General features: G+C 40.9%; 1 protein-coding gene and 1 pseudogene across 2 annotated transcripts; both read right to left on the reverse strand.

The window, feature by feature from the left end:
• Positions 1 to 5,891: 5,891 nt before the first annotated feature.
• Positions 5,892 to 41,430, reverse strand: OBI1 (ORC ubiquitin ligase 1). The gene is made up of 6 exons (XM_080917377.1): positions 41,344 to 41,430; positions 28,880 to 29,015; positions 26,657 to 26,748; positions 24,916 to 25,164; positions 21,630 to 21,718; positions 5,892 to 8,105 (listed from the first exon to the last, which is right to left on the reverse strand). Exons 1-6 carry the CDS (start codon positions 41,413 to 41,415, stop codon positions 6,575 to 6,577), a joined length of 2,169 nt encoding a protein of 722 aa, XP_080773503.1. The 5' UTR covers positions 41,416 to 41,430; the 3' UTR covers positions 5,892 to 6,574.
• On the reverse strand, positions 15,831 to 16,142 carry LOC308420724 (NADH dehydrogenase [ubiquinone] iron-sulfur protein 5-like; annotated as a pseudogene). The gene has a single exon. The product of its transcript is annotated as an NADH dehydrogenase [ubiquinone] iron-sulfur protein 5-like (transcript).
• Positions 41,431 to 72,089: the final 30,659 nt, after the last annotated feature.

A 72,089-nucleotide genomic window follows, 5' to 3' on the forward strand; every position in this document is an offset into this window, starting at 1 on the left:
CCTAAGGTAGGGTTGGAGATGTTCCAGTAGAGGATTTATTTTGACAGCCCTTGTCCCTGTCTCCATGTGCTGCTTGACTAAACGGGAGGATTGGCAAGGTCCCAGGACCGCCTCCCAAGGGCGGTACCTGACTCCTTAAAGCTTCCTCCCTGAGCATCCCCGCAGCTTCCAAAGTGCTTACTCCTTGCCCAGGACCTCCCCCGGTGTCATGGGACTCTGGACACCTCAGCACCAATCCTTCCTAGTGATGGGCAGTAACCATGTACCGCATGGTCCATGTGAGGTCTAATGTACCCCTGAGCTGGACCCGGTGAACCCACTAGGACTCCAGGATTTCCCAAAAAGCCACTCACTGTCCTTGTTCTCTGTCCCCACTTCCTCACAGCTGCGGCCACAGCCCTCTCTTGGTCTACCAGATCCAGACCTGCTGGGCATTGGGTCCGCCCGGACTGGTTTCTCAGACTCCGCTCAATACTGTAGCTGTATCAAAGACGGAGTTCCAAGGAAAACTGGGAAAAGGCCATGTCTGTCTGTCTGTCTTTCTTTTTTTTCTCTCCTCTTTCTCCTCTTCTCTCTCTCTCTCTTACCTCTTCCTTTTAATTTTTTTTCCTGGTGGTTTAATTAAAATGCAACTTCCTTTGGGGAGGGAGCATCTTACTGGGTGTGACCACCCAGACCAAAGATGACCTTGTGACCTGCGTTGGGTGTCCCAAGTAAATTCATTGCAGGTCACTCTGTTCTTACCGTTATATACACACAGATTTCTGTATTTCCACCCTAATCTCTCATCAAACCCACCTACCTGATGAAACCCTCCCGGAGACCGGACAAGAGAACATCTCTCACAAGCGCTGGGCGTCCCTGCCTGTCAGTGGACAGTGTTGCTTTTGCAAGCCAAATGATCACTGCGGTCCCTTAACAAGGCCACCGCTCCTCTTTCATTTAGGGCCCTAACAACCAGAGGTTCCACTGCTCAGTCTGTGTCCTGTGGGCTCAAGGATGGAAGCCTGAGCTCAGGGAAGGAGCGTCCGGGTCCCCGGGTTAAAATAACGACAAACAAACTTGTCCACAGGTACACCAGCTCCTGACCTCTCTGGACATGATGCAAGTTCTGTCGCCTTCCTGTGTGTCAGACTGGCTGGCCGCTGGGTCCCAGACACAGACTCGCCCTACCGGCGAGAACCAGCAGTCCGGCCCAGGGGACATTCCAAGGATGCAGAAGGGCGCGCCTGCCGACCTTTCTCGGCCTCCAAGAGCTGGTCCCTCGGGGGTCTTGAAGCCGTGGAGAAAACCGCGAGGCAGCCAGTCCAAGCCCGGGAGTGCAGAGCTGGGTCCTGCCGCCCCGCTCGAGCGCTCGCCCGCGCCGCAGCCAGCCGCCCCTCCTTCCCGCCGCCCGCACAAATCAAAGCCCCTTGCGAGGGACTGGGAAATAGTTGCCTTGTCATGTAACACATTGCCCTGATTTATTATAAAATTTTAACGAAATCATGCATATTTTAACAGCCTTTAATCACTGCATGAAAATTTAATTCATGGACTGTAGCGCGTTTAAATAAATGAAGTGTTAATTCATTAGGATTAATTAATTTGTTAAAGGATTGTGTGCAAGGTTAAGGTGGGAAGAAAACTCTTTGTTGGTTTCGCGTCTTAATCGCCAGGTTTCGAGAGGGATAATAAAAGAAAAGGAAACCACAGAACCGGCTGTTGGAAAGTGGCCGGGGAAGGACCAGAGCGCGGGAAACTTGGGCTCCAGGGATCCGAGGACGGGTGGGTCCTTCCTAGGGCTCAAGAAGGGGAGGACTTGGACAGGGGAAACTGGCAGAAATCCTAAGTGGCCAAGTGCCTACAGAGATCTGAGGTGGGTAAGGGACTGATCGGCTGCTGGTGGGCCGGACCCCACATCCTCACCCTAAACACTAGGAAGACCTCCAAGTCTTCAGAGGGCCAAGCCTTGGCTTAATGGACAGCAGATAGCTCGCCCCGCCATCCCCTGAAGCCTTCCGGTGCCCAGGGAGTCGCTGTCTCGCCACCAGGCCGCCTGTTCTGGCGGCTGGAGCAAGGCTCGGAGTCTCTGGGGATCGAGAAAAGAGGCGGAGCAAAACTCCACTTGAGACCAGAGGCTGGAGCACGACTGGAAACTGTCCTTAGGAGCCTAGACTTCCATACCTCTTCCAAGAAGTCTGCTTAAAAAAGGGGGGGGAGGAGGTTCTTCCAGGGCACCCAGAGAGGGGGGGAGGGGGGAGGAGAGAGAGAGAGAGAGAGAGAGAGAGAGAGAGAGAGAGAGAGGGAGGGAGGGAGGGAGGGAGGGAGGGAGGGAGGGAGGGAGAGAGAGAGAGAGAGAGAGAGAGAGAGAGAGAGAGAGAGAGAGAGAGAGAGAGAGAGAGAGAGAACCCGCCTCTGCGAAGCTTCTAGACTTTCTTACTGTTCACCTATGTTGTAAGAATCAGAACCAAAAGTCTATCCTTTCTCCTTACACTGTTTTGGTGAAAGCCCGAGGCAAATCTTTGCATTTTGGAGAATGGATCTTTGTACCCTAATACAAAAAAGCCCTCGGGTTTAGTCCACCCAACTGTGTAGGGCCTGCTGCTTGCTCTCTATCACATCGCCAAAGACCTTATCTGAAAAACAGGAACTGCAAATCAAGGTGTTCTAGACTGCCTCTGTTAAGTCAAACGGAGTTCACTCTCGCTGTGCTCCAGATGGATTCTTAAATCTGCACCTTAATAGATGCTTCCTCGCTGTGAGTAGAGTTCCGAGAATTAGGCAATAAATGTTCACTCTGCACTCTGAGATCATTGCTTAAAAGGTTTTCTCTCTGCCAAGTATTATTAAGAGGATCGGGTTACATTGTGATAGGCAAAGGCTGCTTCATAGGACTCCCACACACAGGAATGAAAAGACTTTCTGCGAGGCTTTGGAAAACTCTTCTAGTATAATAGGTTGTACCCCATGCACTGTTCATTTCAGTTTGGTACTCATTACGCACACCATACACAGGTACAGAAGGAGGGAGAAAAATCTCCTGTATATGTTACATTTTTTAATAACTAGAAACCATCGGGTCTGTAGCAACTAATAAGGTACAGAAACATTACATAGCCCAAGACCAAGATCTTCTCTTGGTCAATAATGGGACCTTCGTTTCAAGCCAGCCCAGGTACCAAAGAGGGGAAGCAATGAAGATCTGAAACTAGGGGACTCTAAAGCTTAGTCTTTTTTCAGGTGTTTTGTGTGCATTAGCTAATCCAATAAGACAGAAGAGTTAACTTATAGATGGGATGAAGATTTGTAATTCAGGGGACAATGCTGTCATGACAGGAAGCCTCTAAATTTTTAAAAGAGAAATGTAGATATAACTTTTAGAGATTAACTATTAAAAGCTGTCCCTATAAAAAAAGATGAACTGTCCAGATCAAGTGTATCTGGACAAGTGTATCTTTTCGCAACATGACTTTAGTGAAATGAACCAATGCAGAAGACCTAGTTCATGCTGGGCGCTAAACTGCAATTAAACTGACATCCTAAACTTAAACCTTCAAACTTAACAGGGTACACACATGCTGCACTGAGTGTTAGTGTAAATTAGACTCAGGAAAACAGGAATTGGATGATATTTAGACACAAACACACCAAGATGCTATAAAAAGAATCTGCACGAAATTCCAAACACACTAACCCCTTTTGCACAAATATGGACAAGGAAGATAACTTGAACTAGACATCTAGCTCCAAGCCATGGTCCCTCCCGTACCATTCCAGCAGTGTGGTCGCTACTCCAGTTCAGCTTTTGACAGATGGGAGAGCTTGAAAGTGGACTTACATGAAATAGAGGCTAGAAAAACACTTAGCTTCAAGTGTGTGGGTTTTGAGATAAGGTTTTGGGTTTCTAGGCTTGAGTTAGGGTCTTGTGCATTCTTGGCTGGCTTTTAACTTGTTTGTAGTTGAGAATGATTCAATTAAACAGAAGACTTAGCTTTTTGATGGGATAAAGTTTTTAAAATCAATTATCACTTTCTATCCGCATGGCTGTTTTGCCTGTGTTTACCTGTGCACCACCTGCATACCTGGTGTCTTCAGAGGCTGGAAGAGGGTGTCTGATTCCTTGGAACTCGAGTTAGTTTTGAGTTGCCATATGGGTGCTGGCAATGGAATGGAGACCTTCTGGAAGAGCAGCTAGTGTTCTTTATGACTGAGACATCTCTCCTGCCTTATGGCCATCCAGTTTTTACCTCAAAGTGGCTGGCATCAACAAGTGTGTTCAAGCATATAGGGTATTTGCAGTGCTGGGGACAGGACACAGGCCAGTGGGCATGCCAGCGAAGGACTTTACCAACTGAGCTACGTCTCCCACCCATCAAAAGTGTTTTGTTTGGACTAGACATAGTATGTATGTTTGAAAAGTCTGCAAAGCTGGCTACTTATCATGAAATCAGAGACCAAGAGTAAGGAAGAATGAGGCTGGGACTACAGTCAAATCTTCCATCACCTTGAGTGGAGGAATAAAATGGGTTACATAGGTGTGTCCACAAGCCTCAAGCAAGCCCACTTTTCTATGACAAAGCTCACTTCTCAAGGGTGCTGCCTCTTAATATTATAACCTAGGGTTGGATTTCAATGTTTCTAATTTGGGGGGTATTCAGGCCTCGGTACTTGTATTTACCATGACAAAAATCCCCTAAATTTCTCCATGGATTCTAAATGTATAACCACATCGGCCAAAGATGTATTTCCACTATCTGAAACTATCTCATTAGTTTTACTGTGGCAAAGAAATGAATTATTGGAAAATACGTTTGATAAAACAAATACTATCCTGTTAGCCCCACCCCCACCCCATTATTATTACTTCTGAAAGTGGAGAGCATGATTCTCTAGATCATAAAAGTGATTTGTTGTATTTTTATGGTTTCATTGAATCCTCAGAGTCTTTTATAACAAGGGTCAGCAAATTCTTAACTAAAAGGGCAGACAGTACATATTTTAGGTTTCATGAGCCACAGTTGCCGTTAAGTATTCAGCTCTCCTGTGTGTCAAAAGCACACACAGATACTAAAAGGGTGTAGCTGTGTTTTAACTTTATTTAGAAACACAATTTAAATTTCATATCTTTTTTTGGTGTGGTATAAAGTACCTATTTACTAAAAAAAAATAGTGAGCATATTACAAAAATTTCCTCAAAGATCTTTCAAAAATAACTTCAGGGTATGGCCTCAGCTGCAGCTGGACCAGAGCCCTGGTCTCCTGTCCACAAGATCCTGGGCCCCAGCATCTGCACTATAAACAAAGTGTATGCAGCGGAAGCCCATAGCTGGTCAGCTGCTGGATTACAACATGAAATGAGAATAGTATTCACTAATTCATTATCCGTGATGACACCAAAAGCATGTAGTGCATATGTCTTCCTTTATTTAACTCACATAAAAAAGCATGCAGTGTTAAGGTAAGACAATACATGTAAAATGTTCAGTGTACATTAGATAAGCAAGTTATTAGCATACAGACATTTTATCACCTATGCTGGCATACTGAACATGTTTAAAATAATGTACTACGAAAGTCTACACTAACAGTCGTACTCTGCTCTCACACCGCCCCACTCACAGTTGCTACTTTTCATTTAACAAAAGTCCTACATAACAGAGATTCACTAAGAGGTGGTTTTCCTCTGGCTGGAGAATGGAGCAGTGAAAAGTCCCCCATGCTTACAGTGGCCATGTGAGCAGTAACATGCAAACAAGAACTTTACTACATAAAAGGCTCCCTGTGACAAAACAGATCAAAAACCTAACAGACTGCCTTTCTACCTACACATTTGAAAAAAAAAAAGCTAGGAGGTTTAAGTTCCTCCAAACCCCCAGCTGATCTGTGCCTGCCTTCCAATAGATAATGATTCTAACTTTACACACACACATACACACACTCAAAGACAAGCAAATACAAACAACCTGAAATAGTATTCTCATTCAATGTGTTCTTTCATACTAATTCACACACACACACACACACACACACACACACACACACACACACACAAAATGGATAGAACACAATTAACAAATTGTAAACATCTACATAAAACCTAAAAAACATCAGTGAGTCTCTCAGATCAGAGTGCCATTTCTCCAGCATAGCCTTGGTAATAGTTAGGCCATCACTAAACATAAATAAAAAGGGGCATACAAATTCCCACTCTAGGAAAAGCTTTAAAGAACAGAACAGACAATATCAAATGTTCTAAGAAACACAAGTTTTGAAGGCAGTCGAGTTGTAATAGGCCACCACATCTAACAAGTCAGATCTGAGAAAACATGGAGCCAATCCAGATACATATAACGTTCATTAAAAGCAGAAGAAATAACACCGAGACAAATCAGGCCCTAAGCTCTCTGGTTAAAAAGATGACCAAAGGAAAGGGGCAGACCAAAGTTTCTTCAAGATAAAGTACCCTGGACACAGGTAAACCCACCATTCTGACTTGACTGAAGATTATCAGTTCAGGGTTGAATAGAACCGTCATGAATTGACTGTGGTAACACTGAAAATGCCCCACCCTTCCAAGGCTATCTCCCGTGAATCAGCTTTTGGTCGCCTTGGATGGGCTGGCATTAGACAGGCTGTTCTCCATCTTTCTCTTTGTTGACTGGTTCACGTTCTTACTCTTCTTCTCAGGCACAAAAGTGGAAGACCATGGAGACCGAAGGGGGCTATGAAGGCTCTGCATCTCTGAGGACATCTTAAATAAAGACGATCCGAACCTCTGATCCTCAAATAATCCTTGGGAACTGCTTAACAGAACACCCTGGGAAAACTCTGTCTGAAACAAACAGTTTTGGGGTTTGACTTCGCTCGTTCCTGAATGAGAAGTGTGGAGAGGGAAATCTTCACTCATCTCATGGTCAGATGGGGAGAGGAGAAACAAGGAGGCGGGTTTCCACTCACCCCCACTTTCTAACCTATCAGTTGTGAGAGCGTGTTTGGAAAGATTCAGTTTACTTTCTTCTTGTAACTTGTCAGGTTCCTCAAGGAACCCCCTGCCTTGAGGTGACTTTGAGGACCCCTCCAACTCCACCGACTTAAAACCGTTATTACAAGGGCTCTTGCTGTTGTCAGACTCTGACATCATCGAATCCAGCTCAGAGATTTTGTCAAGATAAGCAGCATCCATGGATGCCTCACTAGATGTTCTTGTCCGATTCATTTCCAGGGAGCGAATACAGCTGAGTCTCTTGGACAAGCACGACCCTGACTTCTCACTCAGTTTTGAAGGTATCTCCCCAACAGAATTTGCTATTGTATTCCCCTCTGAACCATCAAACTCTAAGCTCTGGGCATAGCTTGTGGAGCAACAATCCCAAAACTCTGTCTTTGAGGAAGCAAAACAGTCTGACTTCTTTTCATTTCCACTTCTATCGTCCTCTGAAGAACTGTTATTACAGACATTTGGAGAATCACAGAAATCATCAAATACCAGTTTTCTGAGATGGTTTGCATGCTTTTTGGAACTCCCTGCTTTAATCACAGGGTTCTCCCTGTTTTCTGGAGTGTTCAGCTGAAGGCAGCTGAGGGACAAGGGAGCACAGGAAGCCTGGAGACCATAAAGCTCTTCCTCTTTGTAGGGTGCACACTCGCTTGGCTTGCTGCTCCACTGTCTTTCCATGTAAGTGTCCATTGGGGTCTCTCTCGCACCCAGCCGTGGTTCTGTGGGCTTGGGGTATCTGTCTTTGTTTTGGGGACAGTTTGGTTCAGTTCTGCTGGTGCTCTCCTGTCTGACAGAACTGGTATCAGCTAGTCTGCTGCTAGAAGGTGTGGCAAGGTGAGACGCTGCACTGGCTGAGCTGGCCTGCTTTCTGGCACCTTCAATCTGATTCTTTGACGGTAAGACCTCATCACTGCCTTTGGGGCCCTTGCCGTCTGCAGAGGGTGCCCTCTGGCAAAGGGCATCCATGTCTTTCTTTGCCTCCTCGGTGTGTCTCAGTTGTGCTACTTGAGACTCTAGTTCCTCTATGTATTTGTCACTTCGTTCTAGAGCTTTCTTGAGGCGATTGGTTTCCCGCTCGTACTGTTCTACTTTGGACTGAAGAGCAGCAACTGTAAACCTTCCAAACCTGAAACGAATAGAAGGGCTGTTAATGATGTAGCTCAGGGTGTTTTCTTTGTAAAATATAAGTGTAAACTGTCCCCACCCACAGAACAGTGACACTTTCAATCATGTGAGATTTCAGAACAAAAGCAAGCCTAATGTAGTACCTTTAAAAACTGACTATACTTAATAATGAGTAATAATAAGCACATAATAAAAAAATCTAGCAGACACTGTAGTAGTAAAGTCAGACTAATGTGTGAGACAAAGGCAGAAACCCACTGATTTCCTTTCCAAGAGCTCACAATCCAAGAGCTATCAATCCAGCTCACATATGCATGAAGAGTTATCCCCTAAAACAATGGCAAAGATTTATGATAACATTTGAACAGTGGTCCACATCTTGAAATATTTACATTCAATCATTTTCCTATCGTACAGCAGTGTTTTACAATACATTTCTTATACAATGTCACCTTGTCAAACATAAAATGTCAATTTGAAATTCAGAAATCCAGACGTCTCAGGAGGGGAGGTTTTAAATACTTATTTGGACCCTTTCAATTACAGTGACTGCTGACATGACGCTTTCTCTTGGCTTTCTCCACACTGGGCTCTAACTCACGTCAACTCTCCTATTTTCCACATTTACAACTGGACGGGATATCAATCTCATTTCTTCCAACTTTGAAATACGAAGTCAGTGCTTGTGGTTCCAACATACTACACATAAAAACATTTTTATACTTTCTGAAGGGGCATATTTGAGGGTAACTAGAAAGAACATCAAAAATTCACTCGTTACCTGGTACTATTTTCCATTATTCTGTCAAGAGTGGGTATTGGGTTCAATTAAGAAAACAATTCTTGAGCAGCTAGTACAGGTGGGAAGTGCATCTGGGGCCCGAGGCACAGATTTATTAAGACTACTCCACCTCATTAATTCTATCTGATGACAAATGAGAATTCTCATAGAAACTGTTTTCACAGGATACCATGAAAAATCCCTTTACTTCCTCAAACTCCTTCAGAGCCTTAGTTATTTTCTTAACAACATCCATACGAACTGATTGTTAAGAATTTGAGAGCTGTCTGTGTGCAGAAAGGTATTTGAGAAGGTATGCTCTAAAAACTATTCTTTTTCTCCCCTTTCTTAATTACAAAAAAATTAAAACTAAAAAAAAAAAAAAGTATCAGCAGAAAGCCATAGGAACAAGTACAAGAAGCCATCAGCAACTGCTCCTTGTACAGTCAACCTTATATTCCAGACAGCCAGTCAACGTGTCATCTCCTCAACCCCTGGCCCGATTTCTCTCCAGCATGCACTCATATGATCTCTGCTCTCTTGCTACCGACAGAAAAAGCCAAGAGCAAAGGTAAATATAGAATCATCACATATCAGGGTAGAAAGGGCTCTAAAAGATACAACTGCTGAATATTGATCTCCTCGCTGCAATTAACTCAAGTCCCAAAGCACATTGCCTTCAACTTCTGAACTGCAAGACAAAAGCAAGAGACATAATAACCAAAAACTACAGGGGCAAACCTCTTCATCTTAAGACAAAGTTTGGTACTACAAGAATTTGGTTAAGCAATGTCAGAGATTTTCTTTGTTAAAAAAGATTTGGCTTCTAAATATAGTTTACAGCAAAGCCGTTGTTCTTCAAGAGAACCTTAGAAAGGTGGACAAAGATTGGAGTACCTTCTGCAAACATGTTTGTGAGTTCCTGACTGAGATCACTCTGGCATAACCAAGTAACCTGCATGTTTTTAAATGGAAAAACTGTGTAGCATGTTTATTTAATGCACTGAGCAAAAGCGACAGCCCTACATTTACTCACAGAGATTCATTTAAGTACAGACTTTATATATAACACAGATATCTTCACATAAAAGAGACCAAAGGGTTTAAAATCAAATACTGCTACCAGACAGCATATCAGAGGCTACCAGACTGTGTGTGTGTGTGTGTGACTTGTATGTGTGCTGTGCAGAGGCCTCAGAATGACAACTGGCTGTCCTCTCTCACTTTTTGCCTTATTGCTTGAGATAGGGTCTCTCAAATTAACCCAGAGCATGCTGTATTCTGGACAGACCGAGGCTCCCATAGTCCTCTGCCCAGGCAGAGCATTCATGTGTGTCAGGAACCCTACCCTGGACCCTCATGCTTGTGCATGCTCTTGCTCACCGAGCCATCTTCCCAGACCCCACTTAGTGGTGTTTTTTAAATGTGGCAAAGGTTCTACTGATATTCCTAGTCATATTTTCCTATCATTTCAGAGAGAAAAGCTCAAGTGCCATGGGAACTAACAGACATCAGCTTCAGACAATGTATTAAGTAGGATAAGCAAAGCACAGCCCATTGAAAAAGTGAGGCTGTTTTCTGATGGGTCAGTGACTTAAAAACTCCAACACTCCATTTTAACACTTCTCACAAACTTATCCTATGGAGTGATGGACTTTTTGTAACCATGCTAATGAGCACACTAACTGAAACAGTCAAATCCACGGGAAGCAATCTGTCTTCTGGCTCCTCTATTGTAGTTGATGAGCTAGGAGGGTAGAGGGCCTTGGGGTCTGCATTCCGTGCTAGACTGTTATATCATTTCCTATATACAGCAGTCCCTCGTTAAATAGCCCATATAAGTATAAGCCTCCTAATTTAAGCTACATTAGTCCATTCATTAAGGTAGAGCCATCACTACAGGAAGAACACGCTAAGTCCTCTGTCCTTTTACATGTAAGTATGGAAGTCATTACATTATTAAGCCAAATACATTTCATACATGTGATTTCTTTTTTGATTCACAACAAGGAAAGTGATGGAGTAGCACATAGCTTTTACTGCAGACTTTAGACATCATAGCCGTCTCATTACAGGCTTGATGTCCTTATGCCCCATCTAGAAGGCTTTTCTTTTCACCCGAGTAAGAGGCTCTGACTTTTTGATACAGGTCAGGTAAGTTTTAGTGATTCCAAGATACTTGTATTAAATTTGGCAAAGGGTAAGGGAATTATCACACAGAAAAAACAACCAAGCATACACATACAATGGCATACTTTCAAGAAATAAGACAATGAACAGAAGAGCTTATTTGTCTTTGATTTTAATACTCTCTTATTCCTACTAATTCCAGATATTTCCAGAGTGCATAACATTAAAGAAGCAATGCCAAGGCAAGCCAGAGGGATTTCTAAGTATCACTTAACATTACTTCCCTTTCCTGAGCAAATTCAAAATGGTGCATTTTTATAAACATTCCATTAGAGACCAAAAAGCTTGATTTTCAAAGTAGCAGTGATGGCCAAAAGCTTCATTATGCTAGAGAAACACTGTGAACAGCTTGGGAGCTGATATTGGAAATACGTTTGCCAGGATCTAGAGATGCTTACAGGATTTTTGAGCCTGCCAATGTTAACTGAAGTATTCGCTCTGGATAAGAGAAAAGGACACAGAGGCAAAAGCCTGTTCCTGGCCCTACTAAAATACAAAGAAATGAAAGTCTTAGTAACTTGACCTTTTATTTTTCCCTGTAAAAATTATTTATTGAGAATACCACATACATGTATTTACATCATTTTCCCTCCCTTTCCTCTCTCCACTGACTCCCATGTACTCCCAACCCCCAAATCCACTGCCTCTAGTCCTTGGATCATATTTATATGTGTGTGTACATTTCTGAATACAACCTTCTGAAATCACTCAGCATTCTTACATGTAGGGCTGACCTTCCAGATTAGTTAACCTAGCAGAGCTTGTCCCTGGGGAGGGCTCGTTCTCCCTCTCTGGGCAGCCTTCAGTTGCCTGCAGTTCTTACTCTTCTGGAGGTCAAGCCCTGTGAGAATGCCTCCTTCCGTGTTGGCATGTTGATTGGTGGTGTTTAGGTAACCGTACTGTTGAGACTGAGTATCCTTCCTGTTACATATAGGAGACACTGTCTTACAGCAGACATGGCAACTACAGTAAGAACATCTCGTAAGACTACCCATAGATTTTCATAGAAAGGTAACAAAATGTGTTTCAAAGAGGCAAGAAGAAAACAAAGGAGGACAAGAATCATTATTAGAACCTAGTATTTGAGGAACTAAGTTTCAGTGTCTCATTGTCAACCCCAATTAAAGGACTAAATGCAGCAAGCTTAGGGGATTAGCAAGACTACCAAAACCTTCAGAAAGGCGTTCTTCCTAAAGATTTCTTTTTTTAAAAAAAGATTTATTGATTAATTACACACACACACACACACACACACACAATGTAGCTGTCTTCAGATACTCCAGAAGAGGACATCAGATCTCATTACAGATGGTCGTGAGCCACCATGTGGTTGCTGGGAATTGAACTCAGGACTTCTGGAAGAGCAGGCAGTGCTCTTAACCACTGAGGCATCTCTCCAGCCCCTTCCTAAAGATTTCTAAAATCATATTCTTGTTCATTTTGTGTGCATCTGCGCATGTGAGTGTATGTGCACTCTTTCACCACAGCATGGATGTGGAAACTAGAGGATGAAGGTCGGAGTCTGCTCTCTCCGTCCATGTAGTTTCTGGTGCTGACTCAGGTCCTGAGGCTTGGCAGCATATGTCTTTACCTGCTGAGCAAGTCATTCATGAGAAACAAGGAATCCCATTTACATCCTCAAATGTATAGGTGAATTGGGCCTCAGGTTAGGGTCACAGACCGGGCATATCAGGCTCGCAGAAGAGTCTCTGACTTCCTGTTTTCCCTTACCTACTAACTGAGGTAACAACGGAAACAAAGTGAAAGCACTCTGAGTCTGGACTGGCTTTTGTGGTCTGGCCCATCTGACAAATCTCAGCGCTATTAAGCATTAAGACAGGCACATCAAAGTCTATTTCAGGATGCCTTTATTTATTTATTTTTAAATCCACATGACTCTGGAAAAAGGGTCCAAATAATAGAGAGCCCAGAGTCAGTGGCCAGCTAACTCCAAATACCTCAAGAAGAGCTCACAGGTTGCCCTGTCACTGGACAGCAGGGTGTGATGATACTCCCTTGAAGAGTTCTTTCCAACTTGATAATGAAATGCCCTGTCTTCTAGATAGCTCTACTGTGTTGTTAAGTGTCTCTGTAAAGCTCTGAAAAGTCCCTTTACCTCTGGTAAAATTGTTGCCTTTCCATCTAGTTAATAAAAAACAGAATATACACAATAGGAATTCTAAGCTTCTGTGACCTGGAATCTCGGCGTACGAAGGAATGCATGCCTTTGGAATCGAACCATCCATTAGGATGATGCTGAAGCTGAGGCCAAACAACAAGAGCAGAGCAAAAAGATGATCTGAGAGTGTTTGAAGAATGGTGTCTTTAGGTTAAAGCTACAGGATTTTCAACAGCCTTTCCCTGGTGGGATTCCTTTAGACAATTTGCAGAGAAAGACTTTAAAGACTTGCTGTGTTAAGGCTTTTTCCCTTCAGTTCCACATCGAGTTAGGTTAGGTATTTCCTGGGCTGGCAGAAAAGATGCTGCCCAGCCTGATGTTGACCTGAGTTCAATCTTAAAAAGTCATGGTGGATGGAGAGAACTGATCCCAGCAAGTTGTTCTCTGTCACACATGAAACCAATAGTATGAAAGCACCACACCCTCACTCCACAATACACACTCAGAGAAGACGAAATACACAGGAAACTATGAAAAAAGAAGAAAATTAAAGAAATCAAGCTATCCTGAGATAGGAGGGAAGCTGTGAAGCACTGGCTCTGTAGTAGCCAGTTAGTTCAGTCTTCGGGGTTATGACCATGTGTTTATTGCAATATCCTCCCCCTTTCCTGTTGTTTTTCCTGTTTTAGTATTTCCTTTACCATTTGTATTACTGAATTTCCCACATTATCATGACTGTTCAACACTAGAGATCACATTGAGTCTTGTTCTTAAGTAGCATGATCACTAGTGATGGATTTCCCATTATTTTAAGATTGCTATATTGCTGGGCACTATCTAACTCCAAATAAAAGGACAAATATATAGTATTCCAGTTCACATTAAAAATATAAATAAAAGACAGGTATCACAATTTGCACCCCACCAGGCCTCCTCTTCCTAAGCCCATTGTTGAGCACTGCGTAGCCTGCTGTGTAGCAACACACTGCCCTGACAGCAAACTTGCTAACTCCTTGTCTCCCACTGAAATCCTCAGAGGCAGACAAACAGAAGACAGAACGGAGCAATAAAGGTGTGGCACAGCACTGAGCAGAATTAATGCTGGAAGAAAAACCAGAGTCCAATAAAATATAGTTAAGAAAGAAACAGCAGACTGTTAGAATGTCACAGTGCTTCACTGTTCAATTGACTCTAGGTACTTCAGAGAGCTTACCAAAGAAAATTTACCACAGACATGAGGACAGTTACTGAGGTGAAGGGGATGAAGAGAACTAGAAGAAATGACAAGTGGGGAGAGAAAACCCTTGACGCCTGTGGACGTCGTTACACTCAGAGCAGATAGGATGGAATGGTGGAAGTTCATAAACAGGCACATCTTCATAGTAATCGTAACACGAACTCAGGAGTAGAAAACGCTACAGCTGAGTGATAAATCATTCTAAAACTCCCCACACAAGTATCTGTATATGTATTTTTCACTTTAGCTAAATCCATCCTTTCTCTATATCTTCTCCCTGTGCATAACAAACAGTCAAAATAAAACAAAGAACTGTGATCTGGCTGCTCTGTAATTATTACTCAGATGAATTACTGAGGACTAATGTGTGTTCTGGGGCTGTGAGGAAGGTCTATAAGGTAAGTAGAAGCTATTGTTCCTACTCTCAAAATATTCATTCATAATCTCTGACAACCACACTGCTTAGTTAACAACAGCATTGCAAGCACCTAAAATATCCTATCAACACAATAAAGACAAGTTGACAGAAACGGCAATAACTGTCTATCACCAATTAGCTGTATATCCAGAGACGGCCCCTTAGGCACCCAGCCCAGGGGCTAGAGCACAAGTGGCTGTCACAGTCTGGCCCCAGGGTATCATCAGGCTTCCCCTGACAGCCTACAAGTTCCCCTTCTGGGAAAACCAAAGGGCAGAAGAGAATCAGTCACCAGATCAGGCTGGGGTCAAATACCAGGAATCACTGTGTTTGTCAGAGTAGAATCTGGAGAAACAAAGGAAGCTGGACTAGGTCAAGAGGGGAGAGCAGCTCAAGCCAGCCAGCCAGACAGAGGTACTGATAAAAAAGGAGAGGGCACTGGCATGTGGGTCCCTTTAGGAAAAGCAGACTCATGAATTACAACTGAGCCACAGCTTAGAGCCAGGTCAGAGAAAGATAATCCAGTTTACATAGAGACTCAGAGAAACCTAGGAGTGGAGAAAAGTAATCTCTAATACACACACAAACAACCTTCCTTTGTTAGAACTATGGTGGTTTGGATGAGAATGTCCCCTACAGGTTCATACATTTGAAGGTTTTGGTTCCCAGTCTACGTGGTCTTGTTGGAGGAGGGATGTCACTGGGAGTGAGCTCTGGGGTTTTAAAAGCCTACACCAGCCCCGGTTTTCTCTGCCTCTTGTCTGGACACAGGATGTGAGGTCTCAGTTACTGCTCCCTGTCTGCTGCCATATTCTTTATGAGGCCAAGGACTAAACCTCGTAAGCAAGTCTCCAATTAAATGCTTTCTTTTTTTTTTTTTTTTAAGATTGAGTAATTCTTTATTTTTACATACTTGATGAAGGACCTTAAACATTCTCTCCAGTGGAAAACAGCATGAAAAGCAGCTTCCAGCTGCTCTGCTCAGGGCCTGGGCTCCCCCTTGCCCAAATGGTGAGGTGGAGGGGTGTATTTCCCCTCTTTTTCCCCACTGTTGCTTGATTTCACGCATTCACTTCACCGTTTTAAACTGAAGAAAGCATTCTTCAAAATCCTCATATTCTATCTTGCACTCTTTTTAGCCCGGGTAGCACCAGTCCCATGTGAACATTCTGTCCACTCTTTTTCAAAAGCGTGGCATCCAGCAGCATTCTTGTAGGGCTGTTCAGCACTGAGGAATACAAAGTGACGGTCTAGGCTAATGCCCAGCCTTTTCTGCACATCAAGGAAAGGCATGGTTGGGTCACCCACAAGGAGAGAAAATTTGTCAAGGAGCAATCCCTAGCGAAGCTTCTTGGCTGCGCAGACACAGCAGCGCCTACCGCACTTCAGCAGTGCCCTTGTCAGGTCCCTGGGCACAGCTCACGGCCGCTGGCTAAATGCTTTCTTTTATAACCTACCTTGGTCATGGTGTCTCTTCACTGCCATAGAACAGTGACTAAGACACATGTTACACCAGGATATAGACTAGTTCCTTCAATCCTCTCAATAACATATTCTCTATATAAATTGAGAGTATCAATACACTAACTGATGTGTCTAGTGTCCTCTCCTTGTTAATTTGTTTATATAACCAACACTTACCAGATGCTTTCCAGGTGTGAGAGACTAAAGAGATAGGCTGTAGGGTTCTTACTCTTACTCTTGAATTCAGAGTTTGGAATGAAGGAGACATAAACAACTAAACAACACAGTAAGTTCAGGGACTGAAAAAACTAGTGACATACTATAAGACTGGCTGATTATTAACTGTGAACTCTGTTTTAAGTACATTTAAAAGTTTAATTTGTTTAACCCTGAGTGTAACCTTTATGGTAGGTAAATCCCACTGGAACCATTTTACAGAGGCCCAAAACTAAGATGGAGCAAACCCCAGAGGTTGTGAGAACAGTGAGTGTTCAGTCCTAAGGAATCTAGTGCTAGAGACCATGTTCATAATCACCAGACTCAAGTACTCCCGTATTCTTTTCCTATTCCAGCCATTCCTTTGACTGCTCCAGAAACGATCAGGAAAAGTGACTGTGGTGATGGACAGAGGCAGCTCCACACACAGCAGAAAGGAGAGCACTCTGCACAGAGGAAGCAAGCCTTGCACTTCCTTTAAACAGGTCAGGCAAGATGCAAAGGGTGAGCTAGAGAGCACAGAGAGGATGGGTACAGAGGAGCTTAGGCAGACTCTGGACTAACCTTTTTAGGGAAGATACTGGGCAGTTTAAGGCAAGACATTTAAGCAACTTGATTTATACTCTACTATAGACAATTTCTGAGTGTACCAGAAAATGGATTATGTAGAGAACACAGAGACAGAATAGTAACACAGAAATTTGAAATAAGGCAGCCTGTCTTTGGACCTAAGCCCTTATCCACCATACTTTGTGCCTCAACTTCCAAAATCTCATCCATCTGTCTTCATACTCTATACAAGTGACACGACTCAGCAGCTGAAGAATGATGACAGGTAAGGGTTCTGCCTGTTATGGTTTGACTGTGAATGTCCCCACTGGCTCATGCTTCCAGTGAGCACTCCATGGAAGATCAAGGAGTATCTGGCTGGAAGCAGGCTACTAGGCTAGGACTTGGAAGGTTACAACTGTCGCTGGTTCTATTCTGGTCTAGCTGTTTCCTGGGCCATGCCACCTGAACAGTGGCTGCTTCAAGGTTCTGATGCCTCAGACAAACTTCTTCCATGTCTTCCAGATCTGAATGGCTGAAAGTTCTCTGAAACAGTAAGCTAAAAAACAAGCCTTTCTTCTTTTTAACTATTTCTGTTGGATACTGTGAGCATAACATGTGAAAAGAATCAGGACCACTTCCACAACCATGTAAGCCAGATGGTTTTGTTCTTAGCCCATTGGAAATGATTTGTGGGGGCATGTAGAATGGTTTGGAGGGAGATGTGGATTAAGGAGTCTTCAAAACCTCTAAGTAGAGCATAGCTGGTGACTCCAGTGGGAATTCTGAAGACCAGAATGCTGACAGAAACACTGATAATAAAGACTGAATGTGAAGTTTCAGATGGGAACAAAGATTAGAAGCAATTAAACCAGGGGCCACTCATATGATGTTCTGACAAAGAATTTATCTACATTTTGCCTATGTCCTGAAACTCAGTGAGACTTAATAGTCTAATTTACTTGTCAGAGAAAGTTTCTAAATAGCACAGCAGTCAGGCTGTGAAATGGGTACCATATAAGCTGGAGAGATGGCTCAGTGGTTAAGAACATGGATTGCTCTTGCACAGTACTGGAGTTCAGTTCTTAACATTTACACTGGTCAGCTCACAACTGCCTCTAACTACCTCCAGGGGATCTAATTCCCTCTTCTAGGCATGTGAGCACTTGCACAAGTACAGACACACACACACACACACACAGGTTTTATAAAAAAGAAATAGTTACTGCTCACTACTTTTAGCCAGGTTTACAGTGAGAACCAAGAACAAAAATGGAGGGTTTTAAAACCATGCAGTGTGGCAAGAAAGAATGCAAGATCTGAATTACTGCTGTCGACAACTACTGAGATCAGTAGTAGCACAAGTTGCACTGGGACAACAGGAGGGGTAACTAAGGTGTTACCCTTCCTATTCAGAGTTTCTGGGTGGAAAACTGCAAAACATTTAGAATTCATATAAAACTAGCAAGCTGAAGGGGCCTCTGGGTAGATTAAGGCCACTTATGAAATGCTTCTCCAGGTTTAACCATGCAGGCAAAAACTACTGCATAAGCAAGGGGGGCATACTGATTAAGTTGGCAACAGCTTGGTGTTGTTCACACGATACTGTTTTACAGGCATATGGAATACAAGCGTTACAGAGCTGCAGGCTTTACCCAGACCTCATGAAAAGCATGCCTGCGGCTTGGTAGTACATGTCTGGATTCTGCACAGGAAGCCCTGAGCATGCTGTGAGTCAGGCTTAAGGGGAAGTCCAAGTTTCAGTGGAGATCCCAGGATTTTAGAGATGCCAGAAAAAAATGGTTGGATGGGTATGAATGAGAAAACTTTAGTGGAGTTAGGTCAAGGCGGGCCACAAGTGGCAAGGCCATAGCCGAGTCGGGCTTGGATGATACCACTATATACCTTGGTGCTCAGCATAGAGCTACTGGACTGAATGTCATCACTATAGACCTTGGTGCTCAGCATAGAGCTACTGGACTGAATGACACCACTATATACCTTGGTGCTCAGCATAGAGCTACTGGACTGAATGACACCACTATATACCTTGGTGCTCAGCATAGAGCTACTGGACTGAATGCTTTGCTATTCTACAGTTCCTCCCATTTGGAAAGAGAATGTTTATTCCATTTTATGTTGGAGTATGGAACTTTTATTTTGATTTTACAAGAGCTCACAACTAAGAGATCTTGTTCAGAACTCTGTCTGAATTAAAGTTTAGGATGGAGAAGTGTATACTTTAAGATTAGATATTATTAGATAAGATTATATAGAAGACCAGAGATAGAACAGAAACAAACACCTGAGAAAGATAAATGATAACTTAGACTTCCATTATAAAAGATAAAACCATGCCACTAGGAACCAACATAAAGCTCCAGATCTCCTTGTTTTCAATAGGGGGACTCAGTCTCAGTGTGGTTATATCTGGATAAAGATATTCAAGAGGTAATTAACGTTAAATTAGGTCACAATGGTGAGACTAACCCTACAAAATTGTGTTTTTAGAAGAAGATAAAAATCCTTTCATTCTTCTCTCTTTACCATTTGAAGATATAATAAACAAAAATTGCTGTTGGTAAGTCAGAAAGAGAGCATGTATCAGAAATGAACATGCCAAACCTTGTTCTCAGACTTCAGCACCTGTGAAAAAATAAGCCTATTAAGATTTAAGTCAAACTGTAAATGTATTTTGTTATGGAAGCCTGAGATGACTAAAACACCTTCTAATTCTTTTTAACTTTAGAGCCTAAATTCAAAGTGCAGTCTTAACAGTCTGCTCAGGTTGCAGGATGTATATAGAGTAAGAAGTATTCCTTTACACTTAACCAACTAAATAGGAAAAAAAAAATTGGTCAAGGCACTTCCTATGCAGGGAAGGAAATGAATGGCTGATATCTGTATGTCAGTGTTTGTTTTTAAATTCTTAAGATTCCGTATTTGTTTCTGCCCAAACAGAAGTACTCTGCAGTGGACCAGATTTGGGTATTTTCAGCTGTGATCAGCTTCTCTCTGAATTCCACCAGGATTTACTGATGCAGAGTAAACAAGGCTATAAATCAAATGCAATGCATTTAATACTCAATGCTTTGCAAATTGATCTGGAACAGGGGTCAGCTCAGATCCCTGTTCAAGTGAGAATGTTCCCTTCCCATGAACAGGAGAAGGGACACAGACCCTGCGGTGACCCTGGATTCAGATGTGTGGCTGCTGGTCTGCGAGTGGACACGAGGCCAGATCTCCTCAGGTCAGTCTCCAGTTATTTATCTGGTAGAAGTCACAGATATTTAAAAGCACATGTCTTTGTAGCTGGCACTGAATTTGAAATCTGGTGGGCAATTTTTCAAGAAATAAAAGCTACAAGCAAAATAGCTCTCATTCCATTCAGCATGCTGTGGGAAAGGGCTAATGGATGAGCATTACTGTGACTGGCAGGGCGAGCTGCCAGTAACAAGGATTCAAGCCCACATAAAAGCAACCATTTCTTAGTTTATTTCTCTAATTTGTCAAAAAGTAGGACATTATCTGGCAGGAAAGAAAAAAAAAGGACTGGAGAGGATGGGAGAAGGGAACACTTAAGAGTAAAATTTATACCTTTCTTTAACCACTGGTTTGTTATCCCTCCATTTCCTAAACCACACTACTTTCAACATGGCTGCTTCCTTTTTGGTTGTCTAAACTTCCATCATTTGCTTATTCCTGCTTTTGTCTCCCTACAATAGAAAAATGATGTCTACTGATTAGCAATGAAGAAATGATGACACTCTGATGCACAGCCTTCAAAGAAACTGCATACCTTGCAGCCATACTGTCCCCTAGTCTGCCTGCTTCCTCAGGTGGTAGAGTAGAGGTGCGGACTCCAAAGATGCTCTCTTTTCTGTCTTCACCCCTTAAATCCTAACTTTCTTACCACTTTAGATAAACAAATCAAATGCTAAGTAGGTCAAAACTTACAACTCTGTATCTTCTAACAGTGAAGACTTTAGCGTCATAAAAGAAGAATTAATTCACTTCACTCTAGTTCCAAATGATCAGCCCAAGATTTGTTCACAAAGCCTCATTTTATTTTGGACGAGGCTCTTCCTATTGTTGGTCAGTGCTCAGTCTGGGGCAGTACTCTGAGTTCAAACGCTACTTGTACCACTTACTCCTGGGCAGACGGGGATGAGTGAGCCTATCTCTCCGCACCTCCATCCTCTCACTTGTCAGGAGTAACTTACATCCTACAGTGCCAAGCAGAGAACACATCACAAGACCAAGACTATGTCAGCAAACAGCTCAGGGGCACTGTTTTATCTCGGCATTCATCAGTACTATTTAATAGTTATATGTAAAACCAAGTTTTTTTACATATTTGGCCTATTTGAGGCAGAAAAAAGTAACGAATGAGATCCTTTCTTCTAAATTAGCCTCAGCTGAATCTAAAACTTACACTTGATGTTCAAAAACATTTGGCTTTCCTAACTGAAGGGTCAGATGGGTCCATGGCCCAGCAGAGTCAGTTTAAAAGCACTGAGAAGCAGTGACCTCACTCTGTGAGATACATACTTTTGAGGAGATCTGTTGTCAACTTCAGCCTTCAGCCGTAAATTCTCCCTCAGCAGGCCACCATTTTCCAACTTCAATTTTTTATTTGCCTACAAAGAAGAATTAAAAATAATTAAGCCCAAACTAACATAAATGTACCTTGAATAAAATTCTGACATGAGCTGTGTGTATTCTCATAGCAGTAACAGAAAACCGAATACTAGACACAGTCCTCAAAAATGTAAAGTCATCAGTGGGATAGTGTGAAACTGCAAGTCCAACCAGGTATTTAAAACCTACATCCCCCAAGCACTTTCTAAATCCTGTACCCAGGGAAATAAAGCTATCTTAGTTAGCTCAAAGTCTAGCTAATTGCTAATGGCAAATAGTTGTGATTCTTTTTTTTTTTTTAATTTGACCATAATTGAATGTGCTAAACAAGGCAAGATTATCTCATAAGCAAGTATTTACAAACTAATGCTAAAGAGTTAATTCTCAGTTAAAAATATTTTTCTAGTGATAAATCTAACATGAATAAGCTAATGATTTTCTTTTAGGTCCTTCTTATTCTCCATCTTCCAAATTCTTATACACTTAAAATTTAGGCAATATATTCTAGGAAATTCCAGCAATTGTCCCTTAACATACATATGTAAGAAAAAAGTCCTTCTGGCATGACTTTTTCTTCCTCAATTTTTACAATTCCTGAAATTACGAGAACACATTCAGGATCTCACCCGGAATATACAGTCACAGAAAGGACAGAGGGAAGCTAGGAGCTCAGGATCACAGACAGCCTGAAATAAGTAGTGCTCTCAGTTTTTAGAATTTTCTTAAAAGCTTCTTTATTTAAAATCCTATTACTGTACTGGTGTACTACTAACAAAAATTAAAGTCTATATTAGTCACTAAACTGACTTACCCAGCAATAAAAATAGCTAGAACATTATGTTTACAACTAATGTTATAGAATTCCTGTTAGGAAAAAAGAAAGGGTAACTTAGTAAGTTATAAAGTATATGTATTAAAAAATCTGACCAGTGTTTTTGACTAATTTCCATAATGTATTAGTTACCTACTTACATACAATTGTGCCTCAGCAGTCACAAGAAAAGGAGTGTGGCAAATACTCATTTGCAGCCTATACCCTTACTTAGATTTATCCAGGTTACTTTTAAGCTGATTTACTTTGACTTATCCAGGTTCACTGTAGGCTCTGAGCACTTGTTCACCTCCACAGATGCACAAAAACCAGGATGGTGGAGGGAGGGTTAATTCTTTAAGTGACTGATAGAGACCATTACCGCCCCCTGAAGATATAAGAAAAGCCATTTACTTCCTCATATATACAACGAATTAAGCTTTCAACCAGAGCGGGAGGCACTTAGTGAATGCTTTCTGATGATAACAACAAGCTTAAATTAGAACTCACCTATTTCCTTCCCTGCCCTGTCTCCTAAAACAAGTATCACTGTCAGTGTGTTTCACGGTCCTTCACTAGTCCTGTGCTTTTTAACATTTCTCATTATTGGCTGGATAGCCTTTAGCTATTATTAGTAAATAATGGTTACAAACAGTAGAGTTTTGCCCACTGACAGTACCTGGGAATATCAAGGACTTTAATTACTGTGCATTCTCAGCTCTGACTGGTAATGATGTCTCATGGTTCCCAACTCGTCTGAATCCAAGAAGCACCAGAAGTCAGTTGTTCATACCAAGTTGTACTTAACTGAATTGTTTGTATTCCTGCATCTGACTTGTAATTATTTGTACTTCATAACTGATTTTTGTCTCTACGTACTGAGTTTTTTATTCATTTAGCCTATTATCTAACCTATCCCAAGTGATTCTGATGTCTTAGGAAGGCTATAACTACTGACTTTAAAATGGCTGTTTTTATATAATTTTCTTTTCCTATATTCTACATAGTAACATTATAAGTGGATCTTGCATACAGCTTCATACTCTAAGAATTATTTCTACCAAAAATGTGCCATCTACAGGAGACAATACACAGCTTAATGGTGGTTCAGGGAACTCCTCTGATTCTTTCTAGTCTTTAACAAAGGTAACAGGTTTACAATAAGGCTGGCTGCCCATACACAAATGGACCACACACATCCCTCATGAAGATGCATGTAGTTTCTGTTTTCTAAAAGCAGTTTCTCTCTTACTTTCATACTGCCCTTTTATGAACCACAGAGCATTTGTTTTGTATATGGGAAATGGTTTACACTGAGTTGAAGATGTTTCTTTCCTACTTAACCTCACTGCAGATATGAGACTAATACTTGGTGGTTCTTCTGTAAAATATCATATAGAATCCATTAACGATTTCATGGCTCAGGATGCAGTCCTTCAGAACAAGAATAGCATTTTAAGGAAATGCAGACAGGTTAAAAGGGCAGCGGTAGAAATGAGTGTCATAAAACTGCATGCATTTAGCACTGCTGCACTGCAGGGCAGATAATCCTGAAGTCAAACTAAAGGCTGCTCTGTGTGCCATAGCCACACCGGCCACTGCTCTGGCAATAACAGCCTGTGGCTGTCTCCTTGCTAGATAGAAAACAATCCTAGAAGTTCACTTTTCCCCAACTAATGTTGTCTTTATTTGTGGGATGAGTAGTCAAACAGGAAAACAAGTCAGCTTCATCTAGCATCTTTCTGCATCAGTGGTCTAAAGTAGGTACTTTCAGCTTTCTCAGTGGTCAGTAAACTCTTAATATGTACTCACTCAGCTTTCAAAATAAGACAGGGGTAGTGCTAGAAAAGACCCCGTTAAAACCTTTTGTTCAGCTGAGTACAGTGGGCCACACTAATAATCTAACACTGAGGCAGGAGGGTGGCTAGTTTGAGGCCAGTTTGGGTTACATAGAGAGGTCCAGACAAGCCTCAGCTACAGCAAGATCTTGCCTCAAAACTCAAGCAATACTAAGTAGGGAAATGGCTTATGTTTGTTAGTGCACATAAAGCAGCCACTGCTGTGAGCTTAAGAAACGTAAGGCAAACCACAAAGATGAGAAGAGTTGTATACTTAAACAGACTCGGCTCTTCGGAGGAAGCACTTCCGTAGGGAGGCACTACTACAGCTCCAGCCACAGTCACAAATGCAACCACCTGATACTCCTTGGCAGCTAATGATAGCTAACAAGAATATGTCTTCCAATTGCGTAGAAATACTCATCCAGGGTTTAGTCCTACTCCCACAAGTCAAGGTATGTGCTGTTTATACTTATGAAAGTACTTAAAACAGTGTAGAACTAAAAACAATCATCAGAGATTCCCCTCCACCCAGACTACAACTCACCTCTTTTAACTTATCCACATCATCTTTCACTTTCTCATATATTTCATTAGCTGTTCTGAGCTTTTTCTTCCACTCGACTAGTGACTCTGTTTCGACTTTACTTGGATTATCAGCCATTAGATGTCTGTCTTCGTTTTGACTGCCTTGAATCAAAGCTAAAGGATCCAGAATGGTCTTGATCTGTGACTCCAAGCTGAGATTTTTACTTTTAAGTTCTTCTACCTCTTTCTGCAAGCAATCTATTTCATCCTGAAAAAGTGCAGAAGTTAATAATCAGATATAAATTAATGGCTTGTACATTCTAAGCCAAAGTCAGTTTGTTCTTAAATATTACACTCAGATTTTTATAAATACAAGAATGCTTTATATATAGTAACAGTTTTATAAAAAAAGAGTCAATTTAAATTCTTAAAATGTAATTTGACCTTCAGAAAAATTGTTATGACACTTACTTAAAAGCTTACATTTTATTTCACAGACAGTTCTGGTTTTTTAAAAAAAGTCATAACCCTTTGATTTTGCTTAAGATAACTAAGAAAAAAACATGAATTTCAACAGAAAGTAGATTCCAATTCAGAAGGAACATTTGAAACATGCTAGTTGTTTTATAGAGAGAAAATTAAAAAGTGTTGGTCAAAATAGTCGATCAGAATTTTGTTTGATATTTTTATTTTTGCTTCTATATCTTAAGTAGGAATAAAATCCTTCCACTTTTCATTCCAGATTAATACCAACTGTGGGCCTTCAATGATTAGTCAGAGCTATTCCAAATATCTGCTTTTCTACTCTGGAGCTGCTGTTCTTGAATGTGATTGCAAACATTTGGGATAGATTCTTCTGTGTGATAGCATTTATTCATCTACAGTGGACATACCATCTTAATCTGAGATGTAAAGATTCTGTGAGAAAATAAAATCTATGTAACTCTGAGACGCAGCTGCCCTTGTGACAACATTAAGTGGGGACATACAACCAGAAACCAATGTTATTGGTGGTCCTGCCTGTCCTCAAACACAGTTTGCAGACCAGGCAGACCTAGAATTCCCAGAGATCTGCCTGCCTCTTCCTCCCAGGCACTGACATTAAAGGTGTGTGCCACCTCATCCAGCATGAGCTGTGTTTTTAAATGGATATAGTGAGAAATAAACAAACATGCACCTACACATTCACAAATGTGTAGAACACATGTAGGAAAGAACATTATACCATCACTTATGCTCCAGTATAGTAAAAAACATTGTCTGAGGCAACCGAGGAAGCTCCAACAAGCTGTAACCCAGTCCAGGGGACACCACTCCCCCTTCTGGCCTCAAGCACCTGGAACTCAAGTAGTGCATAGGCATACAAGCAAACAAAACACATGTAGAATAAAAATCATAAATTAAAAAATAATTTTAAAGAAGGAAAAGAATAAAGAAAAAAAGTTCCATTCCTTCCCTTTCTCTGAAATCCTAGTCTCTAGCTCTTCACTTAAATAAAAGCATTTCTCTATTGAGAAGGGAAGAGGAGAAGTTATCAGATACGTGTACACTGGCACTGCAGGTTGCACACTGGGCATGGTGCTGAATGTGTGTAATCTCAGCACTTAGGAAGCAGAGACAGAAGTATCACAAAGCCCTCAAAAAGCAAAATATCCCTGATGCCAGCGCCAAGCTCCCAGGAAAAGACCTGAGCAGGGTAAAAATCCACAGAGGTCCCTAGGATTTGGCTCTAAGATGGATAAACACTTAATTTCACTCACCTCATACTCTTTATGCAGAAGCTCCAGTCTGGTTTTCCGAAGGTGCTTCCTGACTGTATGGCTCAGCATGGGCTCGCTCTCACTGGTTCCTCCTGCGGGGAAAATTCTCATTGTTGGGCACAATGAAAGGGAGCCTTTTTCTTTTTTCATATCGTGTCATATAGCTTCCCGAAAAACCCCAGAAATAAAATGTAGATAGATTGGAGACTTGGGTCCAACCAAGGATAATGTGAAGCTAACTGAGGCTTACAAGAGAAAATTAGTGCCATATTAGGAGTGAGAGGAGTTTGAAACAGGAGCTAGAAACAGCATATTCAGAGAGACTCTGGGCCTTTTATTTTTACTCTAAGGGCTACACTTCTGTTTTTCTTTAGTTAACATTAAGTGGGAGTCCATAAGCAGCCATAGGTAGACAAACAACATCTTTCAGAAAACTTAAGTAGTTGTAGTGATCGAAAATGAGGGGACTGTCTTAAATACTGTCTGTGATAGCAATGGAAAAAAAGATAGAAGACCAAGAACAAAAGACAGGGACTCTGGGATCATTCAGGCCTTTCTCTTCCTGAACCCCGAGGAGACAATATCAACTAGCAACATGAGAAAACCTTCAGTAAAGTGTCATGCTGCGTTCACTAACCTACACAGCCTGGCATAGCAAAACTGACAGAACAAATGGGACACAGCAAGTCTAAAAACAACTGTTAAATAATCAATCATTATGTTTATATTTAAACAGAATATACAAGATTGTTGTATAAGCACACACACACATGCACACACACATACACACACACACACACACACACACACACACACACACACACACGCACGCACACACGCACGCACACCAGGAGATGAAAAGAAGTCTGGATACTGAGGGCACAACTGTCGCTGATTCTGATGACCAGTTACAGTGGACTGACTCAGCACTAGCTGTGTGCCCCGACTTGTGAGAACTACATCTAAAATCAATTATTTCAGAGAGCTCTGAACTCATCCTGGGGTTACTGCCTCTGTAGTTAGCAGGATTATAGCACAACAAGAAGCATTTAAAGCTATTCTTTTTCAGGATGGTCTTTCCAAGTGCAAAGATGAGTAACATCAGAGATGGTGACTTCAGAGACATCATTAATATTATTTACATAGGAAGGAATGGAGCAGAAGAGATGTGGTGAAAAGCCAAGGAAAACATTAAATTATTTAATCAATTTTACACAAACACCTGACTCCCTAAGTAGATCTACATGTAGAGAGTTTAACCCCTTTGGCAGCAACATGGCAGAGAATGAGCCTTTTGCCAGACTCCATTCCTGTGGCCATGACAGAAGCTTTGGCGCCAACTTCTATCCCAAAGTCTCACTTAGTCTGTTGTTCTTGGTTATGAGTCTTTCTTTCCATTTTCATCACAAACAGTATTTAAGACATTTTCCCTTAATTTTACATCACTACAACTACTTCTTAAGTGTTCTATAAGATGGGCTGGAGATGGATCAGCCTTAAAGGCTAGTCTCAGAACCAAAAATACAAATTCACTGAAAGATGTTGTCCACCTATGGCTAATTAGACTCACTTTTAATGTTTACTAAAGGAAAACAGAAGTGTAGCCCCTGAAGTAAAATAAAAGGCCCAGAGTCTCTCTGAATGTGCTGTTTCTAGCTCCTGTTTCAAACTCTCTCACCTCCTAATATGGCACTATTTTTCTTCTGCAAACCTCAATTAGCTCCACATTATCCTCAATTGGACCCAAGTCTCCAATCTGACTATCCAAATTTTGTATCTCCTCTATAGTACAGACCCCACACCACCACCCAAGCAGCATTCCTAGAGTATACTTTCAGGTTCCCCACTCCCATACTCAAAACCTAAAGGTCATCAAGTGGCTCTCAGAGTCCCTCACCTTCTTTCCTACACCCCCTGACCCTCTACTTCTTCTCTCCCCTCCTCAGCTCCTGTAACTTTAAACCATTAATATTTCTGTTCTCATACAGTCTCTAATGTAAGCTGCATGTAACCTGAGGATTATGGATGATTTCAGGATCCTTCACAATCTACTGCACTAGATTATATATATATATATATATATATATATATATATATATATATTCACTAATAAACCCAATATGATATTGATCTAATAAAATGAGAACTTTATATCAGTCTTCTTCCAAATATTTATAAGCTATCTTAAATCTGCTCTTATGCACATGTAAAATAGTCACATACCAATAATCTCTTTGCAGGGGTTTTCAGGAGTAATAGGAACTCTGCAGGCTGGACACTGGCTGTTATTCTTCAACCACAAGTCGATACAAATGGAACAAAACACATGGTTGTTGGTGCATACGACAGGCTGACGTACCTTTGAAAAAAGAAACATCACTTTTAGTACAGACAATAGCTTGCTTAATAACTGGATTCCCAATATGATTTTGTTTAGAATAAAGTGTTGCTCTCAAGTAGCTGGGGGGTGGTGGTGGAACACTTAGGATTGAAAATGATGCTTCTCTTGACGACACTGTTTCTCATATGTCAGAGATGCTAGCTGACACAACTGGTCGTGGAGAATGCAATTTTGACCTGGCATGCTTATTATGTATTTAACATTCATAATCAAAACAGAAAATGCTTTCTATTTACTGAGTCTGGGACTTTTTTTTTCAGCCTATTTCTATTAGGATTTAGGATGGCAGGATCATCAATGATCCAGTGTGATGCTTGAATTCTTCAGTGCATCCCACTACATCATGAAGCACCAACAACCACCTAATACGCATTATGAAACAAGAACTGCTCTGATTCCAGTGTGGCTTGTCATTACTTACGTCACAATATAATGAAACTGGAGTATTAAGACCTTTAAGACAGGTGATTATGTGTTGGGAGAAGCAGGCAGTGAATCAAGTCTTTGTAAGAACTTAGTAGTTTCCCCATGAGCTGGTTGATTTAAAAGACCAAATCTGGCCCTCTCTCTAGTTTCTTGTCTCCTACTTTATCATATAACTCCTCTCCCCCCCCCCCTTTCTCTCTTCTCTTCACATGACTGTAAATTCAGGTCTACTGTGCTTATGGATGTTCTAATTATATTTTCTGTTCATAAAATTTCTTAAGAGCACCAGACTTCCAAATACCTGGAAGACAGTACCATATTTATTCTACAGCCCTATCTTCCATTATTGAAGAAAGCTGTTTCCTTGGATACTAGTAATGTTTTTGTGGTGCTGTGAAGAATGATGGTTCCAATAGGCTTAGTTACCAGGGAGTGAAACTGTTTGAAAGGATTTGGAGGTATGGCTTTGTTGGAAGATGTTGCCTTTGGGGTTTCAAAAGCCCAAGCCAGGCCCAGTCTGTGTGTGTCTCTGCTTACTGATCTGGGTGTAGTTGTCACTTACTTCTCAAGAACCATGCCTGCTATGCCTCTATGGACGTCAATACTGAAGACATAAAACTATACATATTATATAATGGGCACCAAGATACTCCACTTTGTAAGAAACTATGTAAATGCAACCCATGATACAATTAAAAGCAGTAAGAATTTTCTATGTTTTGGTTATGTCCTAAAGGTTAAAGAGATCCCCAATCTAGAGGATGGCTTAGATCAAATACATGCTGGTTGGTATATTAGTTACTAAAGTGTCAATGACAGGAGACACAGGTTTATGTGGTGAAAGTGCAAGTCATGTTTGGTCATGCGCTGTTTCTTCTTCCATCACTGAAGTGGGTAAGTCTGGCTTTAGGAAGATTTGAGCATCACTGGCATAAAAGACAACAGCATCTTAAAACACAGGAATAGAACAGATTCCTGGGACTGGCAAAATGGTTAGAGGAAAAGGGCACTTAGTAAGTACAAGAGGAGCACCTAGAAAAGGAAGCTGAGAATAGGGCCTGTGCAATCTGGAAGAGGACAGAGCTGCTGTCTGAGAAATCAAAACAAAGAAGTTTCTCAGTAGGAGGTAGTGCCCAAGTCAGATGCTGATGACTCTGTTGAAGCCAGAGATACAATGTTACAGTTTACTTCCCAAAGGTCCAAATGCTGAAGGCTTTAGCCTCAGCCTGTGGACTCCTGGGAAATAGTAAAACCCTAAGTCACCTGTGGTGTGCCCTGGATGGTTACTGGGACCCACCTTCTGGCTTCTACTCTTTGCCTCCTAGTCAAAGAGCAGGTGACTTTATCATGAACTCCTCTTCTGATGGTCTATGTTTCCAGCAAAAGTATAAACTAAAATAAATAGTTACTGCTTATAACATATGCACAGTGCAGGAAAGGTTACATCTTTGCTAACTACACACTCTCTTTTTCTTTTAAGGCTCACTTTTTTGCTTTGTGTCTTGCTTAGAAAATTGGTTATTTCCACTTTCCTCATTAGACTTAGTCTTTGTATCTAATTACAGCACCTGGTACATTGCTTTGAAGATAGTAAGATTAATAAAAGTAAGTTTTGATACAGCAATTAAAAAGTGAGATAAGCTGCCCAACCTGTCTTCTTAAGCAAAAGATCTATGGTCAAACAGTAAGGAAAAGCTTTTACCTTTCTAAGCATTATACCTAAATGATACAGAAAAACAACTACAGGCAGACTACTTCCTCTGGCTGCTTGAGGCCATCAACAATGCTCCAAGCAGAATCATTTGCACTTTTGGAACCTGCTATTACTGTCTATGTGTTGAGAGTCTTAGAAGCTAACTTCTCTGAACAGGCTGCTGATCAGATGATGCTTTGCAGAGGGCAGTATGTTAGCTTTTCCACCCTCCAAATAAGATGATGTGTTAAGAAGAAAAACCAGTGCAAGACTAGACTATTCAATGCAAAAAAGGAGCTTCAGAAATGTACAAACTGGTGATACAATGGCACAGGGGGCTAAGAAAAAGATGAGCAATGCATGGAAAATGCAGCTTCACCTATGCGACACCAGCAAGCTCGGAGCCCCAGAGGAAAGGGACTTTCAGCTATGGTAAAGAAAGCTAAGCTTGGCAGGCAGGTCTGCTTAGCATCACCGGCCACCAGGTGGGCAGGTTCTCCCACCTTCCCCAAACTCCCCAGATTATATATCCTTCTCTGGGGCAGCAAGGTTCAATCTGAAGACTGCCTCGCAAATGCAATGAGAAGGGAACTGGAAAGATGTGGATGCTGGAGTTCTTGGCTGGAGCAGCTAAGCTTTCTGAATCTACAATAGTGAAAGGCAAACAGGTGGGCCCAGGCTGGGAACTATTAAATCAAGAATTATTCTCAGTTGGGAAAAAATTGCTACACTACAAAAGGGAATGTAACAATTTTAAATATATACCCACAGATTGTATTGAACAAATACTTCAGAGTTAAACTACATCATCAATCAAGAAGAATAAATACCTATGGATGTTTCATCCAATAGAAACAACTCATAGTCTTCTCAGTTGATGTAACCACCACTAAAATAGATGACATTCTAGTTCATAGACAAAACTTTAAATGTGGAAACAACAGAAACAATGTCTTGAATCTTGTCAGCTAAGAATGAAATAACTAGACATCATAGACAACAGAAGCTAAAGAAACTACACAAATACTAAAGAGGTTAGGATATACACTCTTGATTAGGAATTGGTCACTAAGGAACCAATGCAGATATTTAAAATGTTACGGAAGCAAAAGAAAACTTAAAACACAACATCCCAGAGCTTTTGTTATATATATAATCAAGTAATATAACTTCTTGAGACCAACGTTTACAGTGCTGAGTGCTCACACTTGAAAAGAGACCTTAAATAAATAACAAAATGATGTATATTCAACCATAAAAATAAGAACAAGGCGGCCAGAAATAATAAAGACTAGGGCAAAAGTGAAAGAAATGGAGACTAACAGGCAGTAAGTGAAATCAAACAAAACAGGGGTTGAGAAGATAAATGAGACTGACAACCTCTTAGCCAAATTAGAGAAAGACCCACTTTAATGAAATCAGAAATGAAGAGAAAATGTTATAACAGATTCCAATGAAACCCTGAGGTTTGTTGGGGGAATATTTGGAAATGTAAATACCCCAAGACTATATAATCTCTAAGAAATGTACAAATATGTAGACACAAAACCTACTGAAATGAAAATCAAGATGGTAATAATGTAAACAGATCCATATCAACTGAGACTGGAGCAGTAATCAAAAGCAAATTCCCAGAAATAACAGACTCACTGACAAGTTCTGCCAAACCTTGGAGAAAGAGCCAACAGCAATAGTCCTCAAACTGTAAAACAGCAACAGTTCTCACATGCCACCATTACATGAATAGGAAGTGAAGGGACATCAGACTTGTGCTATGAAGCTAGCATTTCCACAGTACCAACACAGATTATGACACAGAAAAAAGAAAAGAAAGATTGTAGGACAAAGCTTCTCAACAAGATTTTGTCAATCTTGTTCCAGAACACAATAAGTGAGCTGAAGCAATGGCTCAGTGGATATAGAGCACTCACTCACTAATCTTGCAGAGGACGCCGGCTTGGGTCCTTGACTATAACAATGATTTTTCAACATGTGGGTCTTGACTGCTTTGGGGTTGCATATCAGATATCTTGTGTAGCAGGTAAGTTTACATTATAAGTCATAACAATACCAAAATTACAAAAACAAATTTCAAATTATTAAGTAGCAATGAGATTATTTTATAATTGGGGATCACCACAACACAAGGAACTGTATTAAAGGGTCACAGCCTTAGGAAGTTTGAGAATCACTTCATAGGATGGATCACAAGTGTCTGTAAGACCGGTTCCAGAGAGCCAGACGTTTGTAGGCACAGACAGTGTATGGACAAGCAAAACATCCATACGTATAAGTTTAGGAAAAAAGTTAAAAACACATTAAAAAGATCATATATCATGACCAAGTTGATTTCAGCCTAGGGAGGGAAAGCTGGATCAATATATACATAAATATTAGAGATTAAGTTAAAGATGTAAAAAAATGATTATATAAAAAAACATATAAATAACTTGGCAGAGTTCACTATCCCTTCACAATAAAAGTGACAAACTAGGAATAAAAAAAAAATTCAAGATCATAAGCCTATGCATAAATTTATAGGCATTATATATTAAGTGAGGAAAACCTAAAAGCATTTCCTCCAAAGGCATGAGGGAGACGAAAGTGCCCACGGTGTCCAGTCTTACTATACTGATAGAGAGAGCAGTGAGATGGCCCTCCAGGAAGAGTGCAGCTCAGAGCATCCCTGTGTGCACACCATATGGTCCTAGATTTAAAAGGCCTTACAGACTCCACTAGGAGATTCTTAGCTCAGTAAACACCCTCATCTAAGTAACAGGATTCAAAATCAACATATGCTAATCAATAGAACTCCTATACACTAATAATGCACTTTGCCAGGGAAGAAATCTGGATAAATCCTCTAATTCACAGTAACTTCAAAAATAAAACAAAATACCTCATAGTAAATCTAACCATGGAAGTGAATGGTCACAATTAGAAGTTGATTATCAGGAAGAACACCGAAAATGGCTACACTATAGAAATAAATCTAAAAATCCAATGCAATCTCCATCAAAATAGCAACAGTTTCTACAAAACTAAAAATTAACATCTGGACCTAGACAGGGCTCAGCAGTTGAGCAAACACAGAGATCTTGCAAGGGATTATGGTTCAGTTTCCAGCACCCACATTAAGTAGCTCACAGCTGTAACTTCAGCTCAAGGGGATTCAATACCCTCTTCTGGACTCCACGGGTATTAGGCCTTACATATGTACAGCCCTCACAAATATTCACATCATTTTCTTAACTCTTAAAATTCACTTGAAACCACAAAAAAAAAAAAAAAAAAAAAAAAAAAAAACCTTCAGTACTTAAGCAATCCTGAAGAGAAAGAACAATGAAGTATAATATTTGACTTTTCAAATTACATGATATTGTACTGGTACAAAAACACACATGCAAACCACTGGCATGGAATAGAGGACCCAGACAGCTGTAGCCGCCTAATTTTCTTTTCTTTCTAAACGTGTGACATAACTTTGTTTGTAATTATTATTTAGGATAATATAATTTTAATGATTAAAAATATATGTTCTAACAACTCTTAAGACTCCACCTCACACCAGTCAGAATGGCTAAGATCAAAAACTCAGATGACAACAGATGCTGGTGAGGATGTGGAAAAAGAGGAACACTCCTCCACTGTTGGTGGGGTTGTAGGCTGGTACAACCACTCTGGAAATCAGTCTGGTGGTTCCTCAGAAAATTGGACATAGTACTACCTGAAGACCCAGCTATACCACTTCTGGGCATATACCCCAGAGATGCTTTAACATACAATAAGGACACATGCACCACAATGTTCCTAGCAGCCCTATTTATAATAGCCAGAAGCTGGAAAGAATCCAGATGTTTTTCAGTAGATGAATGGATACAAAAATTGTGGTATATTTATACAATGGAGTACTACTCAGCGATTTGAAACAATGACTTTATGAAATTCCTAGGAAAATGGGTGTATCTAGAGAATATCATCCTGACTGGGGTCACCCAGTTGCCAAAGAGCAGACATAATATGCAGTCACTGATTATTGTGATAATTGGATATTGGCCCCAGAAAGATATGAATACCCAAGAAACAATTCACAAACCATATGAAGCTCAAAAAAAAAAAAAAAAAAAAAAAAAAAAAGTGGAAGCCTCAGCCCTTCTTAGGAAAAAAAACAAAACAAAACAAAACAAAAACAGCCCCCCCCCAAATAATATGTGTATAGCACCCTCTCAGAGTGTGGTACACCTAGACCTTAAATCATTAATAACTCAAGAGCCAAGAAGATAGCCTTGTAGCAATTTTTGGTATTTAAAAATCATTACGTTTAATCTATACACACCAAGAAAACTTTGACTATTTCCATGTTATGTTTTGTTTTACATGTACTTTATGCTTATGGTAACTAGTAACATTTCAATGCATACCATCAAATCTCTAAAATAATCAAGTACTGACAAAATATATTCATATAGTTTTATGCCAAAATGCCTTTAAAAATCTGTACATGCATCTGTTGTTTTTAATAAAGTTGTAAGAAAAAAATATATGTTCTAACTTTACTACTACTACTACAATAAAACAGTTACTACTATTCTACCGCTGAGATGAAACACCACAGCCAAGGCAAACAAAAGTATCTAATGGAGGCCTTCCTTACAGTTTCAGAGGGTTATTCCACAAACATCATGGTGAAGAACATGACAAAGGATTTTGAAACTTCCAAGTCCACCCCCACTGACAAGGCCACATCTCCTAATCAACCACATAATCTCAACAAAGGTGTCAAAAGCATACCCAGGTGCTGGGAAAACGGAATATCCACATGTGAATGAATTATACTAGACTCATTGCTCTATGCTTGCAAACAGCACCAATTCAAAGGCGATCAGAGACATGAGAATTTGAAAATGCTAGAGAAAAATAGAAGAAACAGGCACAAATGAAAATAAGAAACCCTGAATAGCAACAGAAAGAATCATAGAGTTAAGAGATGTTATAGAAAGGGAAAATATCTTTGCCAACTAAACAAACTAGGCTTTAAGAGCCAAAATACATAAAGAATTGAAAAAACTACACAGCAAAAAGCCAAATCATCCAATCAGTCAATGGGCCAATGAACTGACACAATAGTTCCTAAGTAAAAACAGCCAGTGTATACTTGCAAGTGTTCTACATCCTAAGCCATCAGGGAAATGCAAACCCAATCTGCCCTGATCATCCATCTTTATCAGAAGGGCATCACCAAGAGAACAAATGCCACAGATACTAGGGATAACCTTTATTCACAGATGGTGCAAGTGTAAGTAATAACTACTGTAGGAGTTACTCTGTAGGTTTCTCAGAAACTAAAACTAGAACTTGTCCCTTCCACCTGTCACTTTTGGTCATGGTGTTTTAGCACAGCAGCAAAAAGTAACTAATACACAAATTGATACCAGGAGGATCGGGGTGTCGAATGCTATAAGCAGACATTAAAAGACTTTCCTAATGCAAGGCTAGAAGACATCACTGACAAACATAATGTGGACTGTGGAGAGCTCGCTCAAGAGATTTCCGAGAACAAGGCCACTATTAGAAGTGAGGCTAGAGAGCATTCCTGTGATATTTTGACAAAACTATACCTGTCTTCTTCCTGTGCCTTAAGAACTTGCCTAGGGTTAAATAAAAAAAGAAATTTCCTTGGCAGAGGAAATTTCAAGATAGCATAACAGCAAGTCTATGGTATAGTTATTACTAATAACTCATAATTCTACAATAAAAAGAACACGTGGGCACAAAGCAATTCTAAAAATGGACAGTCTGGAGGGAAAAAGTTACAGCCAAAGCTTGTGCCAAAAATGGGACAGCAACTGTTAAAGAGAATAGCAGTAAGAAGAGGCCTCCTGCTCTGCACTGACTGGAAAGAACAGAGCTCTGAGGGCAGGACTCTACCTAGACTAGCTTCCGACATAAAAAGGGAGAAAACCTAAGGGGTAGCTTGCTCCTTGAAGGCAAATGCTTCAACACACAGAAGCTGCTGCTAATGTGGTCAAGTAGGTTGAGCATCTATCCCAAGTTGGCAGCCAAACTTAGTGGTATCTTCTATGTGGTACTGCCTTTGGAGTCTCAGAAAGATATAAGAGTCAGGAAGTCATGAGCTCTTCCTGTTTCAGTGAACCATTGAAGCCAGACAACACACAGTAGGGAAGCTGAGAGGGCTAGAGGCTCTGAGAGCCCACTGTGGGTGAAGAAACCAAGATATTGGAGATGTCTAAATCAGAAGACATCTGACAAGGAGAGCTGCATACAGAAACTACCCCAGGAGAGATTTATGTTGCAGGTAGTAAGGCTGGGGAGAGGAGCCAAACTAAGCCCCTTGATACTAAACTCTCAGAAACTGTACACAGAGCTACAAGACTTCATACTCTGCTGGGTTTTGGTCTAGCGTTTCCTCACTATGCCCCATTCCTCCCTTTTGGGATGAGAATGTATAGTCTATTCCACCTTATATTGGAAACACGTAATTTTTAATTATTATTTTACAGAGGGGTCACAGTTAAGAGATCACCTTTAGGTTTTTTTAAAAACACTATTGACATAGCAAAAAGCCATCAGGACTTTAAAAGTTACTCATCTGTGTTAGAACAAGGCCATGAGTCTATTGAAGGCAAGGAGTGGAATATGGGGTTTGAATGAGAAATGTCCCTATAAACTTGGGTATATGGTTACTTGGACTTAGGAAAGCCACAGTATTTTGGGAAGATTAAGTAAACTTTAGGAAGTGAGGCCTTACCGGAGGAGGTGAATCACCAGGAGAGAGGGCTTTGAGAATGTATAGCATCACCTCACTTCCAGTTCACTTTCTCTCCCTGCCTTCTGCTCCAGCCTCTAAGGCCATACCTCCTCCACCATTAAGGACTTTCCTTCTGGAACCATAAGGCAACATAGTCTCTTTCCTCCTTTTTCACTTTTGTTCCTGGTGGTTTTATAGCAGCAACAAAAAGTAACTAATATAAACACTAACTTAAAAATAAGTTTTTTGGCGTTGGAGTGATGGCAGTTAAGAACACTAGTTTTCCAGAGATCCAGAGTTCAAATCCCAGCAACCACACGGTGGCTCACAACCATCTGTAACAGGAACCAATGCCTTCTTCTGGTGTGTCTGAAGAGATTGTGACAGTGTACTCACATAGGATAAATAAATCATTATTAAAAAGAAAGAAAGGAAGGAAGAAAGAAAGGAAAGAGAGAGAGAGAGAGAGAGAGAGAGAGAGATCCCCACTCCATGGCTTCCCCTTGTCTATTAAAAAAAAGTTCTTTAATTTGACTACATGCAAAGTAGTAAAATACAGTGAATCCTGTATTACTTCAGTTCTTGTCTACCCATGTTCCTTTACCCAGATTCCACCATACAAAATACTCAAACATGCAGAGGATTAAAAGTTCTAAGACACAAAAATAATCACAATTTGCAGAGATTATTAGTCTTTACAATGAAATTTCTCTCAAACGAGAATTCTAGCAATAAAACAGTACTCTTAAAAACTAAAAAGGCAGGATCAGAACAGCAAAGGTTAAGTGCCATTTTAAATAGCAAACTCCTCAGGGTATGCATGTTGAAGTATGAAGCACCATAAGATAATGCCTACAAGATACTGAAGAGGAAGAATAATTAAAGTGTGCTGTGCATCTCATACTGAATGCAGAGGAAGGGTGTCTTTGGCACAAAGATTAACTCCACAGCCTCTTTCTTCCCATCCTTTTTAACAGAGGGGATTTTGTGTGTGTGTATGTGTAGCCCTGACTGTCCTGGAACTCGATCTGCAGACCAGACTGGCACTGAACTCAGGGACCTGCCTGTCTGCCTTCCGAGTCTGGGATTAAAGGTCAGAACACTCAGCTTCAGTTTTTCTTTTATGTCATTTGACCAAGTCCTCTTCTTCAAACTGCATATGTATTTGAGAGGAGTCATGTTTAAAGTTCCTCTTCATCAATAGTACTGCTACCTTGGGCTCACCAATAGGAATTATTAACCCAAGCACTATTGCTGAGGCCAAGTAGTGCTTACTGGCAGGAATCTGATGTGGATGCCTCCTCAGAGGCTCTGCCAGACCATACTGATACAGGGGAGAATGCTTGCAGTTAACCATCAGACTGAACAAGAGGACCCCAATGAAGGAGCTAGAGAAAGGACTGAAGGAGCTGAAAGGATCTGCAACCCCATAGGAAGAACAAAATTATCAACTAAGAAAACACACCACAGCTCCCAGGGACTAAAACACCAACCAATGAGTTCGCATGGAGAGACCCATGGCGGGAGGTTCAGATGCAGCAGAGGATAGCATCCTCTGGCATCAGTGGGAGGAGAGGCCTTTGGTCCAGTGAAAGCTCCTTTTCCCAGTGTAGGGAAATGCCAAGGTGCTGAGGTGGGAGAGGGAGCACCTTCATGGAGGAAATGGGAGGGGGAGGGGGATGGGATTGTGGGAAAGGGATAACATCTGAAATGTAAATTCGGAGAATTTCTAATAAAATTTTTTTGGGAGAGAAAAAACAAACAAACAAACAAAAAAAAAAAACAAAAAAAAACAAAACAAAACAAAACAAAAAAAAAAAAACCCAAAGAATTATATATTGGTTAAGGTGGTGGCTCTTCATTTGGGTTTTCTGAACTGAAAGATTTTTGTGTTGTCTATCATAGGAGATGTAGTGAGCAGCAGCTCTGGAATCTGCCAATCAGATGCACTGTCTTACCCCTGGGGGTAATCAAGAAACTCTACATACCCTCAAATGTTCCTGGGGAATCAAAAATGTATCTCCACCCCACTGAAGACCACACAAATCCTTCTAACAGGTTAATGGGGTTGATAAAAATTAAATACATTTTCAGCTGTGGAAACTGAGAAGCAAGGAAACGATACAGATTATAATTGGCAAAGCCTGAATTGTATCCAATTGAGAAAAGAAGTTCTATCTTGGAGCAAGGTTAATAAACAATAATGTAGAAGTAATTTTTTAAAAGTATGTTTGAAAGAAGCAAGAGATGGTACTGATGGAATCTATGGGTATGAAGAAAACACAGATCAGATCCAACAGCAGGCCAGCTCAAGAAGCACCTTGTGGAAGCTGTCCTGCAGCCTGCCACAGAGATCAAGCAAGCCATCCTTTGTCACAGCACATGTGCCATTTCACTGGCCTTTTACTCTGACGCTGTGTAAGGTTACAAGTTGCTTCCAGTCCTAACTTGCTTTTATTTATTGAATCGGGAAATCTATGCTGAATCTCCAACATCTAAAAGCAGGGGATCTCATTGGCCGGCAAGGATTTCTTTCTTTCTTCTTTTCTCTCCACCCCCCACGACTCCCCCAGCCTCGGGCTGTAAATTACAGCCTTTATTCTCGGACCCACTACATACAAAAAGCAATCCCGGGTGGGAAAGACTGGTATCAGTTCTTTTCCGTTCTTGAACCACGCGGTAAAGGCACGCTCTTTAAAAAAAAAAAAAAAAAAAAAAAATCTCGGAGGAGGCACAAACGGAAATGAAAGGGAATACGAATGCCTAAGAATATTCAAAGCTCTGCTTCTAATACCAAACTACTTTCTCCGTGTAGTTTCACAACCCCATGAGCACCTCTTGCCTCTTGTGAGTGATCCTACCTCCGATTTGAGAACACACTTCTCATTCTAAACAGCAAGAAGGGGAGTGGGGGCACGTTACCGTCATTGACTTTTCAAATCGGAACACATGGCAAAAGCCATCCTCCAGTCGAGGATAAAATGAAGGACTTTAAAAATGGATCGTGCCCACTCTATCCACCTTCCCCCACCCCCGAACAAACTGGTGGGTTCAGGAGACCAAGGAACTCGGACAAGGCTCCTGGGAACCTGCCTCAGGCGCTGCACGCCGCACCGGTTGCAGAGGATGCAGGCTGCGGCGCCTAGACGCTGACCTGCTCTTCGCAGGCCGGCTGAAGCCGCCGCAGGCCGCCCAGCCCCGGGCCAGAGGCGCCAGCCAAGCCTACCGATCCGGGTCGCCCCCGCACCCCCAGCACCGGCCTCCCGCCGCCGAGGAGCTCTCAGCTCAGCCTTCCCTGGCACCCGGCGCCTCACGCCCCATCCCCGCCCAGCGCCGGGCCTCGCTCGGCTCCCGCGGTCACTTGGTCCTCAACCCGGTCTCCTACCCGCACCCATTACCTTCCCCAAGCAAATGTGGCACGTGATGGGCAGAGTGAGGGACAATGTAACGTTCTGCACGGTCTGAGCCATGGCAGCGTTCAGAATCCCGCCAACACGGAAGTCCCGCCGACAGCAGCTCTTCGCCACACAGGGAATGCGCGAGGCCGGCTACGGCGGCCTGGCAGGGCCACAGCGAGCTGGGGCGAGGGGACGGAAGCGCGCTTCGGAGACGCGCGGTCGCTCCGGCATTTCCTTTTTGTTATTAAATAATAACTATTATCAATACCGTATCTAAAGTAGGTCTCTTGCTGGCAATGGGAGAGAAGATGGTTTAGCAGAGATTTTGAGACTTTTCAAAATTTAAGGAAAGTGTAATTAGTTCAGAAAGGAGAGAAAGCTATGGTATTTCAAACTCACATCTCTCCCCAAAGAGGTGGAATAGGAATGGAGGTTCTGAGACAATGGAGCTGTCAAACATTTAAAAAATTCAGAACGACTGTTCCTTCCTAGTTCCTTTCCTGTAGCATTTCATTGATTTAAAAGAAATGGTTTTCTTCATAAAGAATCATCCAGAGGTATCTGGGGGGAAGTTTAATTTCCTTTCTCCTTGAAGACAAACTTTCATTAGCCCTTCTGTGCTTTCCTAACCAGGAGATTTAAGGATTCTCACCAGGGCTCTAATTCACCCCCAAGAGAGGAAACCTCAAACAGTGCAAGGAAAGCATGCACTTGCACAGAGGAAAACTCAAACAGTGCAAGGCATGTGTGCACTTGCACAGAGGAAACCTCAAACAGTGCAAGGCATGTGTGCACTTACACAGAGGAAACCTCAAACAGTGCAAGTCATGTGTGTACTTGCACAATGCCTTTTAAGAACTTCCACTTGGGTACAAGAAGGATGCTCAAGGTGTTGTTGTTGAACTCCAGGAGATAATTAGTGAAGTTACAAGTTATCATTTTCTGACCAGGACAAAGAAAAAGTTCTAAATGTTTCCACATGAATCTTAACCTGTTAAGATTTGACACTTAACTGCAACCAGAAAGAGCTATAGTGAGAAGTGACACAAACTAATGTGTGAGATGGAAAATTTAGAAAGAGCTGGCCTCTTGAAAATCTGTGAAAAAGACATCTTGAAGAGAGAGAAGTCCCTGACTGGTGGAGAAGACATCCCTGCCTTGAACAACTTCCTAGGTCACGGTCTCAGGCAGCATATTAAAAAGAGGTATTAGCCTCTTGATACCTGTCCTGTATGCATACATACTCTCTCTCTCTCTCTCTCTCTCTCTCTCTCTCTCTCTCTCTCTCTCTCTCTCTCTCTCTCTCTCTCTCTCTCTCTCTCTGTGTGTGTGTGTGTGAAATGAATGTGGAGGCTAATCATCCTGTCTCTAAAATAACCAGGCAATAATGCAGTTGGAGAAGCTAGCAAGTGGTCCGTCGAAGGCCAAATCCAGTTCAAAACTGGCTTGCTAGTGACAGCGAGAATTATCCCAAATAGCTCACTATCCTTGTCTCTGAGAATTAAAGGCTATCTTCATTTTGCAATTGGAAACCCAGGCAAGACAGTCACACTGACTCCCTGCATAGTGGACACTCCAGTTGCCAGGTGAGAGCAATCTGCTCCTACAACCCTGTGGTTATTTGAAAGCAAGGTCATAATTATTCCAGGACCAGAATTTGCACATTTAGCAAATGTGTCGTTTACATTCCCAGTCTTGAAGCCCAGAATTGGAATGAGGAAGCCTGGTAGTGTTTCCAGCCTCTGGGTGGGACAGAGGCTGAGAATGATCTGAGGTCACCTCCAGCCCTCAGAGTTCTGAGGTAGAAGAGTTCTGCTTCTTACCAGCCAGGTTTACAGTTACAGTTCCCCAGGTTGTGGTGACCACCAATGATAAAATTACTTTTGTTGCTACTTCATTACTATAATTTTGCTACTGTTATGAATCCTAATGTAAACCTCTGAGTTTTTAGATGGTCTTGGGTGACCCCTGTGAAAGGGCAGATCCATCTCCAAAGGGTTGAGATCCATAGGTTGAGATTTGTTTTTGAGAATTTTAAAAAATTATCTTTAATCTTTCTTAAAAGTCCAGTCATATATAGTTCAACAGTGACAGTTCCTCGTCCCATCCCCCCAACCCCCACCTACCTAAGTCCAACCCCTTCACCTCTACCTTCACCACACAGTCTCCAAGAGGATGTCTCCATCGCCCCCCACCCCACACCCCCTTATTCACCAGGGCTCCTCACTCCCTGGGGCATCCAGTCTCTCCAGGGTTAGATGCATCATCTCTTACAGATGCCAGATAAGGTGGTCCTCTGCTGTCAGGGACATGTTGGGGCTTGTGGGGGATGAAGAGTGGGGGCGGGGCTGGGATCAACTCCTGTATGCTGCCTGGTTGGGGGCTCAGTGACTGAGAGATCTCATAGAATTTATGTTGTTTTCTGTTTGTTGTTGTGTTTTGTTTTGTTTCATTTTGTTTTGTTTGAGGCACGATTTCTTTATGTAGCCCTGACTGTCCTGGAACTCATTTTGTAGATTAGGCTAGCCTTGAAATCAAAGACTGATTCTGACTGACTCTGCCTCCTGAGTTCTGGGATTCTGGGATTGCACCACCACTGCCCAGCAGGAGAACTTCAGATTTTGATTATTTATAACAATGCCTAATCTCAAGGATAAGTTTAAAAATAAGCCTGAAAAAAAATAAAATAAAAATAAGCCTGTTTTAATTAGAATAATAAGATTTAGCATTTCCAACAGCTCTTCTTAGTTTTGCTATTGTGGGCACAGCTTTCCAATGCTCTGCCCAAATAGCTTTGTCTGTACTGAATTCTATTATAGCATAGTGGAATATGTGCTTACTACCTTAACAAATTCTGGTGTTTGCTGTTGCTTTTTAGTTTTGTTATGTTTATTTGCTTTAGATAGCATTTCACTATGTATCCTTGGCTGGCCTGGAGTTTGATCTGTATACCAGACCATCCTGAAACTTGCAGAGATCCCCCTACCTCTACTTCCAGAGAGGCACACAGAACCATGCCCGGGCTCAAACTGTGTTTCTTGAGTTTAGGGACTGCATTTAATTCTTTTAGTGGATGGTACTAAGTGATTATTTTACAAATAGTAATGTATATTTTACCTATACCCAACCTTTTTATAAGTCCAACTTATTTTATTTTAAACAGTGTCTTTCTTTTGGGTGCTTGTAAAAGGTAGACTATATTGTTTTGTGAGAATTATAAAAACAGTAAAATTTATTTTTAAGAAAATTAAACTATTTAAAATGCAAAGTATAGTAAGTGAAACTTCATCTACATTTTCAACACACCTCTCTGTCACTCCTAACACTTTCGGACATATCCTCACAAACATCTTAATTTGTATATTACTGTGTGAATAAACACAGATTGGATCATGTCTAACAGGCCTGCTTTGTTCACTTAATGCTTTGTGCTGTGCATACAAATACCGAATGTGTGCATTTGTGTGCGTGTGTGCGTGTATGTCTGTGTGTGATATTGCTATGAATATGAGTTGATTAGGACTCTCTCTTCACAAGGGTTCCAGGCTTTTCTTTAGATAATACAGCAGCTCAAGGACAAGAACCCTTTCTGTGCTTTGTGAAGATCATTTCCCATTCTGAACATGTTATGTTTCAAGTAGATACTGTTGACTCAGACACTAAGAGAACTGTCATCACTCAGAAAGCCTAACATTCCATGGCTCACTGGCTACTTGTTTTCAATTTTGTCTTCTTTGTTTCTTTTCTTCCAGCCAGCCCCCCCCCCCCCCCACAGGTTTTCTCTGTGTAGCCCTGGCTGTCATGGAATTCACTCTGTAGATCATAGTGGCCTGGAGCTCAGAGATGTAGCACCCGCCTCTGCTCTGCTGAAATTAAAGGGAAGCTCCACCACCATTTGGCTCTTTCTTTATTTTGAATTGAGATGGATTTTTATCTTTTTTTTTTTTTTTAAGATCGATTTGTACCTGCTCAATTGAGTGTGAAGGTCAGAGAAAAACGTACAGGAGTCTTTTTCTCTCCATATACCACTTGACTCAGGTCATCAGCTCATCAGGCTTGATGAGGAACACCTTTACCTGCTGAACCATTTATCTCCCTAGTGCTGGGATCAAATGTATGCACCACCATGCCTGGGTACAACATATTCTTGGTGGCCTAAAAAGGAACCCGGTGGACTGAGGATTTCAGTAACAAATGGTACCTGGAGTAGGTAAATTAAGGCCCCCTGAATCCTTAGAATTACAAGACAGTAACATCCAGAAGGCTCTTAGGGGTAGTTATGAGGGCCTCGCTTTTCACAGATAAAGAAACTGAGGCTTGTCTATGCTAACACAGTAGATAACAGTAGGATTGGAGCTAACTTCTAGCTCATACTTGAGGCTCTCTAAAGCTGTTGGCTCAATGCCTTTGTGCAAGCCCAAGATGTATTATTATTAGTAAAGTAGTTCAGTAATAAAAAGTCAGTCATAATTGAATTTCTTTGCTATGAAAACCATCAAATAGCCCTGGAACACCTTTTACCCCTTGTTTAAATCAGATTCATTTTAATGATAAATTATTTAAAAGCAAGTTTTAAAAAAATAAAATCTTAAGTGCTATTAAAAATTGATTAGAAATGCATTATTCTCTCATTGACCCAGTTTAGATTGTTTTTTAAGTTTGTTTTTGGTCAAAGCTAATAAATTTGAGTAGATGTCTCAGATAGACGGGTTGTAATCATTGGATCACCAGTCAATTAATCACAACTTCATAAATATTGATTTCATATTAAAGATAGTTTCCATTCCTGAAAGACCATTTTTTGTTTGTTTTAAATTCATATACCCCACCTAGGTTGTGGTTAAAGCTATGAAAAACTCATAAAAACTATACTTAAAATTAATCAGAGGCCCAATTGCTTTGGTGTCATATGAGAGGTATCATCCTCTCAAAGGCTGAGGAGCTTAAACATCCCAAGATGGTGGCAGAGAAAAAAGTTTCTTATGGCAGCAGAGAAATTAGGAGGCTCTAGGGTGTCTTTGTGTTTTACTTATGAATATTTGTTGTCCACTTCTATTTCAAAACTCCTTTCATACCTTTGTTCATTTGGTGCCTGTTCCTTAGAAGAATGAAGGAAGGCTCACTCAGAGACCGTTCTCTCCTGGAGTTTACATTCTGTCCCAAAAGGTGTCTGCATTGTCTTCAAGCAAAATCTGGCTCCTTGAGCAGCAATAGTAATTGCTCATCAAGTTTAGATTTAAACACAGGGTAATGGCTGCAGAATAAGTGAGCCTGAGGCATTGTTAGTTTGTTCACCCCTCCAGCATTTAAGTGCTTGCATGTGCCAGGCACCCATCTCGTGGCTAGGTGTAAGACTGTGAATCAAACCAACAAGATCGCGGGCTTCGTTTATCCACTGAACAAATCTTTATTGATTGCCAATAATGTGTCAGTCACCAGACTAGAAATGAGGCATTTTATGAATCTGACAATTGAGTTTAGCATGAGTATTACATCCTAAAGTAGCTAGATCTTCAGTAATTCCTCTCACGGATAATCTTATTGTTGGTTTGCTCCTGGCCATTGCAGCATAGCAGGTTATAATATTAAATATTTTAAAATGTTGCAAATTGGGTAATTGTTTTAAATTATGTCGTTTTAAGAGGATATTTTATTTCCACCTGAGGCTAACTGTTGCCTCACGAATATTTTGGAATGGTGGGAGATAAATGAAGGAGATATCACATCTGGGAATATTGTAACAGGAAATGCTAAGGTTGGAGAGTGTGTAGGGTTTTTCAGAATACCACGGGGAATAGGAAACCAACCTCCAGACATCTGTTCTCAACATTAATTTGACCACGCGAGCACATTTATTTTCTTCTTGCTTTCATTTTGTTGTGTTAACAAAAGTTCCAAGGTGATGCTTCCCCATAGAAACCCCAAAGCCATACTACCCTAAACAAAGTGAACAGTTTTAATTCCTGTTTCCTGGAAACCTGCAACAACTAGCTGCAGCCTATTTGGGAAGAGCTTTCTCGGACGCGCATCCTGCATGTGGCATCCAGCGGCTGGCTCGAGTCTCCTCAAGTGGCTTTTCCTAGAGACCGGAGCTCCATGCTTTTAGTTTTGTTCCACACATTAGTTACATTAATTATATATTTGCTGATTCGTCAACTGCTGATTCGCCAGCCGACTCTAAACTGTCATTTAAGGTATGGCCCCTATTACCTGTCCAGGACCCTCAATTGCTTGATCATTAGTCTTACTTCCTCCCTTCCATGCCACACCAACCATTCCGATACTTGCATAGACACCGAAGCACTGTTGGAAAACTGCTGTGCAAACCAGAGGAGGTCGTAGGCAACTCCACAAGTGCTGCCCACCTGCCTGGGTGGCAGATGGTGACAACATCTCTGCAGACATTACTCTCTAGGCTGCACATCAGAGACCTGGCCAAAGTCACCTCAAAGCAACCTCTTAGGTTTAAAACAAGACCATCTAAAATACTAGACCTTGTTGTTAAACCAAATGATATCACAAAACAGCCATCAAACCCAGAAATGTATCATATGGTTGTAAGGCAGGATACAAGCAGCCTCTCAGAGATGAGGGGATCATCCCGGACACCTTAAAAAGTCAGGAGTACCAGGCAAGAGGCATGAGAAATACCACGTGGGGCACAAGAAGAGGCCTTGTTAGCTTATTTCAGCATTGAAAGGCCAGGAATGAAGCCACGTGTGGTGGTGCATGCCCTTTATCGCTGCATTTAGTGGGCAAAGGCAGGGGCATCTCTGTGACTTCAAGGCCAGCCTGACCTACAAGGCAAGTTCCAGGATGGCCAGGGTTACACACAGTGAGACCCTGACTCTGAAAACCCAAGCCCAAATTAAATGAAACCAAAGTAACAACAAAAACCCAGCCAGAAACAGGAATGCAGGAATTCCGTCAGCATTTAACAACTCAACAAGCTCATAGATGCACTAGGAAGAGTGGAGGCAGAAACTGAAGGACTGTGGAGGAAGGCTCCTTAATGGCTTGCTCCCTGTGGCTTGTTCAGCCTTCTTTCTTGTACAAATAGGAGCACTGGTTCAGGGGTAGCACCACCCGCCTGGGTCCTCCCAGATCAATGGGTAATCAAGAAAATGCCTCCCAGGCTTTCTTACAGGCCAGTCTAAGAGTGGCATGTTCTCAGTTGAGATTCCTTCTTCCCAGATGGCCATGGTGTGGTAGTTTCAGAGAAGTAGCCCGCAAACTTCTGATATTTAAGTAGTTAGTTCCCATGGAAAGCCAGGATAATTAGGGCTTTCTCGGAGTCTCCAGTTAAGGACAAAGGAAATGCTAGTTCTGTGTGCTTGCTAAGGGATCATTTCTCAAGGTGTCAGAGTCTCAAATAAGTTAAGGTTTTTGTTTGTGAGAACCTGACTTTCTCTAAAGAGAATGGAGTTATCAGTCCCATGGTACTGTGTGCTCAGTCTGTGATGCTCTTGAGACATCCCGTGACCCTCAGTGGAACATTATTTGATTAGTTTTTTTGTTTGTTTGTTTGTTTTTTGTTTTGTTTTGTTTTGTTTGTTTGTTTTTTTGCTGGCTTTGGCCCATCACATGATAGCTTTCTGCTGACTCTGTTTTACACCCCCTCCCAACTGTATATAAAATGCTGTACTTCTTAATAAACTTGCTTGGCACAGACTTGGCTACTTCAATATCTCCTAACCCCATCTTTTCTACCTTCTTTATTTTCTCATCCCTTGGTCCTCTCTCCTATAAAACATGCACTGAAGACTAGCCTGCTGGTTCAGGTCAAGTTCCCAGTAGGTGGCTGTTTGGGGAGTCTTAGTGATGTGGTTTTGCTGGAAGAAGCATGTTTACCAATGGTGGCGGGCTTTGTGGTTTCAGAAAACCGGCACCATTTTGGGTTCTCCCTCTGCTTCCTTCTTCCTGCTTGGGATATAGATGTGACCCTCATCTTCTCGTCTGAGAAGGAGCTCCACCCACCCCAGGTCACCAACCCACCCTGGCACATGAAGTCACTGAAGGATTAGGCATTATCACCTCCCACTGAGGTCAGACAAGGCAGCTCAGTTAGGGGAACAGGATCCACAGGCAGGCAACAGAGTCAGAAACCACACTGGCTCCAGTTATTTGGGGACCTACATGAAGACCAAGCTGCACCTGTGCTAAATATGTGCTGGGGGCATAGGTCCAGTTCATATATGATCTTCGGTTGGCAGTTCAGTCTCTGGGAGTGCTCAAGGGCCTACAAGAAGTACAGAGACAAAGACAGAGCGAAGACTGAGAGAATGGCCATCATCTATAGCCAGGGAAGGCTCCCAGCAGAGGAACTGGGACAACCCAGCCACAAACCCTAATTCTTGACTAACTGTACTTGCGAGCAGAAGAAAGTGAATACCTCTGGATAAACATGTGGGAAGCAAAAGAGTTTTGGTTCTAGTGCAACTCTTCTCAGAAACATCTCCAACAGAGCTTCAGAGGTAATCATTGAGAATAGCAAGGTCTGGAGTGTGTGTTAGGTGCTTCTTCCAACAACTCCGAAAGACTAAGTGCCGAGGGCTCAGAACACTGAGGTTCTGAAGAGTGGCAATACTACAGAGACACTGATGCCCCTAAGGCACATTCTGACTTGTGTACCAGTAACTGCTTATTCAAAGACCAGTGGTCAAGATGGCATGGTATTTGTCTTCAAGGATATTGAGTCCGTTGTTGGTTTAAATTTGATTGAGGTCTATGGATTATAGCTCAGTGGTTAGAATACTTGACTAGCACTTATCCAACCCTGAATTCTATCCCCAGAATAAAGAAGTAAATTTATCAAATGGAATATAATAATGAGATAATAAAGTCACCACCAGCACCTAGGGACGCTTCACTTTGGCCTACATAATGTATAAGACCCTGAGAAGATCATTTCAGGCTTAAGACTGTGAGAGTATAGTGAAGCAAAGGAGAAAAGGGCTCTCAGATTCAAGGGGACTACATGTGTAGAGAAGCTGGCTTAGCAAGAGGGTACCTTCTGCCCTTAGAATGCACACAGGGGAAACAGAATTGGGATTATTGTGAGGAATTTCACTTTGGATAATGAGAGTGGGGCAAGAACACAGGAAATTAATAATTATAAGTTCACTGAATACACAGTAGTGTCTTGCATGATCTCAATTACGTGGGAAACCTAAACATGCCAAATGTACTGAGTGATTACAAGAGCCGGAAGTGTGGAGAAATTAGGAAAGATGCTGGGCAAAGGGCATAAATTTTCAGGCACCGAGGAAGGACAAGTTTTTTACTGATTTTTTTTTTTTTACATAGAATGACAACTGTTATCAATAATAAGATAACATGTGTTTGAAATTGCTGAATAAATTTAAAATGTACATACTGCAAAAATATATTGTAGACGATACATATGTTAAGTTAGCTTGACTTAATCACTCTAAAGTGAAGCTATACCATTGTTCCCCACAGGATTATGATCATTTCTGCTTAATTTAAATAATTATAAGGGTGATGGTGAAGATTCAGTATTGTGGCTTCAGTGTGATCCCTTATTTCCTGAAGAATGAACAATACTTCGCAGCCCTTTTGTTATTTCACAACCTGTTTGTTAGTTTTGATACAGGTTGATAGTTTTCCCGAGTAACTAAACAGTGGTGAAGCTGAATACATTAGAAACTTCTCCTGTAGCACTCATTTACTTTTGGAAAGATCAAAATATATCAAGGGGTGTGTCATTACAAGATGGCTAATGCTTAAAGGATAGCACACTGTTGTGATAAATATAAAAATTTAAAGGAACAAAAGTGAAAGTCTCTAAGATTCAGACCCTGTGCCAGGGGCTGGAGAGATGCTCAGGGTTTAAGCACACTTGCTACTCTTGAGAATGACCTGAATTCAGTTCCCAGCATCCTCATGGTGGCACAGGGCCACCTATGGCTACAGTTCTGGGGATCTGCTACCCTCTTCTGGCCACTGTGGGCATTGCATGCATGTCCATGGTACATATGCACACATGCAGGCAAAACGTGCATGCGCATCTTAAAAACAAAACCAAACCTAAATGGAAGTAAATCTGTCTTAAAAACGCTGAAAGCATTTATGTAGAATGTGTTGCACTTTTTAGGGAAATAAAGGAAGTCGTGCTTGAGAAAAGAAATGCAAGAACCCGAAAATTTGAGCTGTAATTGTTTAGTTGGGTAGAAAATGGATCTGCAGGTGTGTGAGGGTGCTAACTTTGGTTTTCAGAGCACCTTCAAGACCTTGTCTGACTAGCTCATCATCATGGCTCAATGAGCAGACTGGGAGGATAGAAAAATGTTCTTCTCCAGGTTCTACCGTTAAGGAATCTACCGCTAAAGGTCGTGCCCTGGAATGCAGAATTAACAAGCATCAGGAGGAAAACTCAAAAGTTTCCCTTCCTTCAGATTCTGGCACAGCCAGGCCCATTTAAATGCAAACACTGACACTAAAAAAAAATCTTTATTAAGTTTTTAATGTATTCTAGACAGTATAAAGAAAGATACACTGACTACTGACCAAACTTACTCACACGATATTTGTAGTCCAGCAGGGGCGAGGAGTAGTATAAACATCCATCTCCTAAAAAGAAATAATATTAGTGGAGAGTCTTCAGAGACATTAAAAGATGTGGCAACGGGAAATGGGAAGGTCGTTTTAAGTGTGAATACAATAAACTTCATGAAAAAAACATCATTGGGACTGATCTTGTGTGGACATATACCAGAGGGCATGCTCTTGTAGGTAGAGGTGATAGCTTACGATAAATTATGAAAATAATAAAGCATTAAGAAGCACGGTATGGGTCGCTTTAATTGGAGCACACACTGGGTGAAGGTCAGAAGGAGAGAAACTGGGGAGGTAGGCCAAGGCCAGCCTCGAAGGTTCCTCACTTTGGACTTTGCTTTACAAGCTTATGGAGCCAACGGTACTCTCTGAGTAAGCGAGTATCAGTATCTAATGCCCATAGACACTACTAAACAGAGCTATTGGATGAAAAAACAGGTTGTTGTGTACAGTTCGAGTGTGAACTGATTGAACGTACTAAACAGTAATCATGGTGGTGTGTCAACAGGGAGAGAGGGAGAGAGAGAGAGAGAGAGAGAGAGAGAAAGTTCTCCACAGTCAAGGGCAGTTACCTATTTCTTGGCATAAGGTCAAGGGTTAAGAGGGATAACCAAAAGGAGGTCAAAGAAGAAAGAAAGGAGGGTAAAGGTAAGTGGGGCTAAATCACTCACTCTCAAGAGACCTGTCATCATTCTAGGAATAAAAAGAGAGATGCTCTTTGGGTTGCAAAGTGCAGAGACAGGAGTGAAGCCTTCAAAACCAGGATGGCAAGATAGTGATCAGATACACCCACTGTGTGCAGCCTCATCCTAGGGTGCATCTCGGGTTAGGAGAATACCACCACTGTGGGACCCACGGAAGCGTAACTCGACTCTACAGAGAATGCTAGGCTTTTGGCCTATTTCTGTAGCACTGAAATGTAAGCAATCATCCTGAGAGTAGCAGAGGGCAGATAAAAGAAGGCAGAAGGTGTAGCTGGGCGAAGCCCATAAGCTCAGCCTGGAGCAATGCACAGCCCTTGTAAACAGCTGGGCAACAGCTGGAGCTGGCAGCCCTTGCTGGCACATGCCGTCAGTCATGAGCATGCTGGAAAGGGAAAATCAGTGCTCAAGACTACATGTAGGGGTAGTGGGGCTTGCATGCTAGCCCCAAGATTAGCATAACCAGGCAGGATTTATTTCTTTCTCTTCTCTGCTTGGAAACTGATTGTAAATGACTCTCCCAGCAAGGGCAAAATATAATCAGATTCTCTCTTCAGTTCCAAGAGATGAGGAGGTCCAGGCTTAGTGGCTAAGAGTTCGCACTGCTCTTAGAGAGGACCTTAGTTTGGTCCCCAGCCCCAGTGTTAAGCATCTCTCAGCTGCCAGGAGCTGCATCTCTGATGGCCTTGTCTAGTCGGCCTTGGTCCCTCACTCTCATGCACGTAAACCCCACAGGCACACATACACATAGGTAACTAAAAACGAAAGACTAAGAGGCTTCACTTTTAGTTTCTTAGGTCTTTAATGTTATTGTAACCCACACAGCATCCCTTCTCATAGTTGGAAGCCTTTATGTTTGTGTTTTAAGAAAGTTCAAAGGTGCCCTGAAGAGACTCGAACCTGAGCCATTTAGGGTTTCAGGTTGTTTCCAAGTCGCTTCTCTCTCAAAGCCTCAGAAGCAACCGTTTGTTTGTGGGTTAATTATTTCATCCCTTCTTTAAAACAGAAAGTCAGGGTTAGCTGAAATAGCCTTAAGTACTATTCTGTGTTGTTTCAAACACTAGCTCTAAACTGGTTCCTATGTCAGAACCACCTACATAAAATAGATGTTTCCCACTGCAGTGACTGGATTTCGAGACTGCACTGTTTCCCCATATCCTTACGGAGGCTCACATTCGAGAACTAGAGGGAGAAATGTCTTTCCTGTTTTGTACTATGGCCACTATAGCTTCCAGTTTGGAGCTAAAGAGTCATAGAAAAGCAGAATTTGTGTTTAACCTCTAATGCCCTTTACAGTCAAGTTTGTGTGTTTGCATTGAAAGTATCAGGGAAGCAGAAACTCCGACCTTTGGGGAAGAAGGGGTTAACTTGCAGGCTGCTAAGGAGCTGGGCTGGATTCTTACCTGCTCTAGGCAGGAATGCACCAGCAGTCTGTTGGCTGCAGGCAATGGAGTCCCTGTGGGGCAAAGGCGTCTGTGGTCAAGAGGCATTGTTTCCTGCCTGTGCAGTGGGTCTGAGACGGTGTCATTTTACTGAGGTCCCGGAGTGGAAGCCGAGTGGCAAGAAGACATTTCCTCCAGGTCTGAGATGATTGTCTACCTGGAAATGGTGACGAAGACTGGCTTTCAATGGTTTTCTAACAACATTCAAACATCACCACAGTGACTGCTTCTAGAATGGAACCAGAATGTAAGCTCAGTGTTTAGAGTAACACACTTCTCCTGAAATAAGAAAAGGCAGATGAGCAAGATATCTTCGCCGACCACTTAAAGCCAACAGAACTTCCCAGCCTTAGCAGACATACATAATCACCTCCTTACCACCATTCTGGTTCCCTCTCAACCCTTATCATTGCCTTTTCAAAGAGACACTTAAGCACCAAGCATTGCCTAACTGCACCCGGCACCCTCCGTTACTGCCCCTTTCTGGTGGCATATTCTTCCAGGAGCTCCTTGCTTTGTCCCCGTTTGGGGGTGCCTCCTCATTTCCCGATGCTGAGCACAGTGTATCATTTGTTTCTATTGATCTCCGAATCTTGGACAGAGTCCGGTCTCAGCATAGGTTTTCAATTCATGTGATTCTTAACTGGGTAATGCTTTTGTTCCTCAGCAGTTAATTGGCAGCGCCTAGAGACACTTTGGGAGGTTACAGGCCACAGGGGTGGAGGTTGCTACTGGGGAGTAGAGGTCAGAGATGTCACTAAACAACCAGGAACAGTCTTATGCCAGTCTCTGGAGAGGAACAAGTAACTATACAGTTCAACAGAGCATAACGTAAAAGCTGAAAAATCTCAGCTTAAGTTGGGGTAGGAGAAAGTGTTTGCTGCAAACAACTTGATGATCCTGTTGCAAACATGCCCACGTCTCTACATTGTTTCTTAGAGAAACTTTAACATTGAGAGCGAACGTGTAGGAGCAATGACTTCTGATGTGCTGGCGAAACCCTCTGGTTTCTGAGTGTGAGCAATGCTGGGAATTGGAAAGGAAAGGCTTGTGCTCATGCAGAGCTCCTCCCTCCAAGCTCCCCCATACAACCCTGTGAATTACTTCCAGGTGAATCTCAAAAGACTGGCTCATTACATAAGAAAGATCAATCCCGAATCGGTGTAGAACGGCTTCTCCTGGTTATTTATAAACGGGACCAAGGAACTTTGAGAATTTTATGAACTCAATGTAGCCATATTCCCCCCATAAAACTGCAGGGGTATCTGTACTTACACAGGAGAGACTCTGGTTTGTAACTGCATGGAAACACAGCTTTCAAATGACTTCGCCTCACCTACTCAGACTGAAGAGGCTGTCAGTTAATTTAACAAACTATCTCTGTTCCCTGATCTTTGGGCCATAAAAATTGTTCATCTGCTCAGTCACAGGCCATTTAATTTTGGATGCATCGTTGCCAGTTGGTTACAGTAATTAGCATTGCCTGTATTGAAGCAGCTTCCCCGAAGCTATGCTAAGCAGGGCCGCACTTTTGTGTGGAAACATAAGCTGGGTTGTGCAAATGAGCCTGGCCACCCATCTTAGAGACAGAAGCCCTAACTACCATCTTCTTGGCTGGGGTGCCTTCCAGGCCCACCTGCAGATCTTATTTACTGATTATTAATGACAAGAACTGTAGGCAGCTGCGAAAGGCACAGCTTGACAACTCAAAGCTGCAACTCAAAACTATCCTCTGTGGGACTGTAATTTTCTTGAATGACACCTGACTTCATTTTCATTTCTTTCTTTGCTCCAAATGCACTTGTGCTAGAGAAACAACAGTAGAAAGCCAGTGAGTCCCAGGTTTCACAGGCAGACTTGTAACATTTGGGGGTGCATCTGTTAGCTTCCTGGCAGAAGTCGTGCATTTGGAGAGGAAATATATGTTTCTGCTTGTCCCAGAGCTGGCACAGAACTTGGAAGGCGATGATTCAGCAGAACCCCCGGAGAGATCCTGGAGAACAAGCTTACCTGGTGGTCTGCTACTTGCTAGTCTGTGGAGATCACATATTATATAGATTTAAATATCTAATTTGATTAAATATGTGCTAATCTTCAAATAACACCATTGTTTGTGCTTGGGAGATACAGATTTTCAGCTCAATTTAGAGGCACACAGTATTCGGAATAAAAGTCTGAAAATGAATGGCCTCATTAGGGATGAAAACTAGATTCAGTTATTTGAAATACCCACATCTGCATCTCAGTTTGTATGTAGTTTTGGTTTCCTGGGAAACCATGCAAGGATTGGTAAGATCAGTTCATCATGTATTGCTCTATATCCCTGGTAGTTTTATTCCCCCTCCAACACACAGAACACAGTATTTCAGCAGCGGAATTCATTTTGCATAGTTAATTTCCAGATTAATAGGATGAACACCTTGAATGTAATTAAAAATAAGTTAGGTTGAGTCCTCTTCTCTGCCTGATGCTAATGCAAAGGCAGGGCTCCAACTCACAGTGGTTGCCTCCTTGCCTTTTAGTGCAAGTTCAATTGTTCCAATGAATAAAAGCATCTTACGTTGAAGGTTTTTGAGGTGAGGAACTTATAAACTTTATGACGGATTAGCTCCTTGCTGCCCTATTTAAATCACTATGTTCTCTAAGCACAGAGAACTCTTGTTAATTAAAAAAAAAACGATCTACAGAGTCTAGGTAAAAATTAATCCTTATTTGCATGTGCTTTGAAGTAAAATGAAGTCAACATTACAAATAAGGGAAAGGGGCCACTTTTTGTCCCTGTTGATTGGGCATGCACTTGGTAATTATGACTGACACAAGAGAGGAGAGCAACAAGCTTATTGGATTTGCTACTTGGCTTCATGTATCGCATCCTCACAGGGCCATTGTCATAAGTGTGGTGGCAATAATAGGAACCCAATAAGAACAATCAATGGCAGAAATCAGAGAGAAGAAGAAAACCCCTGGATCCAGTTCAAGTAATTTCTTGTGCCGTTTGTTATTAAAAAAAAAAAAAAAAAAAAAAACAACAAACAGAAAGAAAGAAAAGAAAAGAAAGTAAAAAAAAAAAATAAAGGAAAGGGAACAAGGGAACGGTCACAGCATCTGCTGCAGAACAGCCACAGCAGGAGAATCAGTGAGAAAAAAAAATCACTTCAGGACCGCATTTCAGGAACTCCTTTAAAATATACCACAAGAGCCAAAGCAGGGGGGAAGAAGTGAGGCGACGTCTGGGACAGAAAGGCTAAGTCTGCCTCCAGTTGCTGGCTATGACTATTTTTTCTTTAAGTAAGAAAATAGTCTTGCTTTTGATGGAGGGGAGAAAGAATGTAAATGCTTGTCTAACAGTATTGTGGAGAATGGCCTTTGGAAAGTGTTATTGACAAGCTCCACCTCAATTATAAATGAAGGGGAAGGCAAAGTGTTTGCCACAGTGTCTTTTTATTGGGGTCTCGCAGCAGGTTACTCTGGTCAATGTCCAGAATGAATCAGGAGAGGAATTCAGGCCACTAAAATTCTGTGCTGCGTTTTATCTTTCTCAGTGGAGAAGGAAGGTGAGGGATAAGATTCTCTAGAGAGAAATTGAGTGAGAGAAACAGACAGACACACACACAGAGGGGAGGGAGGGAGGGAGGGAGGGAGGAAGAGAGAGAGAGAGAGAGAGAGAGAGAGAGAGAGAGAGAGAGAGAGAGAGAGAGAGAGAGAGAGAGAGAGATAATGAGAGAGAATAGAGACCTAGAAAGATACACACAGAGAGATACAGAGAGAAACACCCAGAAACAGAGAAAGAAAGACACACACAGAGAAATAGACAGAGAAACACACACACACACACAGACAGAGAGAGTGAGACACAGAGAGAAATAGAGACAGTGAAAGACAGACACACACACTGAAAGACATAGACACACACAGAGACACAGAAAAACAGAAATATATATAGAGAGACAGAGAATGACAGGACCACACACACACACACACACAAATTTCTTCGCAGATTGCAAGGAACTTTTGTTTTGGTTAAGAGTTCTTTTAGGGAAATCAGTGAGATAGAAAAAAAGGAAAATTCTGTTTTAAGACCCAGAGTTTCGTTTACTGTATGGAATAAATATGCATATTTTATTCAGTTGTATGTGTTATAAAAATCCACACCTCTGAATGATATCACAACAAATCATACCAAAAAAATCATAAAACCAAATGTTCTGAATCTAGAAAAGAGACGGGAAGGTGAGTGGGGAGGTTGATAGAAGTAGAAGGGAGGGAAAACTGGGCGGAGTGGGGAGGTAGCTCAAACAGCACTGCAAACATGTGTGGAACAGGAAGCAACACTTAGCTAAGAAAAAAACTGGTAGAGGACCAGAATGGCTGGATTGTTCAGAGCAGCAGTTTAGAGCACTGCTTGCTCCCCCAGAGACTGTGGGCTCAATTTTCCACACCTACATGGAAGCTCATGCCTGGCTTTCCCCTCAGGTCCAGGAGCTGTGATTCCCTCTTCTGGCCTCTGTGGTGTAGAAACTGACAGGATGGCAAAACACCCGCCGCTCACATCCAATAAATAGTCTTATTTAACAATCTAAAGAAGTGACAGCCACAGTGGCTCCATCCAATGTATGGATAGGAAGTCCTTCACAGGTCTTCGAGCATGGAGAGGAAATTAGCGAGAAGGTAGGGTTTTATCCCCTGCAAAAAGATGGCTGGTATGGCTCTTAATTCTTTGTATGCTGACTATGAGGCATTGCCATCGACGGCAGGGATACGAGGGGATGCTGCAAGAGCCCGGGCTCCTACTTGCAAGTTTTCTCTAAGTCAATATGGAGTCTGCGGATGGGGTGGGGTCTGGGTCTCTGCCATCTCTCCATGCCAGTGATCACCAGCTCCAGAAGATGTTCTGGGAAGCCAATTGACTTCCCATCACCCTGGCTATAAGAGAGCCCTTGGTTCACTTTTTCCCCCCTTTTCTGTTGTTTTATTTTTCCTCAATTTGTCATCAACCTCAGCCGGAAAATATTTAGTGTTTATTTTGGCTCAAGAGAGATCACATTAACACAACTTCTATTACATTGTTAGTTTTTTTTTTTTTTTTTTTTTATCATTGCTGCTTTTAATCTATTACTGAGTGTAATTTTAACTTGAACTTTTTCGGGGAGATGCATGTGTACCAGAGAGATATAATTGTTACTATCCATATTGTTAAACATTCGCTATGAGCTTTAGGATATATTCTAAACAGAAGGAGCGAGTGCTATATTTATGTCTAGTACCGAGGTTATTTGGAGTAGGGTAGAAGGCATTATTCATACACATGGACACTAATGATATTTTGTTATATGCAAATTTCAAGATATGGTCAGCCCAAACCAAATGTCTATGATGGATGTTTTGCTGCCAGGATTAAGAAATATCTGGAGTTAGTCTTAAGCAGGTGTGGTGACACCATAAAGAAGTGTTTACTCACAATTCCTTAAACTCGGGAGGCAGTACACACAGGGCCACTGGCAAGCATCCAGTTCAGTTAGGACGCAGGAAAAGGAAGAGAAGCAGGAGCCCAGACTCTGATTATGGTTTCTGTCGTGTGTGCTAGGCAGGACAGGACAGGGCAGGGCAAAGACTTTAGAATTCCGGCTTTGGATACTTTGAGTAGCCATAGGTTGTAAGCTGATCTGTTCAGTACCTGGCCTTGAGGTAATTAGAAACAGGAGATGTTTTGGTTAGGGTAAGAATTAGGGTGAGATGCTTCAGAATTTTCCATTTTGTAGAAATAGCTAACTGTGAGAAGGCAGACTCTTTCCTGATTTTCAGGATGTCAAGATGAGAAAACACTGTGAATTTTAAAACAAAAACCAACAAAAAAAAAAAGAAAGAAAGAAAAGAAGAAGAAGAAGAAGAAGAAGAAGAAGAAGAAGAAGAAGAAGAAGAAGAAGAAGAAGAAGAAGAAGAAGAAAGCCATACCCTATAGAACTTTCCTTCATACTTTCAAATACTGGTGCTGAATTGTAAAGGTAAAATCTAAACATTGACTGGACATTGGTGTTACATTCAGAAGGAGAACATTGGTTAGCAAATGAATACTTATTGTAAATGTTTGTCGAGATATAATAATAACCACAGCTACTTATTGATAGGCACAGTGTTATACACTCTGATGACGTCACAATGCAGGCACTGTTGTCTCCACTAATACAGAAAAAGAGAAAAGCTTGCAAACCTTTTAGAGACTTGGCTGGTTAATTTACCAAACCCCAGCAGCAGGCCTGACCATAGAGGCCAACCTGTGGTCTTTTCAACATTCACACCCAGATTTTGAGATTTCGCAAAGAAATATCAATGGGGAAATAAAGAAATAAATGTACCATAGATAAAGAGACAGACTGAGGGGTGTTAGTCCTGCAAAGAAAGAAGAACTGTTACAGGAAAAAAAATTAATGTACTCTATCAGCAACAGAAAAGATACTTGAAAGCTCACAAACTAAGAACGATATGTTAGAATATGAGCAAGCTGTTTCCATGGAAACACATACAGTTTTATGAAATACATTACTGTTGAGAGTGGGTCTAATTGTGGTGCCAGACAGCAGAGCAGTACTGCATGGTGAAGGGGAGAACCTCAATACCCAATAACATAGGCTAGACTCCGGTATCAAGCTCTACGGGAGCCTGTCTGCCTGGGTTGTGAAATCAAATGAGACTTATACAGCTATTTCTAGCCAGACCATTTTCAGATGGACAAAAAAAAAAAAAAAATCTAAATAAGGAAGAGAAAGAGTGTGGGGGGAAATATGAAGGGAAAGAGATGGATTTTCATTCCTATTTGAGCAACAGGCAACAAGAAAAATGATTTGTTCATAAGACAAAATTTAGCAAAACTGTCGAAGAGAAAAGGTGAGAGGAGAAAGAATGAGGACAAGGGAGAGAACAATGGCTGGCAGCCAAATGTTCTATATTCTCATTAAAGACAAAAGGGGACCTTGGCTAAAATAGCAGCAGCAAAGTAATCCATCAGAGAAGAGAAAAGGGTGCACAGAAGAGAGAAGGCTTCTGAAATAGTGGAACTAAGAGGAAGAAGTCACATTTTGACTCCTTACGTCCATCAATTCTTTGCTGTTGATCAATATGAATGATGGAATTCATTTTTCCCCCAACTCTCTCATTGCTATGTAGAGCTGAAGCCAAGTGGTAGGCCAGGTCCCCTCTTTAGGTCACTATGCATTTTTCACTCCGATAAACTACTTTTTAGAATTTCTTTTCCCAACCAATCTAGAAGATTGAAATACCCAAATTTCTTCTCTGAAAGTCTGAGATTACAAGTACGGTATGTTGGAGAAGGTCACCTTCTTCTTCCTAGTTCTCAATGGGGTCTTTAGAAATGGTCGTGATACTGAAACTATAGACATTCAGACAAATAACAATCTGTTTATGATTGTTATACATGTATCATGGAATGATACGGTTCAACAATATGGGAAATGGTTCTGTGTTGGTATCACAAAATGAACTTTGTGATAAGTGCCCCTGAGAAAAACTCAGTGTATTGTATCTCATTGAACTTAGGAGATAGGAATCCCTGTTTTTACTTTTACTAGAGTTGCTTAAAGGAATTTCGCTTTCTTATTGTAATTATGTACTTCCTTGATACAACTTGCAAATGATGCTGTTATAAAGATAGTGTGGCTTCTAGTTTCTGCCTGTACCTGCAGATGACCCTGTGCCAGAGATTTCTGTACCCAGACCCTGCTGGGAGAAATCTGGTCTCCCAGAAGTGCTAACACACCTGAGAGAACAAGTGAGACCACCACTTCTGTTCAAATTTCTGGTCCAAGAGAAACCTACCTAGAGCCCCCTGGATGCAGGAACTGAGAAGTAGTCTAGGACAGAACCTTCCAGTTTTTGTCTGTGCTATGTGCTGACCCTGGGCCACAGCACTCTGTACCCAGATCCTGCAGAGAGAGAGAGAGAGATGCCCCCCCCCAATTGCTGACAGACATATAGGCTTACAGGAGGGTCAAGCCACTGTCAGAATCAGCAAGACCAGATAACACCAGAGATAAGCAGATGGCAAGAAGCAAGTCTAAGAACCTAAGCAACAGAAACCAAGACCACTTAGAATCATCAGAACTCAGTTCCCCTACCACAGCAAATCCTGATGCCCCAACACACCAGAAAAGCAACATTTTTATTTAAAATCACAACTCATGATGATATTAGAGGACTTTAAGAAGGTTATAAGTAACCTCCCTTAAAGAAATACAGGGAAACACAGGTAAATAGGTAGAAGCTGTTAAAGAAGTATCACAAAAAATCAACCAAACAGGTGAAGGAATTGAACAAAACCATTCAGAATCATAAAAAATGAAATAGAAACAATAAAGAAATAAAAAAGGGAGACAACCCTGAAGATAGAAAACCTAGGGAAGAGATCAAGAATCATAGATACAACCATCACCAACAGAATACAAGAGACAGACAAGAGACTGTCAGGGTCAGAAGATACCATAGAAAACACTAACACAACAATCAAAGAAAATGAAAAAAGCTCCTAACCAAAAACATACAGAAAATCCAGGATACAAAGAAAAGATCAAACCTGAGGATAATATGTATAGAAGAAAGGGAAGCTTCCCAACTTAAAAACCAAGTAAATATTGTCAACAAAATTATAGAAGAAAACTTTTCTAACCTAAAGAAATAAATACTCATAAACATACTAGACGCCTACAGAACTCCAAACAAATTGGACTAGAAAAGAAATTTCTCACATCACATAATAGTCAAAACACCAAATGCACAAAACAAAGAAAAATATTAAAAGCAGTAAGAGGAAATTTTCATGTAACATATAAAGGCAGACCTATCAAAATTACACCAGACTTTCCAACAGAGACTATGAAAGCTAGAAGATGCTGGACAGATGTCATACAGATCCTAAGAGAACACAAATGCCATCCCTGCCTACTATGTCCAGCAAAACTCTCAAACATAGATGGAGAACCTGAGATATTCCTTGACAAAGCAAAATTTATACAATATCTTTCCACAAATCCAGTCCTACAAAGGATAATAGGTGGAAAACTCCAACACAAGACGGGAAACTACACTCTAGAAAAAGCAAGAAAGTAATCTTCTTTCAACTAATCCAAAAGAAGCCAGCCACACAAATTTAATTCTAACATTAACAACAAAACTAATGGAAACAACAATCATTGGTCCCTAATATCTTTCAACAGCAATGGAATTAATTCCCCAATTAAAAAAATATAGACTAACAGACTGGATACGTAAACAGGACTCAACATTTTGCTGTATACAGGAAACATACCTCGGTGACAAAGACAGATATTATCTCAGAGTGAAAAGCTGGAAATCAGTTTTCTAATCAAATGGTCCCAAGAAAAAAGCTGGGGTAGCATTCTAATATTGAATAAAATTGACTTTCAAACAAAAGTTATCAAAAAAAAAAAAAATCTGAGGGAAACACCATGTGTTGAAAGGCTGTCCTTTTGCCATTGAAACTTTCAGCTCCTTTGTCAAAAATCAAGTGACCATATATGTGAAGGCTCGTTTCTGGATCTTCTATTCTATTCCATTGATCCACATGCCTATCTCTGTAAGAGTACCATGCAGTTTTTAGCACAATTGCCTTGTAATATACCTTGACATCAGGTATGATGATTCCTACAGATGCTTTCTTGTTGTTGAGGATGGATTTCACTCCTCTAGGTCTTTTTTCATTCCAGATGAAATTGCACATTGCTCTTTCCAACTATATGAAGAATTGGGTTGGAATTTTGATGGGGAGTGTATTGAATCTGTAGATTGCTTTTGCTAACATGGCCATTTTTACAATGTTGATCCTTCCAATCCATGAGCATGGGAAATTTTCTGAGATCATCCTCGATTTCCTTCTTTAGAGATTTGAAGTTCTTGTCATACAGGTCCTTCCTTTTGCTGTATAATTGCTCTGGTCAGAACTTCCAGTACTATGTTGAATAGGTAGGGGGAGAATGGACAGTCTTGTTGAGTTCCTGATTTTAGTGGGATTGCTTCAAGTTTCCCACCATTAAGTTTGATGTTGGCTGTTGGTTTGCTGTATATTGCTTTTATTATGTTTAGGTATGGGTCTTGGATTGCTGTTCTTTCCAAGATTTTTAACATGAAGGGGTGTTGGAATTTGTCAAATGCTTTCTCAGCATCTAGTGAGATGACCATGTGGTTTTTTTCTTTGACCTTGTCTATATGGTGGACTACGTTGATGTCTATATATTAAATCATCCCTGCATCCCAGGAATGAAGCCTACTTGATCATGGTGAGTGATCATTTTGATGTGTTCTTGGATTTGGTTTGCAAGGATTTTGTTGAGTATTTTTGCATCAATGTTCATAAGTGAGATTGCTCTGAAGTTCTCTTTCCTTGTAGGGTCTTTGTGTGGTTTAGGAACGAGGGTTATTGTGGCCTTGAAAAATGAGTTAGGTAGTGTTACATCTGATTCTATTTTGTGGAATAGTTTGGAGAGTATTGGTATTAGGTTGTCAATAAATGTCTGATAAAATTCTGCACTGAACCCATCTGGACCTGGGCTTTTTTTGGTTAGGAGGATTTTGAAGACTGCTTCTATATCTTTAAGTGTTATGGGATTATTTAGATGGTTTACCTGGTCCTGGTTTAACTTTAGTACCTGCTATCTGTCTAGGAATTCATCCATTTCCTCCAGATTTTCCAGCATTGTTGAGTATAGGCTTTTGTAGTAGGATCTGATGATTTCTTGAATTTCCTCAGTTTCAGTTATTATGTCTTCAATTTCATTTCTGATTTTGTTTATTTGTATACTCTATCTTTGCCCTCTAGTTAGTCTGGCTAAGAGTTTATCAATATTGTTAATTTTCTCAAAGAACCAGGTCTTGGTTTTGTTGATTCTTTGAATGGTTGCTTCTTTTTGTTTCTATTTGGTCAATTTCTGCTCTGAGTTTATTTCTTGCTGGTTACTCCCTTGGGTGTATCTCCTTCCTTCTGTTCTAGAGGTTTCAACTGTGCTGTCAAGTTGCTAGTGTATACTATTACTTCCAATTGGTTCATAACTTCTGCTAGTTTCACTGAGTCCTGGTTCAGTGTCCATTTCCATGATCTGTCCATTGGTGAGAGTGGGGTGTTGAGGTCTCCCACTATTATTGTGTCAGGTGCAATGTATTTTTTGAGCTTTAGTAGGGTTTCTTTTATGAATATGGGTGCCCTTGTATTTGGAGCATATATGTTAAGGATTGAGAGTTCCTTCTGACAGAGTTCCCCTGTAACGAGTAAAAAGTGTCCTTCCATATCTTTTTTGATATCTTTTGGTTGAAAATCTACTTTATTCAATATTAGAATGTCCACTCCAGCTTGCTTTTAGGGGCCATTTGCTTGGAAGGTTTTTTCTCAAGCTTTTACTCTGAGATGGTGTCTGTCTTTTTCTCTGAGATGAGTTTCCTGTATGCAGCAAAATGCTGAGTTTTGTTTATGTATCCAGTCTGATGGCCTGTATCTTTTTATTGCAGAATTGAGTTCATTTATGTTAACAGATATTAAGGAATACTGGTTGCTGTTTCCTGCTATTTTTGCTTTGGGGGTAGAATTGTGCCTGTGTGTCTTTCTTCTTTTGAATTTCTTGCTTAGGTATTTTCTTGTTTTTACTAGGATGTATTTTCCCTCATTGTATTGGATTTTCCACCTATAATTTGTTTTAGTGCTGGGTTTGTGGTCAGACATTGTGTAAATTTAGTTTTGTGTTGGAATATCTTGTTCTCTCCATCTATGGTGATTGAGAGTTTTGCTGGGTAAAGCAGCTTGGGCTGGCACTTGTGCTCTCTTAGGGTCTGCATGTTGTCTGTCCAGGATCTAGCTTTCAGTCTCTGTTGAGAAATTGGGCATGATTCTGATTGGTCTGCCTTTATATGTTACATGACCTTTTTCCCTTACTGCTTTTAGTATTTTTTCTTTGCTTTGGGCACTTGGCGTTTTGTCTATTATGTGTCAGGAGGAATTTTTTTCTGGTCCACTCTATTTGGAGTTCTGTAGGCTTCTTTTATGCTTGTGGTCATCTCTTTCTTAAGGGTAGGGAAGTTTTCTTCTATGATTTTGTTGAAGATATTTACTGTGCCTCTTAGTTGATATTCTTCACCCTCTTCTATTCCTATTATCCTTAGATTTGGTCTTCTCATTGTGTCCTGGATCTCCTGGATATTTTGGGTTAGGAGCTTTTTGTTTTTTGTATCTTCTCTGAATGTTTTGACTATGTTTTCCATGTTGTCTTCACCCCTGAAATTCTCTCTTTCATCTCTTGTAGTCTGTTGGAGATGCTTGCATCTGTGACTCCTGATTTCTTTTTTAGGTTTTCTACCTTTAGGGTTGTCTCTTTTAGTGTTTTCTTTATTGTTTCTATTTACATTTCAAATTCCTTCTTCAATTCCTTCATTTCTTTGATTCTGTTTTCCTCCCATTCTCGTTTAAGTATCTCTATCATCATCTTGAGGTATGATTTCCAGTCTGATTCTTCTTTTCCTGGAGTGTTTGGCATTCTGCAATTTGCTGTGTTGGGAGAGCTGGGTTCTGGTGTTGCCAGGTTTTCTTTGTTTCCTGTGGGTATGTTCTTTCACTTTCCTCTTGCCATCTTGTTGTCTATGATTATATGTGGTCTTGTTGTCAGTGATTGGTTCTCGTCTCTCTCTTGTACCTGGCCTGTGTTCCTGGATATCTCCTGTTTCTGGTGGCAGATTGCCTGAGCGTCTATTCTGCAGACATGGGCTGCTGGCCGGAAACAGACACCCTAAGACAGGGTTCCTGCTTTTGTGAACCAATGGGAGGTGAGTGCTCGGCACAGACCTCTCTGCTCCCAGGCTACTCAGAGTGTAATGCCTGTGTCCCTGGATCTTCATTTTTCCTGATACCAGATCCAGCATGCACTTCTTGGGATCAGCAATATTTTCTGAGTTTGGTGGTTATATATGTGCAGGATGTCCATGTGGGCCAGTTTCTGTATGGCCTTTGCTTCAGATATTCAATAGCTTGTCTCTGTATTTCCTCCTGTGAATATTCTCATTCCCACTTCTAAGAAAAATTTAATCATCTGCATTTTGGTCTTCTTTCTTCTTGAACTTCATGTGGTCTATGAATTGTATCTTGGGTAATATTAGCATTGGGACTAATGTCCTCTTACCAGTGAGTGCATACCATGTGTGGTTTTTTTCTGATTTTTACTCACTCAAAATGATTATTTTCTAGTTCCATCCATTTGCCTAAGAATTTTATGAAGTCATTCTTTTTAATAGCTGAGTAGTACTCCACTGTATAAATGTACCATGTTTTCTGTATCCATTCCTCTCTTGAAGGACATCTGGGTTCTTTGCAGCTTTTGGCTACTATAAATAAGGCTGCTATGAACATGTTGGGGCATGTGTCCTTGTTGTATGCTAGAGCATCTTTTGAGTATGTGCCCAGAAGTGGCATAGCTGAGTCCTCAGGTAGTACTTTGTTCACTTTTAGAGGAACCTCCAGACTGATTTCCAGAGTGGTTGTACCAGCTCACAACCTCACCAACAGTGGAGGAATGTTTCTTTTCCTCCACATCTTTGCCAGCATCTGCTGTCAACTCTCAGGGTTGTTTTAATTTGCATTTACATGATGATTAAGAATGTTAAACATTTCTTTAGATGCTTCTCAGCTACTTGATATTCCTCAGTTGAGAATTATTTCTTTGGCTCTGCCTCCCCCCATTTTTAATAGGGTTTTTTGATTCTCTGGAGTCTAACTACTTGACAACCTGGTGTATATTGGATATCAGCCCTCTACTAGATCTAGATTTGGCAAAGATCTTTTCCCAATCTGTTTATTGCCATTTTGTCCTAGTGACAGTGTCATTTGCCTTATAGAAGCTTTGCAATTTTGTGATGTCACATTTGTCTATTCTTGATCTTAGAGCATAAGCCATTGGTGTTTTGTTTAGGAAATTTTCCCCAGTGCCCATGTGTTCTAGGTTCTTCCCCACTTTCTCTTCTATGTATCTGGTATACATAGAAGTGTATCTGGTTTTATGTGAAGGTCCTTGATACACTTGGACTTGAGCTTTATACAGAGTGATAAGCATAGATCAATCTGCATGCTACACTCTGACTGCCAGTTGGACCAGCATCATTTGTTGGAAATGCTGTCTTCTTTTCACTGCATGGTTTTAGCTCCTTTGTCAAAGATCAAGTGACCATGGTTGTGTGGGTTCATTTCTGGGTCTCCAATTCTATTCCACTAATCTACCTTCCTGTTTCTGTACCAATTCCATTGAGTTTTTTTTTTTCATGATTGCTCTGTGCTACAGCTTGAAGTAAGGAATGTCGATTCCCCCAGAAGTTCTTTTATTGTTGAGAATAGTTTTCAATATCCTGGGTTTTTTTGTTATTCCAAATGAATTTTCAAATTGTTCTTTCTAAATCTATGAAGAATTTAGTTGGAATTTTCATGGGGATTTTATTGAAACTGTAGATTGCTTTTATCAAGATGGTCTTTTTTTTTTTTTTTTTTTTTTCTATACTAATCCTTCCAATCCATGAGCATGGGAGAGCTTTCCATTTTCTGAGATCTTTTTGAATTTATTTCTTCAGAGACTTGAACACCTTGTCATACAGATCCTTCACTTGCTTAGTTAGAATTTCACCAAGGTATTTTATATTGTTTGTAACTATTGTGAAAGGTGTCATTTGCCTAATTGCTTTATTGGCTTGATTATTCTTCGAGTAGAGAAAGGCTACTGATTTATTGAGTTAATTTTATATTCAGGCACTTTGCTGAAGTTGTTTATCAGGTTTGGGAGTTTTCTGGTGGAATTTTTGGGGTCACATAAGTATACTACTATGTCATCTACAAATAGTGATATTTTGACTTCTTCCTTTCCAATTTATATCCCCTTGGCCTCCTCTTGTTGTCTAATTTCTCTGGCTGGGACTACAAGTACTATACTGAATAGGTAAAAAGAGAGTGGGCATCTTTGTCTAGTCCCTGAATTCAGTGCGATTTTTTTTCAAGATTCTCTTCATCTAATTTGATGTTGGCTACTGGTTTGCTGTATATTTCATTTACTATGTTTAGGTATAGTCCTTGAAGTCCTGATCTCTCCAAGATTTTCAACATGCAGGGTTGTTAAATTTTGTCAAATGCTTTCTTAGCATCTAATGAAATTATCATATGGTTAATTTTTTGAGTTTGTTTATACACTAGATTTTGTTGATGGATTTCCATATATTGAACCATCCCTGCATTACTGGGATGAATTACAAGGCAATTATGCTTAAAACTGCATGGTACTGGTACAGAGATAGGCACATGGATCAATGGAATAGAATAGAATATCCAGAAATGAGCCCTCATATATATGGTCACTTGTTTTTTTGACAAAGAAACTGTAACATTCAATGGAAAAAGAACAGCCTCTTCAACAAATGGTGTTGGTCCAACTGGCACTCATCATGCAGAAGAATGAAAATAGACCCTTTCTTATCTCCTTATACAAAGCTCAAGTGCAAGTGGATCAAGAATCTCCACATTAAACCAGGTACACTGAAATTATTAGAAGAGAAAGTAGGGAAAACCTTACAACACATAGGCACAGGAGAAAATTTCCTGAACAGAACACCAATAGCTCGAGCTTTAAGGTCAAAGATTAACAAATGAGACTTAATAAGATTGCAAAGCTTCTGTAAGGGTAAATACACTTTCATGAAAACAAAATGGCAGCCAACAGAGTGGGAAAAGATATTTACCAACTCCACATCAGATATAGGCCTAATATCCAAGGTATACAAAGAACTCAAAAAGCAAGATACCAGAGAATCAAATAACCCTATTAAAATGGGGTACAGACTTAAACAAAAAGTTCTCAATAGAGGAATATCGAATGGCTGAGAAACATCTAAGGAAGTGCTCAACATCCTTGGCCATCAGGGAAATGCAAATCAAAACAACCCTGAGATTCCACCTCACACCAGTCAGATTGGCCAAGATCCAAAGTCAGATAACAATAGATGTTGGCCAGGATGTGGAGAAAGAGGAACACTTCTCCACTGTTGGTGGGGTTGTAAACTGATACAACCACTCTGGAAATCAGTCTGGCGGTTCCTCAGAAAATTGGACATAGTCCTACCTGAAGACCCAGTTATTCCACTTCTGGGCATTTACCCCAGAGACGCTCCAACATACAGCAAAGACACATGCACCACAATGTTCATAGCTGCTCTATTTATAATAGTCAGAAGCTGGAAAGAACCCAGATGTCCTTCAGTAGATGAATGGATACAAAAATTGTGGTACATTTACACAATGGAGCACTACTCAGCTATCAGAAACAATGGCTTAACGAAATTCTTAAGAAAATGGATTCATCTAGAGAATATCATTCTGAGTGAGATAACCCAGTCACAAAAGAACAGACATAACATGCAGTCACTGATAATGGAATACTAACCCCAGAAAGCTCTGAACACCCCAGAAACAACTCACAGACTGTGAAGTTCAAGAAAAAAGAAAAAAAGAATATATTTTAATTAAAATAAAACTGTATCACATCCCCCTTTCCTTCCTACAGCCCCTTCCAGTTTCTCTCCTATCCCCTCAAATTAATAACCACTTTTCCTATATTATTGTTACATATATATATGTATGTTTATGTACCCACAAATACGTAATTACAACCTTATAAAAATGTATTCGTATTCTTTTATGCAAAAATGCTTAAAATCTGTACATTTATCTTTGTTTATTTTAATATAAAATTTAAAAAAATGAAATGAATACACAAACATCTGTGTGCTAAGATCCGGAGTTCTTTATGTATATGCCCAAGAATGCCACAGTTGGCTCACATAGTAGCCCAAACTAGTTTTCATAACGACTGTATTTATTTTCACTCTCACTAGCAGTGGATACATGTTCCTCTTTTCCCATGCCATTAATAACATTTGTTGTAAAATATTTTATTAACTCAGAAGTCTTACATTTTACGTTTAATGTTCTCATTCTATTTAGGAAACAGCAACTCTTCCTCCTCTGCTGAAACAAGGTATTCTTATGTAGCCCAGGGTTGACTCAACCTCAAACCCCTTAGCTCAGCATGTGGGGTGCTGATTACAGGAGTGTGACACAATGCTCAGCTAGAAAAGTCTTCAGTCCTCCATTGTGGTCTCTCTCTGTGTGTGTGTGTGTGTGTTTGTGTGTGTGTTTGTTAGTGTGTACTTGTGTGTGTGTATGTCAGTCTGTATGTGTGTGTTTGTGTGTGTGAGTGTTTGTTTGTATGTATTTGTGTGTGTGAGTGTTTGTTTGTATGTATTTGTGTGTGTGAGTGTTTGTGTGTGTGTTTGTGTGTGTGTTTGTGTGTGTTTGTGAGTGTGTGTTTGTGTGTGTATGTCAGTGTGTGTGTGTGTTTGTGTGTGTGTGTTTGTGAGTGTGTGTTTGTGTGTGTGTATGTCAGTGTGTGTGTGTATTTCTTTAAATTGCCCATTTTTCCAGGTTGCTTCTGTTTGTGGTACTGGATACATTTTTTTAATATAATTTTTTTGTTTGGAGATTGTGCAGGTAGTAGTATACACATTTCTTAAATTTTCATTCAGTTACACACTACTTTCCAGGGATGCCTTAATTGGTTAACCGTTTTCCTATTGCTATTTCTTAAAAGGTGTTGTGACCAAGTGAGCTCATGCGATGATCTGGATCCTGAAAATAAAGTTTGAATCCGGGTCCTGCCACCTTTAAACTCCTCGATCCAGTATACACTACTTACTCTTTTGTATCTCAGTTTTCCAGATAAAGATGGTGGTAGTCAGAACACCTTCCCAATAGGGTTATTTAGTGCTTCAAGTAGGTAAGTAAATGTTACAATTATGTATACATACTTAGGTACCATATATTAATATGGATTATATTCCCATATATAATGTTTAAACCAGTGCATGGGGTGGGACAGGGCACAGTATCGTTATTGAAATAGCCCTGACTTCATTGTTTTTAATTTAGTTTCTT

This window comes from Micromys minutus (genome assembly GCF_963924665.1).
Source record: "Micromys minutus genome assembly, chromosome: 5".
Classification (NCBI taxonomy): domain Eukaryota; kingdom Metazoa; phylum Chordata; class Mammalia; order Rodentia; family Muridae; genus Micromys; species Micromys minutus.

Bases quoted from the DNA above. Each gene is read 5' to 3' on its own strand.
- OBI1 (XM_080917377.1), bottom strand. From the start codon at position 41,415: ATGGCTCAGACCGTGCAGAACGTTACATTGTCCCTCACTCTGCCCATC. The intron at 21,719-24,915 runs GTGAGTTGTAGT...TCTTCTTTGTAG, and splicing joins ATGTGGATAAGTTAAAAGAG to GCAAATAAAAAATTGAAGTT. The intron at 8,106-21,629 runs GTATGTATCTCA...TATTCGTTTCAG, and splicing joins GACAACAGATCTCCTCAAAA to GTTTGGAAGGTTTACAGTTG.